This window comes from Capsicum annuum, chromosome 9, assembly GCF_002878395.1.
Source record: "Capsicum annuum cultivar UCD-10X-F1 chromosome 9, UCD10Xv1.1, whole genome shotgun sequence".
NCBI lineage: Eukaryota > Viridiplantae > Streptophyta > Magnoliopsida > Solanales > Solanaceae > Capsicum > Capsicum annuum.
In genome coordinates this window covers 52,731,669-52,803,757 of record NC_061119.1, presented here as the reverse complement: position 1 = coordinate 52,803,757, position 72,089 = coordinate 52,731,669, and the positions used below count along the sequence as shown (strand labels likewise).

The following is a 72,089-nucleotide window of genomic DNA, read 5'->3' as shown; positions in this document are numbered from 1 at the left end:
ATTAGGGTTATATGTAATAATAATAAGAGTTGAAATTGGAATTGAAAAATAGTGAAAACAACAAAATTCTGTTTTCACTTTTCAGAAAATAATTTTGAAATACTTTTTGAAATTTTCATGGCCAAACACCACAACTTTAATAAAGTGAAACTTTTTTTTGGAAAAAAGAAAATATTTTTTATGGCCAAATGGCCTCTTAGTCTTTGATCTGATTCTAATATAGGATTTGAAAAATGATTGCAGCGATGGTCATTTCCTCAAAGAAAATTTAATTTGTTTTCCTTTTTCAAAGATCAATCTTTTGAATATTTATTGTTAAAGTATTATAAAAAAATTATTTTTTATACAATAACTAAGGAAAGTTTATTACCTCTCAAAGCGCGGTTAAAATTACTAGTATAATATAAGGAGTTAGGGGGGCCAATACCTACCAAATCAAAGATCTATGAGTTCTCTGTTCAACGCAATAAACCGTTCCAGAATCCGAATTTGGAGTAAAAAGTTATGACTGTTTTACTGAGCACTATTCGGGTTGAAATGGGATTTCGCTATAGCAAAAATTCTGTTTGTATTTAAATCAGCTTCAGCTGTATTTTAGGTCTAAAAATCCAAAATTTTATTCTCCAACGCTAGAGAGGTGATTTTCCAAAGCTTAAGATAAAATTCCTTCGTTGAGGTAAGTTTTTCCATTATTTTCTTCATCTTTTAATCCTTTAACATCTTAGAATCCTTAAAACACCTTTAATGGTGAAAATATTTTGGGAAAAACTCATGGGTGTTTTTAATATGACCTAGAACTGATTCTAAATTATAAATTAAAAATTCCTAACATAAATTTCGTAAACTAAATTATGAATTTTGATGGTTAGGAACCTTGAATTCCGTAAAGATGAGATCTTAAGTATCAAAACTCCATTAATGGAGATGGGTTAAGCTTGAAAGAGCTAATTAATAATTAATGATTAATTAAACTTGGGGAATGATATAGACCTTGAATTAAGGGTAGAATTAGTGGGTTTGAATCCCCAAGATATTTGTTTGAAGAGTAATTATTTAATTACTCTTATAATTGCTTGATTTTTAGATGATTGATTATTCTAAGGCATGAAGGAAAGGAAAGAGCATACTTGTTGCAACTTGCTTCTTCCAAAAGCTTGGCGTCTAATTAGGCTAGGTTTAATGAGTAGAAGATTGTGTTATTTTATATTTTCATAATTTAGAATTGATGAAAGAAAGCATGTCTAAGCTTGCGGGTATGGATTTGAGGTGGATAAAGACACGAGAACTTAACTTTAATCCCGAAAACTATATTATTCATTAATTATGTGACATTTATAATATTATGTGCTAGGTGCCCGCAATGAGATTATTGTAAATGAAGGATGTGGACATGATAGTTCTTAGTTGTTCTGGTGATGGACCTAGTTGAGTTATAATGATATTAAGTTGTATGTGTTGGACAATAATATGGTGAGGAGAACCATGCTAGGATTAAGTTTTGATGAGCATAGTAATAACTAAAAGATAGATGACTTGAATTAGTATGATGATTGTATTATATGGAAAGAGGTAGTGACATTTTAATAATTAATGAGTAAGTAATGGTCCAATAGTGACTTGTATGCTTAAGTGTGAAATTGTGACTTATTTTGTGATATTCTTGTTTTGGTATTGATAAAAACACTTTATCTATTGAATGCCCATGGGAGGCTAAATTGGTGATTATGGTGATTTATCGAATTGTGCCTATGAGAGGCTTGTTTGATAATGATAACTCCTTGAATTAATTTCACGAATGACTTGTTGATGATCGTGATAAATTATTGAAATAATGTCTGTGAGAGGGTCAAAATATTGATAAATGAAAGCACTTGATCGAATTTATTTATGATTTTACGTGAACTTATAAATTTAGTACGTCGTATTGCATCACGAAAGATGGTGTGAATTTAATAAAATATATATAATATGGTTATGGAGTATTGGATACTACGCCGGTTACAGATATGAATATTGATATTACTTATTTATGGAAGATCGGGTACCGAATCGGTATGAACATGAATATTGATAATATTTATTTATGGAGGATTATTGATAATATTTATTTATGGAGGATAGGGTACCACGTCGGTATGGATATAAATATTATATTACTTATTTATGGAGGATCGGGTACCGCACCAGTATGAATATGAATATTAATAATATCTATTTATGAAGGATCGGGTACCACGCCGGTACGGTACATGGACTAAGATTGTCCCATCCAGGTCATGACTAGTTGGGCAAAAATATGTCACGGTCCAAAAATGAGGGTCATGATGGCACTTGTCGAGGCATACCTTGACAAGTAAGCCTATCAGCCAAACTGATATGAAAATAGAAGAAGACAGAAATATCCCAAGGTAAGGCTTCTAGAACGAAGCCGAACCATATAAGTAATCATAAAAATGCGGAAATAACTTATCCAAAATACTAATCATGCCCAAAACCAGGTATCAATAGTGTAAGAACTACTAATACAATCTAAGAGTCAAATACATTAAAAAAATAACCACAAAAGAATAATAACTGTCTCTGAATACTAATAAGAACATAACTACTATAGAAAGATAGAGGTGAACTACAGATGCATGAATGTCCAACCACTACCTTGGAAGCTCCAACAATCGCCCGAGTCAATCAAGCTGAGGCGCACTTGATCTAGGACCTGGACCGAAAGGGCACAGTAGGCATGAGTACGGTCCACTTGTACTCAGTAGGTATCATAGGCCAGCCAAGCAAAGTAGTAAATAAAGCATACAAAATACACACTACGGGAACGTCACCTGCAATCAGAAAATGTCCCACAACGGTAGCCCACACTACTTGCACTAACAATTCTAATATATCTCACATATATTGCAACATCACACCAAGATAAAATAAAAGTATGTATTATATCACATATAAGAAAAAAACGGGGAATATGCATATTCATGATCATCAAATACAAGTAAAAGAAGATACGACAAATACATAGATGACAAGTCAATATGCCAATACAACAGAACATAATACAATAAAGTAAGTGCAATGTATATGATGATGATGATGATAATAATGCACGAGGTCGTCGCACAACCTCCAGGATCATCGTACAATCATTGTATACACCGATGGAGCTAAAGTTTCCCGACATAGGAACCATGGTGGTTCATCAACCTGTATATAATCCACACATCTCATATCTTCTTTTCGGCACATTTCTTGGAAAAGGGTTTTATAAGGTGTTGCAAGATCTCCTAAAAAGGTATTGCTAATATTTCTCAGATGTTGCCATGATGGTACCAATATTTCATGAATGAGTATGATATAAAGATGTAATGCTCACAACTAATCATAATGAGTCTTTCCAAAAACAACCACATGATATATTTCCACAACCAACCATAAAGATATATTTCCACAACCACATGAGCCAATATCTACTCATTATTTCTATATCATCCATGAATTTTCACATGTCTCATTTGCCAATGAAGTATTAATATAATCATAATACACCAATACCAATCACTCCCACACTTCAAAAATATCATAATGTAACTATGGAGAGGGGTAAAACTATCAAATCACACAAAATAACAAATATCACATAGTTCATCAAATTTTTAGGTCTTTACATCATCCACCACAAAAAATATAGTTTGTTCTCAAACTAAGGCAAGGAAATACCTGAATCAATGAAGAGATGAGGATAAGAACTACTGTAATACCCTGAAAATCCAAACGAAAGATAGAGTCATGTTTCAAGATCACGCGTAGCACATTATGGTCCTTTGGTAGATTTATAAGTTAGTTTGATGTATATTAAGGTCCCAAACAACTCCTAGCTATTTGGTGAATCAAAATATCTTATACCGATTGAGTTTTCAATAAGAATGTTGCTTTAGTCAACTTTAAACGAGCATAACTTTTTCTCTACTTAGTATTTTCCAGTTAAAGATCCACTAAACTGTAGGAAATTGAATAAGCTTTCCAAAGATGTCAATTTCTCCCAAATACGATACTCGGTGATAAGTTATGGCACTTTTATTGAAAGTAGTAGCTCAATACGAGCAGCACCGCATCGCGGTGGTAAGCCAAATGGTACTCGTCAGTTTCCAGTGAATCACCACTATAGTATCGCATTACAGTGAAACCCCAGTTACCAATTGACATTTTCCAGTGAGGTATCGCAATGGTACAACATCGCGGTAAAGTTCCAGTTCGCAATTTTCATTTTCCAGTGGCGTAACGTGATGGCACCACATCACGCCATTAGACGAAATAGGGATTGTCAGTTTCTAGTGGCCCAACGTGATTTCACCGCGTCCCACCAAAGGGAAAAATTAGGATTTCAGCGATGAAAATTTTAATTATTTCCAGGGGTAATTTGGTATTTTTCAGCAGCCATAATCAGTCTAAAACACGTTAATTAATCTCTAAAAGATGATTTAGTCATTGTTCATTCCAATTTTTCCCAAATTAAGAACATTCTTTATTAAATAGAAAACCCTAGCCCTCAAGAATCAATAATAAATATCAAGAACACTACCTAGAAACTTCAAGAATTCAATTATCCAGGTATGTTTGGTGTTCATCCTTAGGTTTTCTTCCACTCTTGGAGTTCAAGAACCCATTTGCAAGATTTAAATTATGATTTATATTCTTAAATTGAATTGTGTTCATGCATGTGTTGATTTTATGGGTTTTAGACCAAGAAGATTATGAATTTCAAGAAAATAAACTAGTTTGTGTGTTTATTTATGTACTCCTCATGTCATAACCCACGAATTGTGAATTGAATGTTGTAATCATGATAATCCCATGTTATTTTCCTAATGTTCAAGAACCATGATCTCCAAGTGTTTGATAAAATGCCTATGTGAATTATTTGTGCATGACATCCTAATTGTAATGCTCTAAACTTGTGATATGGCTCCTTTAATTATGCTATCGTGTCATGGGGGTATTGTATACCCAAAATTTAGCTACTTACTTAGTTTCCAGTCGCACTAGAATGATCCCGTAGTATTTCAAATAATCACCTTCGATCAGTTAATAGAATCATCGTGAGTTCTATTAAGATTAATACAGTCTAGTGATCAGTGTCAGTTCAGTTGGGAGTAGGATTCAACACCGAGCGAACCCAGGGATGGGGGCATTCCTACCAGTAAAGAGTTTGACCCTTAGTAGCAATCCCTGAGTTACAAAACTACGTAGCCAGCATAGGGTAGTGGTTCTCCTGCCAAACTAGGGTTGACACAATCATATATAAATTTCATGAGTCTTCCTGCTAGATTAGGGTTGACACAATATTGTTAGTATCCCGTGGCAAGGTGCTAACACCCTTCCAACTGGGGTCATAGGTTGGACCCCAAATAGATCTATAATCTGGGTATATTGGTTAGATGAACACTCCCTATAGTTATAATTTCAGTCTCAGTAATCAGTAAAGAACTCAGTCAATTCTACAAGACTATGGCTATCAGTTATCAGTTACTCAGCCATCAAAATTTAGTACTCAGTGTCAGTATAATCTCAGATACATGATGTATACCTATATATACAGTATTGCATATTTAGTATGTTTAGTAGTTACAGTTTTGCATGTACTCTCATCCACTTACTTTATGATGCTCATTTAGTCAGTCATCATCTCATGCACATGAGCCCATACATATCAGCCTAACATCACCTAGTATACAAGTACATTCAATGTACTGGCGCATACTCTCTCTTTGTGCTATGATGTCTAATATCATAGGTTTGGATGCTCAGGTTCTTGACCGTACTTAGCCAGACCAGCCTATCAGTCGCAGCTATAGTAGTGATTCCTCATCCATCGAGGACACGATATTTATTTAGTCATTATGTTATTCAGTATTTCAGTTATTTTTTATAACAGTTGTGAGTTAGTTGGGGCCTATCCCATCAACTCTTTTATTTCAAATATATAGAGGCTTTTCAGACATTATTAGTTAGCAGTTATTCTACAGTTGTATTCATTTTTGATTCAATATTATGAACCTTATGGCATTATTAGTTTTTAATTCTGCATATGTTTCATGAATATTAGTCGGTGCTCACAGCAGGTATCAGTCATGGGATAGCTTGTGGTCCTTCGGGGTCATAAGCACCATGTGTGTAATGCTTTAATTTTCTGAACTAGAATGCTACACGGTGCTCATGACCCCGAGGGACCACAAGCTAACCCATGACTAATATCTTTACCTGTACACTGCATAATATATGAATATAAATGTGAAAACATGAACTGAAAGGCCATAAGGTTCAATACTGAACATAATCTGAATAATAACAATGTTTGAATAAAGTGGTATCATAATACCAAAACAAAACAAAAATACTAAAGTCTGAATCTAGTCTGTAATCTAGTCTGAAAGCCTCTAACTATCTGAAGTAAGAAGTGGAAGGAACATGTCTCCAACTAACTCCCGACTACTGAAAGCCAAACTAAAATACTGTAGTAATAAAGTAGTAATCATGTCCTCGAAGAATGAGGACTCACTGCTAACTCTGACTACTGAAATTTGTAATACTATTACTGCTCTGAAACTCATGCCTCTAAACCTATGGTGTAACATAAGAGAAATAACCATAGCACAAATGCATTAGTATGTCTAAATATACTGAGTATACGAGTGAGGTAGGCTAAATGCAAAGGGGTTTATATGCATGAACAATGTGGACTAATATGAATATGAGAATACATACATGCGTAAGTAATTAACACTGAGCTTGTAGTGATACTAACTACTGAGTCTGAATACTGACAACATGAGTTTACTGATACTGAGATACTAAATAGATAACGACTCTGCCTGACAGTTTGAATTATGAAGAACTGGTATGAATGACTGTGTCTTATAGTCCTGAACTGAATACTGATAACATAAGCTATGACGACTGATATAACTGATATGTCTGTGATGACCGGCCTAACCGATGTAACTGATATTGAGCGACTGTATCTGACAGTCTAAATCTTTTAATAATGATTAAGAGTGACTAAGCTTGAGATCAGGCCTAACTAACGGGTGATCTCTGGAACTGATATAGAGAATACTCAACTGAATCTGAGACTGAGATCAAGCCTATCTGATAGGTGACCTCTATAAGTACTGATACTGAATAACTTTATATTAGACCAAGCCTATCTAGCAGGTGGTCTATGAATCTGTGGAACTATCTAAGTTCCTTACTGAGATTGATGACTGTATTTGACAGTCCTAATTTTTGAGTTCTACTCTAAAGACTGATACTAAAACTGTAATGTGGGAGTGCTCACTTAACCGATATACCCCAAATCTAAACTAGTGGTGTCTAACCTGTAATCTCAGCTGGAAGGGTGTCAATACCATGCCTTGGTTAAAGACCTCTCTGATCAAGCCTATCAGACGGGTGAACCTCGTAGGAAGTCAAGCCTAAGGTAGTATAATAGTCAAGCCTCTTTGACGGGTGACAAACCATTTTCTGACTGGTGACTCCTACATCCTGCACTGGCTACGCAGTTCTGGAGTTCAGGGATTGCTCCTAATGACTACATCTCTGACGGGGAGCCGCCATCTCTGCACTCGCTTGGTGCTAGCTCCTACTCCCAACTGAAAGACTCTGAACTGATTCTTAAAACTTGTACTTGATTTGAACTGAAGCTGTTATTGAGTTTCTTACTTGACTGAGCTGGCTGAGTTTACTTGGTTTTGTTATTTAACGGAATACTACTGAATCTATTATCTGACTGAATGATACTAAGTTCTAAATTAATTTCTTGAATGCTACTGAGATCTGAGCTGAGTACAGAACTGAAGATGGAATGATAATGATACGTAGATTACTGAGATTTCTTAAGTTCTATAATTATTTGAGAGTTCTGAATTCTGTAACTGACTGAGTTCTACTGATCATAGCACGACTGAGATTATCTTGAGACTAACTCGGCTCTAGACACAGTTATTTTTTTGGGTACAAGTACCTCCAGGACTCTATGGAAGGAAACTGACACACATGATACTTCATGATCATAGGAATAACATCCACAATTCATAATATCATAAGTAGGGGATTTCATACTACACATGGTTCTCAATACCTTATACATGAAAGGGAATACGTATAACATGGGTATACTTGCATACCTCAATATCATGGACATTCCATATCACAACAACAACTCATAACAATAAGACATATCAATAACATGAAATTCATGTGGAAACATAAAGAATAGAACATGGGCTTGTCATTTAAGCACTATTAAGTCATAAAAACATGGTAATCCATCCAAAATTCATGGGTTTCAACTAACCTACTAACATGATTCATGAAAAACACATCAAGATACAACCTTGAATCCAAACAACAATCATCAACATGAACATAGTCATAACACAACAAGGAAATCACAAATTATAATTTAAAACATGATTCTTGAGCTCCATGGATGAAAGAGATCCATGGATGAACACTACACATACCTTAGAAAGGAAACTTTGATGAGTTGCTGGAGAGTTCTTGGATTGGTGAACTTAATTCTTGATTATCTTGGAAAAAGGCTTGAATCTTTCTTTTGGGAGATGATTTTAATAAAAACCCTAATATTGTGGTTGAAAGTGTAAAAGAGGGTTTTTGAGATGTTAAACTACAGAAAAATAGAAGAAAGTTACGTCCCTTGAGGGTTTTAAGTTGTGGGAGGTGAAGGATAAAGACCAAAATACCCTTACTAAACCGCTTCCCAATTGCTGAAAATCTAAGGCTGACAACATTTGTGATAGACAGTCAGACTTGTGATAAGTCATCACAAATGTCACCACTGGGGGGCTAGAATTGATAGATTTCTGCCTAGGGCTGACGACATTCGTGATAAGTCATCACACTTGTGATAACTTATCAGAAATGTCATCACACTTATGATAACTTATCAGAAATGTCATCACTGGGGGATGGATTTTGCCTAAGGCTGACGACGTTTGTGATAAGTCATCACACTTGTGATAAGTTATCACAAATATCGTCACTCAGTTTTCCAGGCTGACATGCTGGAGTAAAATGGGTATCACTTTTTGATTCGGTGTTGGATTTGGATGAAATTTGTATAGTTGGAAATATAATTCAAAGAAATTTCATATGACATATAGTAGGTCCTCTAATTATATATATACAAGGAGTTATGGTCGATTGAAGTTGACATAAGTTTTGACGCTCACTAAAACTTGAACGATAGGAAAGCTTTCAACTTGTCCTTGAGTTAGAAGACCTCTATGATCTAAATTCATGCTCAAATAGATTCCCACACTATATAATTGATTAACACACTAAATTTACATAGGATTCGAGGCTTTTGGAACATCTACGCATATGAATGACGGATTTTTAATCTAGTCCGAAATGTGGGGTGTTATAGTGTGACACCCAAGGTGTAGTCTTAGGGCATTACAAACTTAGTATCAGATCCTAAGGTGATAAAATGTCCTAGGAAGTCTGAAAGCCACGTCAAGTAGAGTTTTGTGCATAAGTGTGTAGCGTGCCATACTTATGGGCAAAAGGCTATGAGATGTTTTAGGAAAAGTTCCCTTTTTTAGTATTCATATCATACGAGTGATCATGGGATCAAGTTAAACTCTTTATCTAATTCAAATTTACTTTCTATAATAGAACATGCCTCCCAAAAAGACAAACGAAAGAAGAAACATAAACCAGTCAGTACTTCCGCCTGTTCAGGAAGATCCCCTAAATGAGCATATTTCTCATGCAGAGTTCAGAGCTATATTCACTACTCTAGATCACTCTATAGCGGTGTATAATACTCAACCAACCATTTTTTTGGCCAACCCAGTGTCCAATACCACAGCAGCTTAAATTCAGGACTTCACCCGAATGAACCCTCATTTATTTTAAGGGTCTAAGTCTGAAAAGGACCTATAGTAATTCCTTGACATGGTGCTGAAGGTAATAGATATTAAGGGGGTAACTGCTAGTGAGAGTGCTAAGTTAGCTGCCTATCAGCTGCAAGATGTGGCTCATACGTGGTTTAACCAGTAGAAAGTGGATAGGGGCACAGATGTAGGACCCATTGAATGAGAGAAGTTTTCTACTGCCTTTATAGATAAGTTCTTCCCGCTGGAGTTGAGTGAAGCTAGGGTTTTAGAGTTCATTAACTTAAAGCAGGGTAGCATGACAGTAAAGGAGTATTCTCTCAAGTTTACTTAGTTGGCCAGATATGCTGCTCATGTGGTAGCTGATAGTAGATCTAAGATGAGTAAGTCCAAGTCCAGTATATCTGACAGTATGGTCAAGGAGTACAGGACTGCAATGCTGATTAAGAAGATGGACTTTTCTAGGTTAATGGTCCATGCTCAACAGATTACAGAACATAAGACTAGAGAGAAAGAGAGGGAGTGCAAGAAGGCTAGAATAAGTAGTTTCAGATTCGCTCAGCCAAAGTCAGAAGGAGGTAACCGTCCTCAGTTTTGCCTAAAATCTTCAGTACCAACTTTGTCTTCAGCTAGTGCGCCGATGCCCAAGTTCAGGAATGATAATAATGATAGGGCTCCAGGCTCTAAAACTCAGGGTAGTTTAAATAGTGCTCTAACAAATCCTTTTTGCTAGAAAGTGGTAGAAACCATTAGGGTGTTTGTAGATTCGGTAGTGACGTATGTTTTGGGTACATTAAGCCAGGCCATATAATTAGGGAATGTCCTCAGGTGGATTCACAGGGTCAACATAATCGTCCCCCAATTTATTTTGGTCGCCCATCTTAGCAGGTTACCGCTTTTAGTGCCACCAGTAAGCAGGGCCCAAATAGGCTATATACACTTTAATCCCAGCAAGATCAGGAGAGTTCTCCTGATGTGGTTACTGGTATATTACAAATATATCATTTATGTATTAATGCTTTGTTAGATCCTAGAGCTTCTATGTCTTTCGTAACTCCTTATATAGCTATCAACTTTGGGTCAATCCCAAAATCTTAGTAGAGACTTTCGTAGTTTCTACCTCAGTGGGTAAGTTTATCATAGCCCGACGGGTATACAGGAACTGTCTGCTTATGGTGTCTCAGAAAGTTACTTTAGCAGATCTTGTGGAGCTAGAGATGAAGGATTTTACCATCATTCTCGGCATGGATTGGCTCCATTCATGCTATGCTTCAATTGATTATAGAAACAGAGTAGCTCATTTTCAGTTTTCAAATGAATCAGTCCTTGAATGGAGGGCTAGTACCACAGCACTTAAGGGTCAACTTGTTTCATATCTTAGAGTGAGAAGAATGATATCCAAGGGGTGTATTTACTATCTTATATGAGTCGAATAATTAAATTCTGAGACTCCTAATCTTGAGTCAGTTTTAGTAGTGAGGGAATTTCCAAATGTGTTCCCTGAATATCTTCCTGGAGTTCCTCCCGAAAGGGAAATTGACTTTGAAATAGACTTTCTTCTAGATACTTAGCTTATCTCTATTCCTTCATATAGAATAGCTCTAGCTGAATTCAAAGAATTAAAGGAACAATTGAAAGATCTCTTAGACAAAGGATTCATTAGGCATAGTGTTTTCCCATGGGGCACACCAGTTCTATTCATGCAAAAGAAAGACAGTTCTCTTAGAATGTGTATCGACGACCGTCAGTTGAACAAAGTTACAATCAAAAACAAGTATCCACTTCCCAGAATTAATGACTTATTTGACCAACTTCAGGGTGTTAGTTATTTCTCTAAGATAGACCTCAGATCTTACTATCATTAGCTCAGAGTCAGAGAATATGATATTCTAAAAATAGCTTTCAAAACTCAGTATGGTCACTTTGAATTTCTAGTCATGTCCTTTGATATCATGAATTCCCCAATAGACTTTATGGACTTGATGAACCGAGTGTTCAAGTAGTACTTGGATATGTTCATCATAGTCTTCATTGATGACATCTTTGTCTACTCTCGTAACAAAAATGATCATGCGAACCACCTTAGAATAGTATTGAAGACTCTTAGAGCCTATCAGTTGTTCGCTAAATTTAGTAAGTCCAAATTTTGGCTAAGATCAGTAGATTTCATTGAGCATATTATTTTTGGTGATGGAATTTGAGTGGATCCTTAAAAGACTAAGGCGGTGAGAAACTAGCCCAGACCCATCTCTCCATCAGATATCAGGAGTTTCTTGGGTTTTGATAGCTATTACCGATGGTTTGTTGAAGGATTATCATCTATTGCATCCCCCATGTCCAAATTGACTCAGAAGAAAGTTAAGTTTCAGTGGTCAGATTCTTATGAGAAGAGTTTTCAGGATTTGAAGACTCAACTCACTACAGCCTTAGTTTTGATATTGCTAGATGGTTCAGATGGGTTTGTTGTGTACTGTGATGCTTCCAGAGTTGGGTTGGGTTGTTCTATTTGGGTCATTGTAGATAGGATGACTAAATCATCCCATTTTTGGCCTGTCCATACATCCTATTCAACCGAGGACTATGCCAAGCTCTATCTCAGACAGTTGGTTAGGTTGTATGATATTTCGTTGTCTATCATTTTAGATAAAGGTATGCAATTCACCTCTCACATTTGGAAAGTATTCCAAAATGGCCTTCGTACCTAGGTTCACCTCAATACAACTGTTCACCCTCAGACAGATGGTTAAGTAGAAAGAACCATTCAGACTCTAGAGAATATGTTGAGAGCATATGTCATTGACTTTAAGGGAAGTTGGGATGACCACTTTCCTTTGATTGAGTTCACGTATAATAAAAACTATCATTACAGTATTCAGATAGATCCGTTTGAGGCTCTACATGAGAGAAGATGTAGATCTCCGGTTGGTTGGTTTGGAGTAGATGAGACAGCGGTAGTAGGTCCTGACTTGGTGTTTGATGCTTTAGAGAAAGTTCAGTTAATCAGAGAGAGGCTTAAGACAGCCCAGAGGCGACAAAAATATTATGCAGATATGAGAAGGAAAGATCTTGAATTTGAGGTTGGCTATTTTTTGTATTTTAAGATATCTCCCATGAAGGGAGTGAAGAGATTTGGTAAGAAGGGGAAGCTTAGACCCCGATATGTTGGTCCTTATAGGATTTTAATCCATTTCAGAAATGTGGCTTATGAGCTTGAGTTGCCTGTAGACTTAGACTTAGTGCACCCAATATTCCATATGTCCTTGTTGAAGAAGTGTATTGGTGACCCAGCTGTAGTTGTTCCCTTATAAAGCATAGATGTTCAGAACAGTCTTTCCTACGAGGATATTCCAATCAAAATTTTTGATCGACAAGTTCGTAGAATAAGGAACAAAAAAGTTCCCTTGGTCAAAGTTCTTTGGCGGAATTAGTCCGTTGAGGGAGCTACTTGGGAAGCATAAATAGATATGTGGACCAAGTAACCTTTCCTTTTCTCTGCAAACTCGGACTCAACTTAAGGTAATAATCTTCTTAGAACCTATCTTTTCCATGCTCAGTGTCAGCTACATATCATTCTCAGGTCAGTCATGCATTCCCATAACCAGTTCAGTCATGTGTCATGTTCATATTAAGTCATGTAATCACGTATATTCAGCATGTAATCTCAGTCCCTCAGTGCTACCAGCTTAACCATACTTATTCGAGGACGAATATTCCCAAGGGGGAGATATTATAATACCCCAAAAATTCAAACCAATGCTAGAGTCATGTTTCAAGCTCATGCATAGTACATTATGCTTATTTGGTAGTTTTATGAGTTAGTTTGATATCTATTAAGGTCCCAAACAACTCCTAGCTATTTGGTGAATCAAAATATCACTTACCGATTGAGTTTTCGATAAGAATGTTGATTTAGTCAACTTCAAATGATCATAAATTTTTATCTACTCAAAATTTTCCAGATAAAGATCCACCAAACTATAGGAAACTGAATAAGCTTTCCAACAATACCAATGTCTCCCAAATTCGATACTCGGGTGAGAAGTTATGGCACTTTTAGTGAAAGCAATAGCTTAATACGAGCAGCACCGCATCGCGATGACATGCCAAATAGCACTCGTTAGTTTCAAGTTAATCACCATGATAGTACCGCATTGTGGTGATGTCCCAGTTCCGATTTGGCATTTTCTAGTGAGGCATCGTGATGGTGCCGCATCGCAGTAAAGTTCCAGTTCGGGATTACATTTTCCAATGGCGCAACACGATGGCACCGCATCGCGCCATTGGACAAAATGGGGATTGTCAGTTTCTAGTGGCCCGACGTGATTTCACCGTGTTGCGTCGAAGGTAAAAATTGAGATTTCAGCGACAAATATTTTAATTCTTTCCATGGGTAATTTAGTATTTTTCAGCGGTCCTAATCAGTCTAAAACACGTCAATTAATCCCTAAAAGATGATTTAGTCATTGTTTATTCAAATTTTCCCCAAATCAAGAACATTCTCTCTTAAATAGAAAACCCCACCCCTAAAGAATCAAGAACAAATCTCAAGAACACTACCAAGAAACTTCAAGAATTCAATTACCCAAGTATGTTTGGTATTCATCCTTGGGTTTCCTTCAACCTTTGAAGTTTAAGAATCCCTTTGAAAGATTTAAATTATGATTTATATTCTTAAATTGAATTGTGTTCATACATGTGTTGATTTTATGGGATTTAGACCAAGAAGATTATGAATTTCAAGTAAATAAACTAGTATGCGTGTTGATTTATGTACTCCTCATGTCATAACCCATGAATTGTGAATTGAATGTTGTAATCATGATAATCCCATGTTATTTTGCTCATGTTCAAGAACTATGCTCCCCAAGTGTTTTACAAAATGCCTATGTGAAAGATTTGTGCATGAAGTCCTAATTGTAATGCTCTAAACTTGTGATATGGCTCCTTTAATTATGCTATCGAGTCCTGGGGTTATTGTATACCTGAAATTTAGCTGCTTACTTAGTTTCCAGTCGTACTAGAATGATCCCATAGTATTTCGAATAGTCACCTTCGATCAATTAACAAAATCAGCATGAGTTCAGTCATGCTTAGTACAGTCTAGTGATCAGTGTTGGTTCAGTTGGTAGTAAGATTCAACATCGAGCGAACCCTAGGATGGAGGCATTCTTGCCAGTAAGAGGTTTGACCCTTAGTAGAAATCCCTGAGTTACAAAACTACGTAGCCAACGTAGGATAAGTCATTCTCCTTCTATACTAGGGTTGACATAATCATATATATATTTCATAAGTTTTACTGCCAGATTAGGGTTGACACAACATTGTTAGTATCCCGTGGCAAGGTGCTAACACCCTTCTAACTGGGGTCTCAGGTTGGACCCCAAATCAGTCTATAATTGGGGTATGCCAGTTAGATAAACACTCCCACAGTTATAGTTTTAGTCTCAGTAATCAGTGAAGAACTCAGTCAGTTCTACCAAACCATGCCTATCAATTATCAGTTATTCAGCCATCAGAATTCAGTACTCAGTCTCAGTATATTCTCAGATACATGATGTATACCTATATGCGTAGTATTACATGTTCAGTATGTTCAGTAGTTACAATTTTGCATGTACTCTCATCCACTTACTTTATGATGGTCATTCAGTTAGTCATCATCTCATGCACAGAAAAAATCTGTTAAGTATAGAAATTCTGAGTAAGCGGTTCCTATTATTACTCTTGGAAGGTTGTTAAGGCACCAAGAGTATCCACTAACTTGCGGTTATCCGGACAATTTGAAAATAAATTTTTGACTAACTTTAAAAAGATAAATTATTTTTTGAAAGGAAAACGATTAAGGAAAAGTGTCTTCAAGATTTTTGCAAAACAAATTCTGACAACTTAGGAGGAATTTTAACTAGGTCTAAGAAAACTAAGAACAATTAGCATATAAAGGGGAAAGAGGGAGATTAAAGGACTTAGACCATTATTCCCAAATCATAAACCATGTCCTATGCTAATTTGGGCTTTTGACATATCTCCACCTGTCCTAATCTAAATACTTGGGCTTTTGGCCTATAACCTGTCCTAAGCTAGTTTTCAAACCTTTAAGACCCAAAATTCGCTTCACCTGTATTAAATTACAACTTTGACTTTGAGGTCCAAATGAATGAATAAATAAATGACTAAATGAATAAATAAAAATAAGGCAATAATAAAAATCAAAACTTTTCAAATCTCTTAGTAACCTCATCAATGGGTTTTCACCCATTTTCTTTCTTGTTCCATCTTCTTGCACCCGCACGCCATATAATCGACTTTGAGTTTAAAACTTCGAACTTGAATAAAACAGATGGGCCTCATTGACCCATATGAATGCAAGAGGAAAGGAGTCCATTTGGACTCCAAAATAGATTCATGCAAAAGAAAAGATAAAAGAAAATCAATTAATATGCATTCAAAAATTCTACATTTAATAGATAAATGATGAGATGACAAAAAAGCATTCTCAGGCATAAAGAAATAGTAAGCTATGATATCAAAGCAAACCAAATTATCCAATGAAAAAAACATTAACCCATCTCCTAAACAATTATACAAAAATTGAATCTAACACAATATAATTAACTAGCCCTTGAAAAGAAGACATGAATCCAGAAGCGTAGTTGCTTAAAATTTGGACTAACAGATTAACACATATTTGCTCCAAATATTATGATGAAGTCTAAGACATATTTTCATCAAACAAAGAAAAAAAAAAGAATGAGCAAGAGATGAGGAAATAGCACTTCAAATATGAAATACAAGACATACTAATGCAACAACACTTTTAATGCAAAGTGGATCAATCAATATATCTATAACTTAGAAAAGAAAAAAAAATTACTATAGCATGTGAATAACAGTGGGATGTCTAAATGAATAAAAAATACTTTAAAATGTAAACCAATAAGCGTAGTGAAGTAAATAACATATATTAAACATATATGAGAGATAATATTCAAAAACAAGATAGGACAAATAGTAAAAGATTAATTCTAAGAAAAAGTGTCCAATTCTGGAAACTCCTATTTTAGTTCTACACCATTTCAACCAATATTATAAACCTAACAACTTTTCAATCTAAACAAGAAAAAATCAAAGACAATTTTGACCATGAAAATGAGTAACTCACTACTTCAAATTGAGAAATAATTTCACAGACCCTTAACAATAGTAACCATTCTTTTTTGACATAACGGAAACATGTTTGCACACTACAAGAAAACATATCCATCAATAACCAATTTAAACAAAGCATGAGCATGCATTTTTAAAAAAGATCAAAACTCTACCCATAATAATTAAAAAATAAAGCCAAAAGGCAAAACAATCAATATTAACTATTCTTTTCAACATAAAGGAAACAACTTTACATGCTAAAAATAAACATATACGCCAACGATGAATTTAAATAAAGCATGAATACATATTTTAAGCAAAGGTCAAAACGTTACCCATAATAATCAAAGAATAAAGCCAAAAGGGGAAACAATTAACATTAACTATTTTTTTCAACATAAAGGAAACAAGTTTACATGCTATAAACAAACATATAAGCCAACAATGAATTTAAACAAAGCATGAGTACATATTTTAAACAAAGATTAAAACTTTACCCATAATAATCAAAGAATAAAATAAAAATATGTTCAACTATTGCTAGCTCATTTTTTGTACCATGAATATGAAAATAGCCATAATATCGATATCATAATATCCTATGGCCTTCAAGGCCGTCTACAATAAATAATCCCACCAAATAAAATTACAACTACTAACTTCGAAGAAGAAAACAATAATAAAATTAAAAAAAATTACAACTACGAACTATGAAGAAGAAAACGATAATAAAACTAAAAAATTACAACTACGAACTACGAAGAAGAAAAAAATGATAAAAAGGAGGAAAAGTGTTTATCTTTTTTGGGGTAGAAAAAAAAAGATGAAGAAGAAAATTATAACTAGGAACTACGAAGAAGAAAAAGATTAAAAAAACAATAAAAAGGGAGAAAAGTGTGTTTACCTTTTTTGGGGTAGCAAAATGGAACTACAAGTTTTCTTTGGAGTCTTTATCGCCACTGAAAAGCGTTCAACTCGAGAACTTCAATTAGCCCGTGAATTTCACGAAAAAGAATTTTTTTTAAAAAAAAACTTCTTTGCTCAAAGCTATTTTTTTCAAACCTTGAGACTTATCTTTATACTAAAATAGTGGTACTATTTATAGGAAAGGATGGGGATTTCATTCTTTTCATACACCAATGTGGGAGAAAAGTATTTATAGATGGAGATTCAATTATTTTCACCCACCAATGTGGGAGAAAGAATTTAGAGGTATTTTTGAAATTTTAAAATTGAAGATAAGGTGAGGTGGAAGATAAGATGGGGAAAAATTGTACAATGTAGTATAATTTTTGAATTTTAAAATTGAAAAAAAGGACTTTGGGGGAGGGGGGGGGGAATTGTACAATCTAGTACAAATTTTGAATTTTAAATTTGAATTTTGGGATTTGAAGTTATTTTTGGTGGGAATTGGGTAGAAGTTATGAGAGTTTTTGGGAATTTTGGGGTACCAACAACCGTAAAAAACTGACTTTGAAATTGTAATGGAAAACTCAAGTATTTGCAGGGTCAGTAGTGGGGAATGGAAGAGGAGGAAACCCACTGGCCCAAACTCGGTGCATTTCTGTCATTTTTTGTCTTAGTCTCTCATTTTTCTGACTCTTTGTTTGATATTTGATGTCACTCTCTATATCCTTGTTTGACACAACTAACTCTTCCTTGGATTTAGTGTGATGTGGAGGACTAGCCAGAATGCCACAAACCAACTACCTTAAACTAACTGAACAAGAGATAACAATTGTGTTAGAGTTCAACACTTTTTCAAAACCTCTTTTTTCTTTTTGAAAAGATCACCGAATCCCAGAAGGGCATCTACGAATCTCACCCCCGAGAGGGAAGAATCAGTTGTGCATAGTTCATGAAGTTTGGCCAGAAAATGACCAATCAAACTCTCTTTCTTTTTCTTTTTTTTTTTTTTGAAACTTTAAGAAGAAAAGAAAATAACAAATTTTCAAAAGAATTGAAAAATATCTTTTTAAATTTTTTTAAGCTTTACGATTTCTATACAAAATAAAACCTATGATTACCAAAGAAAAATTATTTTTGGGTTTTCGATTTGCATTTCATATGAAAATGAAACTTGAAACTTGAAACTATTAAAAAAAAATCTTTTTGTAGTTTTCTTTTAAAGGTGTATATGAAACACCTGCTCTAAATAAAGAGTGAAGAAAACCTTTTTTGAATTTTTTTAAATAAGATTACCGAACCATGAAGGGCTGCCTACGTATCTCACTCTCGAAAGAGGAGAATCCGGTATGCGTAGTTTATCCAGATTGGAAAATTAAGAATTAAATAACTAACCGAACCCTGACTTGAGAGACACGACCACAAACAGACGATGCAAAATGTCAATAAAATTATTTTTGAGTTTTTAATTTGACACTTAACATAAAAATGACACCAACAAATATGATAGGAAAATCTTTTTGCCATTTTCGTTATATGAAATGTACAAAATTTCTACCATTTTTTTTTTGAATTTTTCATTTATAAAAAGCTCACGTTGAAAAGAATCTTTTTAAAATATTCGAGTTATGAATGCATGCTAAAGGAACAAAAGGAAAATCTTTTTGAAATTTTAATTTTTGAGAAAATACGTGCAAAAGGAAAAAAAATCTTTTTGAATTTTTTATTGTAGAATAAAAAAAGTCATAAAGAACTCCTAAAAACTACAAGACTTTTTTCTTTTTTTCTCTCTTTTGTTTTTTGGAACTTTACCTTGCCTAAATATTTTTTCCTTAATTCTAGCACATGCTTACCCAAATCAGTCCGTCCAAATGACCCTGTTACCCTCAAAGGTGCAGCAATTAGGATGTAGGGATGCTTAAAGGTGAGTTTCCTACAAAGGACCAGGCGGGTCTCTCCAAGTCTCAGTATGATGCAGATAAACATGACCTAAAGGCTGACCTAGGTTGGCATCCACTAACAAGGCTGTTCAAGGGAGAGTGGTCAATGGTGGCTGCGAGAGCTTTCCACCACTTCATACCAGCTGATGCCTCCCCCTTCTAAGATAAGGGTGACTTAATGAATGATTGTGTATACAACATGTACTACGAGACTTATTGTGAAAAAATGACTTGGGATAATGCATATGATGCCAGATATAAAACGGTAACACATAAGAGAAAAACTGTGAATTCGTAGTACGTAGGCACGCAATAATGTTAAAACAATACCACAAACAAGGCGTCTATACACCCATAGTGTCAAACTGAACTGATATAACTCAAAAAATGAAGCTCAAATTCTAAAAATCTCCAGCAGAGTCGTCAGCACTGTCACACCCTTTTTTTGTCAAAATAAATTAATTTTAAGTTTGAAAAAAGTTTTAATTATTAAAGTGACTACAAATGAAAATTTGTTTTGAAAAGAATCTTTTACATTTAAACTCAAAGTCTCCACTTGAAATAAATTTAGTGTGCCAAGTCACCTTTGAAAATCCTTTTTCAAAATGATTTTTGACTCTTTAAAACTGATTCGCGAATACAAATTTCGATTAAGAAATTTTGTTGACCGAGTGAAAGGTGTTAGGCATCCCTCGGTCCAGTGATTCGACCACGATCGCTTCGTGAAGTACATCGGCTAGTATGACACTATGAAATGCATAAACCACATGAAATCCACAATAAAAAATAAACAAACAAACAAAAAATATAGTGTCCAGTCCAATTATAAGTCCAAAATAAAAAAGTAATGAAATGAATCTACACTAACCTATACTAATCCTAAACTATGCTCTACCCGATACCTCGATCCTTGATCACGAACATACTTCGCTTATATGATACTTCGGGGCATTTTCCGATGAATAAGTACAATATGACCTCGGGGCATTCCCCAGCTAATGAATACATTTTGATGAAATGCAGTAAAAGTACATAAATCACTCAACACAGACATTTACACATTCGATGATATACAATCCTACGAGTTGCCTACACCAAGACCTAAGATTTCCCTATCGATTCTCGGTCTAAAACATGATACTATCGAGTTTGACAAAATTAACATCCATTTCAAATCCAAGAACAATCAATGAATCAAAGCACAACAGTCAATAATATTAACTCTTTTTATGATTTTTTAATTTTCGCCCAAAATTCAACTCAAGGTTCTACCGTAACAATTCACAATAACTATTTTTAACAATCCACAACCATTATCAATGAAATCAAATGACAAATCAAAATCACTGAATATTCATATCATGCTTCACGCAAATTAGTCACATATAATGAAATTAAAATGAGAAGATATAGAATTAAAACTCCAATCAAGCTTTTATTGTGCAAGTTATGCGATTGAAAGACGGAGCCAAACCCGAAGACCTCGAATTGAACCTCAATACGAATCCTACATCACAACTATGAATCAACTTAACCATGAAACAAAATAGTTAAAATAAATAAGATTCAAACAAAATTTGTGGACTGTCAATGGTAATTTTGCTACTGGAAAAAGCAACAAACATCAGTTTTAGAAGTGTTTTCTGATTAGGCGGTTTTCGATCAAAGTTGTGGTTGTTTTTTGAAGGAACTTTGTGGAAATAAACACGTAAAGGTTGGGTTTGGGTTATTTGGTTGCTGATTCTAGTGTTATTTGGTGGGTTTTCAAGGACGGTTTGATCGTAACTAGGGCGGCGGTGATTGATCTATTTTTATTCTCAACGGTTTTAGGTGATAAACTCACCGTAAAATGGAATAACTATGAATTTCCCCCTTCTCCATTCAACCCTCGACTCTTCTCTCTCTCAAAACTCTCTGTTTTTTTCTCTATCTCCCTCAGTTATTCTTTATTTCTGCTCTCTGTACATGGAGTATGTCAGCTGTGTGTTCGTGAATTGATTTTCCAGTGAACTCCTCTGCAGAGGAAAAAAATGATTCAAAAGAGCCTTTCAAGTTTCCAATAAAGAAAAGGGGACAAGTGGGTCCCACAAATTTATTTAAAAAACTAAGTCTTTTTTAACAACTGGGATAGTTGTTGGACAACTACATTAGTTGTCTGAACAACTTCGCACAGTTGTTGAACAACTTGTGGCAGTTGTCGAACAACTACGCCTAGTTGTTCAACAACTTGCGTAGTTTTTGAACAACTTTGGTAGTTATTGAACAACTTCGCAAAGTTGTTGAACAACTACCAAAGTTGTTCTACAACTGGAACAAGTTGTTGGGACGAAAAAACTTTAAAAAGAAACTCAAAAAAAAGTTGTCCCTCCTACATAATTTAATAAACTTGAAGGACACCCACTTAATTGAATAACTTCTTTGTCCTTTTTAATCCAAAGTCCCTCTGTCGAGTGTATCTTAGTGAGTGTGCTGTGTGCTCACTGTGAGGTCAGTCCCTTGTAAATATTGGTGTATGGGTGTATGTATATCCGTTAAAGGGGAAGGCCCCCAAAAACGTGAAAAAGGGGCAGGGGTAGGGGTAGGGGTACATGGATATGGGCGTGGGGTGAGGTAGGTGAGATATTCATTTTTTACTGAATAAAGTGGTTAATTTTGTTGAGAGATTGTTATTTTGTTTTTTAGTGGAGGGATCATCACACGGAGTTAGGTACATGATATGGTGAGGATAAATGTGACAACATGAACATCTCAAGAACAAGCTAGGTATTGTTAACATATTCTCCACACCTAGATTGAAGGGGTGTTGATGTCACTTAATGTAAATAATGCTTAAAGGGTAGTTTAGTTATTTCACCTCTATTCGGTTGTTAAAGTAGTTGGTCAAGTTGTTAATTAGTCAAATCAATTAGTTAGCCAATTGAAATGAAGGTTAATTGTAATTACAGTATACAAGGTTACACTTCGGGGTGGTTTGATAGAGTGTATTGAAAAGTTAATGCATGCATTAGTTTAATGTGTATTAGTAGTACCTTGTTTGGTATATCTTTTTAACCTATGTATAACTAATGTTTGCATTAGTTATACTCTCTAATGTGTATTGAGATGTATATTACTAATACCTCAAAATCCATGGCATTAGTAATGCAATGGATCTAATGCATGCATTAACATGCTTAAAGACACTATTATCCCTCAAAAAAATTTTCGCATTTTTTTCAACATATATATTGAGGGTATTATGTAAAATAAAATTATTTTTTTAGAAATTATGTAATTCATGTTATTTTTAATACATCGAAGCAAACAGTGCATAAGAAAAATACAAGCATAACTAATGCAAGCATAACTAACACAAGTATTGTTAATACAAGCATTACTAATACACCAAGTTTTGCATTATTCTTATACACTCTACCAAATTGTTCATGTATTGAGAAGACAGATTGAATAACAATTTTCTGATCATTTCATCTCCTCTCCATCTCTTCATGTATTGAGAAAACAGATTGAATACCAATTTTCTGATCATTTCATCTCCTCTCCATCTCTCTTCTTCCCTCCTTCATCCTTCTTCAATCAAGAAATCTCTGCTTCTCATATGGATTCTGTATCAACTTCTGGGTGATAAAAATATTGGTTGTGAGAAGAGGATATTGATTGAGCAATCAATGGTGTAGAACTTTACTTGTAGAACTTTATTTGAATCACATTATAAATAAAGCAATCATGTCCAATATGAGATATGTAGTTTTAACTTTTACCTGTGATAGACCTCCTCAAAACCAGTTACTAGAGAAAACAAGATTCATGTCGAGCAATACTAATTTATCATAGTTATGTGAAAAATTAATGACAAACATTAAACGATAAATCATACCCGATCCCTCGCTTTGAGTATTCATTGTTCAATTTATATTGTGCCTTTGTACAAGTCAATAATATCATTTAGGATATTTGGGATGGTTAATGGCTTATGTTGGGATCGGATGAGCGCAGATGAGTTTTGGCATGTTTGGAACAATTTTGCAGCTGTAAATTTTCTGCTAACAGCTGGTGCGTCACGATAATGAAGAGAGCCGGGAGTTCAGATTAAGGAGGGTCAGTTGACCTCTGTGATAACAAGGTTCTGGCCGTGAAAGCGTAAGAGTTGACATGGTCAGCTCCTCTGGTGCAAAATCATGGACCAATATCGCATATGGGCCTTTCCTCTGTAGCAATAAGGTGGACCACTATCGTAAATGAGGACTTGTAGGTATAAATATCAAATTTCGCAAACCAGCATTGTTATTTCACCATTTTCCGATTGACTTACTATGCTATGGGAAAGAGAGAATTGGACTGATTGCCCAAACATATATGTCTTATTTTCTTGCACTGTTTGTGTAATGTATCGTTGCACTTCATATAGTTACTGAGTGATATGTAATGCAAGACCAAACAAGGTATCAGAATCATTAAAGTAAAATGTCATAAGTATCATCAACAGAATTTAATCATTAAAGTAAAATGTCATAAGTATCATCAACAGAATTTGAAAGTGACAACAAGAAACTAAGGTATTACAGGCTCATCAATAAAATTTGGAAATGACATAACAAGAAACTAAGGTATTACAAACCTAGTATCATCAACAAAATTTGGAAGTGACATCACAAGAAACTAAGGTTTTACAAGCCTAGTATCATCAACAAAATTTGGAAGTGACATAACAAGAAGCTAAGGTAATGCAAGCTAGTATTATCAACAAAAATTACAAAGAATAGAGGACACTCTACTAAAAATTAATGAAGGCAAAGAAAAGCAAAAGGAAGGTTCTGCATTAGCAGAAAAGAGTTAAGATGTTAAGAATGTATAATATGAAAAGTTAACATTTAGGAAGATCAGCTGGTGGAGGAGGTAACTTCTGCTTGGGACCTTTTCCATCATTTACCATCCAAACCATTTTCAAGCCCCAACTTGTGTGTACTTCAAGATGACAATGCATGAACCATACTCCTAAAAATTCATATACACGTCCGAAAATATCATGTCAAAATAGATATCTCATCAACATTAAATTCAAATATTAACAATGTAAGTTCATATCAAGCCTCATATGGTACTAATCACGTAAAAATTCTTGATTATCACTGTATATAACTTAAAATCTAATGTAATACCTGGATTATCTGCAAGGAAGCGAATGGCTGCCCAACCTCCAGAGGGAACACCAACAGTGTTCCTTTCAGCAGGATCAACAAGGTTGAAACTAGCAGGGTCTTTGCTAGAGTTATAATTTCCGAAGCCTCGACCAACCACGAAGAAATTGAAACCGTGAAGATGAAGTGGATGACTTTCGGCACCTATAATACTTGTGTCTTGCATAACTAATTCCACACTAGTATTAAAAGGTAGCATCACAACTTTTGTGCCTGTAGTAACAAAAATATTTCTTGGTGGAGTGCCTGTGTAATTGAATTTGAATGGTGGATTGGCTGGAAAATCAATGGTATAAACTCCTTTAGATTGGTTGAAATAGTGAGATTGAAGTAGTGCTATGTTTGGGTGAACAAAAGATACATTGTTAACAGAAGCTGCCAATTTAGTGTTATTGGTCCATGACATGTTTGGTTCTTAGGACATGGATTCAAACCTAATCCAACAGTGAAGAAAAAATGTTTATCAACTTATTTAGGAACATTGGCTGGAAATTTCGCGTTCGCTAAGCTTCGGATTTTCTTGACAAAACTTGTACCAAAGGAGGTGTCATTGAATATAGGGAGTTTTGGTTTCAACAAAGGAAATTTGTTGCTCTCATTGGTGTTGTTAGAGGGTTGATGATATTTTAAGATTCCAGTGGTGGTGGAATTATCAAAGGAAGAAGGGCCAGTGGCGTAAGGTGGAGCCGACATGAGGAAGGAGGCATTAGGATGAAAATGTTTGGTCTTCAAGAGGACATTTGTGGTTTGTCCTGGTGTTATGAGAATTGTGTCTGTTTTGAATGGCTTTACATAAACAGCATCAACTTCAACAACAGTAAGGTTATGATTTGCTATGCTGAAGAAAAGTTCATCATTTAGTGCAGCATTGACGCATTGACTAGTCTCAATAGATAAGTCTTCCTTGGTTTCACCTTCAATTTGAATGTATTCGCCATACATGTGAAAGTTAGTTTCTATTTTACATGAAAATATGTGACAATATCCTAATTATGCAATGGATGAGAGGATTAGACTCCCTTGTTTTGCTGAGTTTTACAAAAGTGTTTGTTCAATTCATGCATTGACGGAGTTAAAGATATTTATACAATCAGATCATTTATAAGGCAATTACAAGCAAGTTTCTATGATATACATTAATCGGTAACTTGATAAAATTGATAAGCAACCGACAGTAAGTCCAAATTATACTAAACGTATATAAGAACTTAACGAGCTGAGGGTCTACTGGAACCAGTTCCTCTACCTTCAGGATAGGTAAGGGCTGCATACACTTACTGCTCAGACTCCAGTTTGTTAAATTATACTGGGTATGTTGTTTTTGTATATAAAACTTGAAATCTTTTTTGAAATATTTACCTTTAGCAGAGCAATTGTACAAAAGTCCAGGAAGACCATTGATGGTATAAGCATCAGAAATATTTGGAGCTCCTCCTGTTAGAACGGCTTGACTAATTAGTTTTTCTGTATCTGCCTTCCACCATTCACCTAAAATCCAAATACATAAAATATATGACTGCTTAAAAGTTAATATTTGACAATAACTAATGCAAAGAGGACTTAGATTTCTCAGATGGTCATTCAACTAAGAGATATTATGTCAGAAAGTCACTTTCTTTGTTGAAAAAAATTGGAATCAAGGGAAAAATGACTTTATGAGAATAATTATTAATTGAATGATCATCTTAGGAATCAACCTACTACGAGTGACATAACTACTTTAAAATTAAGTTGAATATATATACCAAAAAGAACTGGGACTTCCTTGAAGGATTGTGGAAAAGGGTAAGCAACACCTTTCTCTGGAAGAATAACAATAGGTCCATAGAGTGTTACTCTTAGCCATGAAACGTGAGCATGCCAAAATAAAGTTCCTCTTTGACCATTAATAGTAAACTTGTATATATAACTTTGCCCTGTCTGAATTGGGCATTGTGTAATATAAGCAGGTCCATCTGCCCATCCACTTCTTAGTTGTCTCACTCCATGCCTAGAGACATGTAATACACAACTATTTAGAGTTTAGACTATACACATTGCACTCATAGGAAAATTACACTATTTAATAATGAATTTAACATGTATAAACTGATAGTACGAAAGAAATTTGAGAATAGGCACATCAGAGTCGTACGCAAGCTATACTATTTGGCGTTGAGTTTAACTTCTACGTGTCAATAATGTAAATGATTTTTTATCAGTGATCAAAAACATATAGTATGAACCATCGCTTGTTTGCAGTGATCCTAATACACTGCTAACTCCTCTATATTTTTAAGTTTGAAATTGATAGAACTTCTTACATGATAACTGATAGAAAATTAGTTTCTCCCTTCTCTTATTTGGAGAAATTTACAACCCATCATATTTCAATCGTGAAAAGATTTATTTTTCTTCTGACAGACTAATAGATGAATGCTTATATTGTTGACTGATTTTGCAGCAACATGTATAATTCAATTTTATAATTCAGAGGAGGGTGAACATATAGAAATTGAAGAAAATTTCTTATTTCTTATTCATAGAAAAAGAAACAAGATCATTATGAAAAAGAGAGATGTGGAAAACTAGAGTAAGAAATTAACAGGTAAGTACAATACCTACACAGGAAACAACCCTTTTCTTTTTTGCCACTTTTTAAAGTGTTTTAGCTTTTGTATAAACGGTGAAATAGACAACATCTTTCATTGTTAATGATTTTGGGAACAGTGGGAAAATAATTAGATGCAATGTTATTGCGTACATCCTTTTCTTTCTTCCGTTATCTAAAAATTTATAAGGTTTATATACCTCAAACGAATCAAGGTTTTCTAGAGCTTTGATTCTCAGGAGCAACCTTGAGCGCAATCCATATAAGTACTCTTGCAATTTATGGTTGCTCTTTCTTTATATCAAAGTTATAGTATAAAAAATATTTATTGGAATTACATTAAATACTAAATATTCACTGTTAAAAAGATTGCTCTTCAAGATAAATCATCTAGCACATATTATATGCACCGACAAAATTCTTAAAAATCAAGTACACTTTTGAAACGTACAGTACTAATTCAAGTGAAGTATGCACTTCTGATATCAATACTGTGGTAGCTTACTAAAGAAACAACAACTACTACTTGTATTTACTATTTAATTAGTTCTATTGTGGATATCCCTTTATTGAAAAAAGGAATTTACTTAGTATTGAAACTACTTTTTTCGATAATTTGAATAATTTTGTAGATGAACTTTTCATGGCTTATTTGCTAATCCTTACTTTGCATAAATGTATGCTGCAAGCAAATCACAGACAACAGATGCAATCAGATTAGAAGATTATTACATCGTATTGTAGCCTCACTGTCTATAATCCCTGGTGAACTTTGGTGTAAGCAATGGTTAAAACACTGCCAGCAGGTACTATTTGTAGATGTGTGATGATGATCTTTTTTATCCTACAGTATAATTACTTCTTGACATATCTTTTAACGTTTTAATTATTTTATTCATCAAGCTTGAATAATATCAATCCCTCACACATATGCATTTTTTTTTTGCACATAATCTGAATTATTTTAATCAATTATTTATAATAATATATCTTTTTTCAAGGGGGCTCTGCCAAGACCAAGAGGATAAGATTGGAAAATGAGGTATTGGTCGTTGATAATCTAACTGGACAATTTTCTAACGATGTCATACAAGTGATTAAAAGAAAAAACATGACTAGATGTGGGAGTGGGGGATTGGGGGTTGTATAAACAAAAAGACAACTATGAAAATTTACAGGCATGTGCTAATATACTTTTACAAGCTCCAATTTAATGATTTGAGTTTATCTGATGTCTCCTTCATCGTATGTACATGGAGAAATCTATTAGGAAACAAAAGAAATCTCCAACAGGCAAAGATAAGTGAAGTTGAATCACGTTAACATAGACAACACAACACTTTTGCAATTACTTATAGTCCTGAAAATTGTATTCGTCTATTTTCTTTTCTACATTCATGTGACTATAGCAGTTGTAGTAGTAGAAAAGCTTCTTCCTTCAAGCATGTATTTTATAAAAATTAAGAAACTAAGTTCTGCAAACTTCTTTTAACATCTTTATTTATACATGTTTCCATCTCAGTATTACTAATTCTGTTATCAATTTTATCTATTTATTTTATTTATAATTATATACTATTAGTTCTACATTTTAAATTCTGACTGTTTTTAAAATCAGGGATCCGCCATGTATTTGTGTTGATTTTATCTCTTTCATGATTTTCCTTTGAACAATTTGTTGTTGATTTCCTTTTCACCTATTGAGAAACAACTTGAAATTGAAAAATGAAAAATGATATCTGAATCTATGGAATAATGTTGCAATTTTTTTGGTGGTGCTGTTAGATGAATTAAGGGAAGAAGTGGCTATTTGAAAAGTACACACATCTCAAAATATATTTTAAATATTCAAACACGTTACTAATATATTGGCATACATCAAATGAGAATATGTTCAAACAAATAAGATAATACTTACATAACTAATTTTTTTTAACAACCACGCATCGCGCGGATACGAATACTAATATATGTTAAAAGTCCACAATTTTTTTTATTTACACAAATCTCCCACTCCTCTTCTCCTCCTCCCCCCACCCCCCCAAAAAAAAACCCATCTCCTCTCCTCCACGTATTCACCACCTTCAAACAACTAACATATGTTTGTATATCTTTCTAAATAACTCTTGATTGTTTAAACATTATCTATCAATTGCTTAAATAACTCTTGATTGTTTAAGTAACGTCTTTCGATTGCTTAAACAATTTCGGTTTTTTTTAACGTCTTTCGATTGCTTAAACAATTTCGGTTTTTTTCGACGAACAACAAAGTTTTTGCACTATTTTGAACTTTTTCCACCTAATATTTTTCACAAATTTTCACAACCAAATCTGAATGAAGAAAAAGTAAAAGAAGATAAAAACACCCCAAAAAAGACAAAAAAAAATTCTAGATGAAGAGAAGGACGCAGAAAAAAAACGTAGAAGAAAAATGGCAAGAAGATTGATTGTAAAGGGAAAACCCGCAGAAGAAAAAGATTTAAGAATGGCAAGAAGTTAAGGAAGAAAAAACTGAAGAAGGGGAGAAGGAAAAAGAAAAGAAAAAAAGAAGCAGATGAAGAAAAAGAGAACGAGGGAATAAAATGTTTGAAATTTTAAATATGGATGAGAAAATATTTTTTTTGAAATTCTAATACTTGTTTTGAATGATCAACAAATTATAATAAATCCCAAATTCACTAATTAGCTTTAACTAGGTCATGTATTCTTTGAATTCATTCTACTCTCAAGTGCTTCTTTTAACTCATTTTCACAAGTTACATTAAAACGCACTGTTAGTGCAAAAGCAAAACACAATGTTTGCTACCTACGACAAGTCAAAATACACTAATTGTGAAAAGCATGTTAAAATATACCGATAGTGCAAAAAATATTATTGAATTCGGAGCTGCAAGAGATAGTTTTTAACACTATGATACAAAAAGGATAGTCCTTAAACTTAGGTAACAAAAGGGACAGTTCGCTCATTTTTGGGCGAACTATTAGTTACTCGTCAAGAGTCAATGTAGTAAAAAAAAAATATTAAAGTGGCGAACCTCATTTCGAGTTTTCAATTTTTACATTGTTTACCAAAACTTTTACTCACACACACATATATATATATATATATATATATGAGGTTCACCAGTTTTTGGGCAAACCCCTCCTAAATTTTTTCTTTTTAAAAAATTTTGGTAAACAATGTAAAAATTGAAAACTCGAAATAGGGTCGCCAGTTTTTGGGTGAATCCCTTTAATATTTTTTTTCACTGTGTGGATGCTTGACGGAGTTAACGGTAGTAACTAATAGGTCGTCCAAAAATGCGCAAATTATCCCTTTTGTTACGTAAGTTTAAGGATTGTCCGTTTTGTATCGTAGTGTTGAAAAACTGCCTATTTCAACTCCGGACTCAAATATTGTTTGCTACCTACGACAAGTTAAAATACACTAATAGTGCAAAACTTCTTAGCATTATTAGTGTATTCAATCCTTCGGTAACTGCTTTTAAACTCATTTTATTGAAATATGATAGTAGTAAGAAAGGAAATAGCTTCCAGTAGTAAAAGTTGTTAGATTCCAATGAATGGTGACATTGTACTGAACATTGTTGACAACCTTAATAACAAGTCTATCTCCTTCTCTTGCAATAATTCTAGGCTCTGGAAACAGGCCATTCACCGTCACAATGCTCATTGTTTGACATAATCTTGTCACATTTTGCATTTGAATCTGCATATTAGTCATACATGAAAAAGTCTGAAAACAAATAAATTAAAGTGAACATAATGTTGTGCACTATGAAATATGAAACGTACATTAAACTTGTAGTGGCCTATTAATGCCTGCATGCTTTGCAAGTGCTAGCGTGTCAACTAAAACCAACAAAAATACTACCAGCAAAAAGAGATTATAAGTCTTAAAAGAAAAATCCATGTGTCAAATTGTTTTGCTTTTTTCTTTGTTGGGAGATATATATTGCTGGAAGAGTAATTAAAATCTGAGTTGCTTTGGAGGTAATTAATGAAAAATGGAAGATTTATATACATATTGTGAGTGTACGTTTGGTCAATTAGGTGGTTAAATAGGGGATAATGGACACCATATTGACCTGCTTAGGGTGTTGGACCAACCATACTTTTGAGTGATGTTTAAGTCTGATAATAGTTGTCTTACTATTTTCTGAACTCTTATTTTATTCATATTCCACTCAATGGTTTTTTAATGAATTCTATATTTTTGCTTCCATTTTTCCATCATCAACTTTTTATGAATATATTTTAATTTCCTTTTAACTGAATTCCTGACCCAACCACTCGCCTAGGACGGGAGGGTAGAAAGATATTTAGTAGCAATTAGTTAACTGAGAATTGCTTAATTATTATTAAATTATATTTTTAAAAATAATTATATAGAACAATTATATTTTAGCATTCTTTCTAAATGCCTCTAAAGCCTATAGCAAAATTAGATCTAACGACAACTAACTAATGCTAGTAAAAGCTTTATCATTCTTTAATTTGTTTAAATGCATATTTATTAGTGCTAAAAACATTTGGTGTTGTAATGTGATTAATACTATAGCTATGGATAAAGAAATTAATTGATCAATATCAACGTCATATATATTACAACTGCAATCTGTGACTAATTTAGTGTAACTGGAACTTGAAATTCTCATGTCAACGTAAAATGAAGAAAAATAAATTGGTTCATGAACCAGAAAATTGGCAAAATGTAAGTTGCTTAGTTGCACTCATTCTCCAACCATTAATCAACACATGGGACTTCAACATCATCTTCTGTTAGTTGCTGTCGGTTGTTAATTTTTTTTCCAAATGTTTTGTACCTACTAACAACTTTGATGTTAATTGACATGTTATTAATTACTCCCTCAGTCCTATTTTATGTGTCGCCATTTGATCGGGTACGAAATTTAAGAAATAAGGAAAGACTTGGTAAAGTTTACCAAATTATTTTTTATCAAAAAATATGCCAATATTTTTTTTTTAATTAAGTTCGACCAATAAGGGTAAAAGGGTAATTGTGTCTTTAAAAAGTTGCCAAATAAGGAAAGACAACACTTATTTTGGGACGGATTAAAAAGGAATTGATAACACATAATTTGAGATAGAGGGAGTATTAATTTGTTTTTCATTACGGGAAAAATTTGTAAAATTATCAATTAGAATTAACTCATTGATACAATATATAATTTTCCTATATGGATATTATTTAACTCTAAGTGTTATGCAATTAACTACTCAATAGGAAAATTATATCTCAAAATTTTCAACGGACAGTGTTACTACCAAAAATCAAGGTTCGACTAGAGTAAATTGTAATTTATATCGTTATTTCAGTCGATCGACAGTGAGGTATAATCGACTGTTAAGAAGGATAGTCATGAACACTTAAAATTTTGACGAATATCAATTGCAGGAATATAAAGTGGGACAAAATGTTTTATCCTAATTCAAATTTAATGTGAATCCTAGTCCATCCCCTTGGATTATAAAAGCATTGCTATGTAAGCTCTTTAAATGTGTACAACCTTGAGAGAGTAGAGAAGATTCTTCAGTCCATAATTCTGGAAAAGTTGATTGTGAGACATCTTCTATAACCTCAAGACGTCTAAACCAATCTAGAAGATCCAGTCCTCTCTGTGATTTCTTCTTTTGATTCTGTTGTCTACGAAAGAATGTTTATTTGAGGCTTTGCTTTTGAGCATCTCTTTTCTTGCTTTGAGTGGTTTCGTCTAGTCATTAATAACTTGATTATTTTTAAATAATAGTAGATAGAAACAACGCTTGTAAGGAGTCCTATTAAAACCAAGAAATATAGGCCTATCTTCCATCCACATAGTTGAAAGGCTACTTTGAAAATTTATTTTGAGAAATAGACACTTTTTTTTTATATTTAAATTTAGGGTTTTGAAAAAAGTGGTAGGGTATGGGTTAAAGTACTAAAAAAATATCTTTTGCCACCCCTTATGTATTTATTAAATACTTTTTTAACAACACTTTTTTATTAAATACTAAACTTTTTTTTTCTCTCTCCTCTTCTCTCTCTCGTCTCTCCTGCTTCTTCTCACCCTTCCACCATTTTCTATTTTCTAGGTTGTTTAAAGCTTGAAAAACTTCGATCTTCAACTTCAGGTAAGTTATATTCATCTCCCAAGTAATTTGTGCTTCATATGATGGTTTTTTTTTGTTTTTCAGTGTTTTGGTTTCTGCCGATTATGGTTGGGGTTAAAAAAAAATGATTTTTTTTTAAAAAACGATTCTTGATTTTACTGAAATTGGTTGTTTTTAGTTGGTATTTATTCAATTGTTGATGGATAATTGGTGTATATAGATTATCCTTGGCGATTGCAAGTTGAAGTTCTTTTTGCTAATTTCATCGAAATGTGCAAAGAAATGTAATTTTTGTTCAAACTTTTGTTCAATGTAATGGTGTTGTAGAAGCATGTTCATGTTGGAAATTCCTTGGTTTGAATCATACTCGTATTACATATTTGGACAAAAAAAACTGAATTATTTTTGGGAAAATAGGGCTTGATTTTACTTAAAATATGTGTTTTTAAGTTGGTATTGATTTGATTATGCATTATTTTTGTTGGATTTTTATTTCCCTCGATGATTGCATTGAGATTATTTTCCCAATTTTTCTCGGTTTTTGTATTAAAAATCTGGGTTCGTTCCTATTTTTGTTCAATATAATGATGATTTAAATGCATGTTCTTGTGGTGATGGAGTTGTTTTAGAAGAAACTTTGTTGTTCTGCAAATAGGCATTTTGTGCTGCAGCTGCTGTCATGTTAATAGACTGTTAGGTCGATTAGGTATTCTATTTGTTGTTCTAGTTAAGAAATATTATTTTTTGTCCGTAGATCATAAAAAATAGCTAGAGGTAACAAACACAATGTTGTAGAAGTTGATAGGTCCGAGAAAATAAAAAAATGAGTAATCGATGAATCGGAGAATAGAAATTGCAGCGAGGAAGCTGTTTGAGCTTTGGTTCGAGATGAGCCGGAGGAAATAAAAATTGAGCCTAGGATAGATGAGGAAGCATTAATCTTGCCCCACTATGCAAGGTTTATTTCAGCTGAGAGGTACGACCTCACCACACATGGATGATGTCGGATCATTTCCAGCTAAGATATCCATTAGGTCCAATTTGAAAATGTTTTATGAATTCAAACAAGTCGTGGTTGATCAACATCTGAAGTCTAGGTTTAAGAATTCCTGTTTTGGTGGTTTATGGGACTTGCCAGAACATATTAAGTTCTACAGACAGCTTGTCTATTATACACTTCTTCACCGAGTTAAACAGGACAACAAGCTGAATGAAATGTGGTTCTGCATCAAGGACAGGCCTGTATGTTTTGGCCTGAAGGAGTTTGCGCTAATCACAGGTTTAAATTGTGGGCGTTATCCCCATGATTCAAAATATGTCAAAGAAATGGAGGAGGGTGAAGCTTTTTTCAAAACAATTGTGAAAAAGAGGAGTGCAAATGCGAAGAGATTGTTGAAATTTCTTAGAGGTAGGAGGCTAGACAAGGAGGACAAGTTCAAATGTTTCTTGGTTTGGTTCGTGCACTGTATATTTCTTGCACGCGACTTGTTAAAAATCGCAGACATAGACACCATCAAAATGGTGGATAACTTGAGCTTTTTGAGAGATACCCTTGGGGTAAGGAGTCATTTACCTTGACTCTCGACTATCTAAAGAAGTGGACAGACTTCTGCAAGCCGAAAAATACATTTGTGACAAAGGGAGTTTCATCGTACATGCTCTACGGATTTTCCTAGGCATTTATGGTATTGATTATAAACCATTGAAGTAGTTTATTATATACTCTAATTCATCTATGGTGTCTATATTACACTGAATCTCAGTTATATACTTTTGTTTTTTTCATCACAGATTTGTATATACGAAGACTTTTCCACGCTCGGCAGGGGAAATGATAAATCTACTGAAAACCCGCTTTCCATTCCCCGATTGCTCAGATGGCACACCTTAAAAGGCAATAAACTAATAGAAGGTGATCCATATTTGAACGGATGGAGCATAAAGGTATGAAACTATTTTTTAGAAGAATACTTTTGCCAATATTGTTTTGCTAATCAATCACATTTGCCTATTTATCTATAGAGAGTTCACCCGTACCTTATCCCCACAGTCCGTAAAATGAAACAGCACTACATGAAAAAGTTCAAAGCATTCACAGACGAACAGAAGGACACATTCATCGATGGCTTAAAGGCTCATCTTGAGGGTGTGACTTTCATCACCTCATCGGAGGGTGGTAAGGATGGGGATGATGATTGGTATTAGGGTGAAAATGTTGTTTCAAGGTATGTTACTCGAAGTGTGGGTACAAGTAAGTTTAGAGCATCGGGAAAGACACCGATGATTGAAAATTTGGAAGAGTGCGTGTTTCGGTTGGAGGAGTTAATCAAGGACAATGTTGATTTTGTGAAAGAAGAGAGGATGGGGAGTATCTGCTCTGTATATTATAGAAGTTGCATATTTTATAAATTCATTTTACTTATAATAGAATCTATACCATTCTTTATCAACTGATAGCTTAGTTTATGATAAAAGGTAAATACTTAAAAATGCAGGTGCAAAGCCAACATTCATCAGTGAGGGCTATCTGCGATGACAGCGACATTAAAAAAGCGCTCCTTGAGACAACATCTTTGGAACAGGCCTTGATCAATTTGATAAGGTGATGACCCCTGAGGTTACAGCTGTTGTAGAGAAGGAAAATCCCGATGAAGGCGATGAAGAGAAAGAACAAGAAAAAAATGAAGAAGCTATTTGTGAAAAAGAAAACAAAGTTGATGAATCAGCTGGTGTGGAAAAGGAGGATCGTTACGAAAGAAGGCAGGATGAAGAAGATAAAAATAAAAAAGGTGTTTGTGAAGAAAAAAATAATGAAGGAGATGGAGAGAAAGCAGAAGAGAAGAATGCAGCAGGAGAAGTGGAGAAAGAAGAGGGAGAAGAACATAAAGAAGAAGGAAAAAATTATGCACCAAAAAATAAGGTATCGCGGAGAAAGAAAATGAAAATGAATTTTCAAACTTAGATGAATTTCTTAATGAAGTTACTCAGGAAATCAACAAGATGCAAGTGGAAGAAGAAAATGTTGAATGTTTAGACAATGTTTAATTTTTATTTGTGGCTGATGATTATTTTTATTAGACAAGACAATCTTAACTTTTTTTATTTTTCAGCTCGGGATGTGTAGAGCTGAACAATTATGTTTTCTAAACTGCTTTTATGGTTTATGATAAGCAGTTTACATTTTATATAATCAACATATCATTGCTTTTACATGAATGCCATCTTTGATTATAGACTCTGACTAAAAGGTAAAGCATATATAGTACAGCTTTGTGCAGTCGATGAATGAAAAAGGTAAATCATATATAATATAAGTGAAAATTAGTCCATTAATAAAAGAGACAAAATAAATTCAATGCCACTACACCCCAATTACACCTTTCCAAAAAGTCAAAACTAATAGTAAACCATACACCATAATTTTCATGCCCTTTTCTTTTTCTTCAGCCTTAGCCAACCTATGCTTAAGCTGATCCGTCTCAATTTTGATGTATTTTTACAATTCCTTTAAGTGATCAATCTTGTGTTCCAGTTCTCTATATAATGTCATAAAAATATCCTTATTTTCTTCAGAATCTGTAAGTTTTTCCAACATTTCAAACTTTGCAACGCCTTGAAATTTAGACACCTTAAAATCAGAGGAAATCCACTTGAAATAAGAGCATCCACCATTATCCTAAAATAATGAGGATAAATTGGTAAATTGAATTATGTGATGAACATAAATAAATTTTTATTTAAACAAAAATAAACCTTTCCAACCGCACAAATGTAGAATTTTCGACCCAAATTCTTGTCGGTTCGTGATGTTTTCAACACCGCAAGATTACCACAATAAAAAATATAAGAACTTTTGGACGTTTGAGATAACTGCGACATTGTTATTGTTGAAGCAAAACTAGAAAGTGATGAATAAATGAAAATGTAGGAGCTCAAAAGGGTCCCTTTAATTAATAAAGTAGGGCTATCAAAATCTGACCGTTGAAAAATTCTACCCGTTTGAATTGTACGGTTGGAGAAAATTTAAGTGGATTGTCATTTACTTAAAAGGGTCTCTAAAAAATCTTTATGTCTTCTATAATCGACTAGGTTACGTATGAATTATATACTGATATCAGTGTTGATGATCTAGTGTATTGACATATTATTGATTTAGACTACGATCGATTATCGACCTACCATATAGTCTATGCTCAACTTACTGAATGTATGGACAGCTTAAAATAATGGTAAAAAAGGAGAAATTAAATAAAATAAAATTAGACTATGTCAATTAACGTCATTAAGACATTGTAAAGCAATTTAGATACATCAATTATGATTCTCAATCACTTTTGAACGTGATCAAGTGTTATCTAAGACACGGTGTAGTTGTAGATCATTGAGATGACATAAAAAAGGGGTAGAAAGAAAATATAATAAAATAAATATTAATTATCCAAGCACTAAAGAACGACTACATATCATGACAAGAGATTAGACTTGTGTAATAACCATAAGGAAGAGTGGTGGTTGTCACTTGTGAGTGTTCAATGGACAAGTAGTGTCTAAAAATAAGAAGTCCCTCTCAATAGAGACGCTAGTTATGAGTAATTGGTTGTTACTACCATTGCCCTCCCCTATACTCATTTTATCGAATGTAATTAGTCACTTTACATTACGTGAATGATGTTTATTTATTTTATTTTATTTAGTTTCTCCCTTTTTAACCTCACCTCTTTTGAAAATAGATCTATGATAGTATCTTGAGTATATTATAGATAATTAGCTTTATTTATACCGGACTATATTATTAGTTGTGTATCGACCAATTGAGTCAATTTTCAAAGGAGGTGAGATTAAAAAAGGAGAAATAAAATAAAATAAAATAAATAAACATCATTCACGCAATGTAAAGTGACTAAATATCATAATATGAGATTACAAAATAATTAGACACTTGACCAAATGAGTATAGGGGAGGGCAATGGTAGTAACAAGCAATTACCTAAAACAAGTGTCTCTGTTGAGAAGGACTTCTTGTTCTCAGACGCTACTTGTCCATTGAACACTTACAAGTGAAAATCATTACTCTTCCTTATGGTCATTACACAAGTCTAATCTCTTATCATGATATGCAGTCGTTCTTTAGTGCTTGGATGATTAATATTTATTTTATTTCTTCCCTTTTTGGTTTCATCTCAATGATCTATGGCTACACCGTATCTTAGATAACACTTGATCACATTCAAAAGTGATTGGGAGTCACTATTGATGATATTATTTGCTTTATAATGTTTTAATGGTGTTAATTGACATACTCTAATTTTATTTTATTTGATTTCTCCTTTTTTGCCATTATTTTAAGTTGTCCATATATTCAGTAAGTTGATTATAGACTATATGATAAGTTTATAATTGACCGTAGTATAAATCGATAATATGTCAATACACTGGATCATCAACACTGATAGTAGTATATAATTCATACATAACGTAGTCGATTATAACCTTAATATTTCCTTTCTTACGTTTAATGAAAGAGTCTTTAGAAGAGTTTAAACGTATTGTACTGAGTGTTTAGTAGTCGATTATATATTCGCATTGAGCATATAGTCGATTATATATTCAATATATTTTCTTATGTTTAACGAAATAGTATTTGCAAATCTTTAAACATGCACTATTGAAGAATCATCAACAAAGACTGAAAGACATAAAATCATTATACATAAATAGAATATTATGAAAACAGAATCTTGTTTATATATAGATAAAATTTCATTGCATCTATATTTATAATTTTTGGGGAAAAAATCCCAAACAAAAAGACAAAAATGAAGCTTTCATTTACATAATCCAACCATGAAAGTTTCATTCAGCAATAAACTACAAAAAACTAAACTAAACTAGACTAGGGGGATGAAGGGGGTGATAAGTTCACGGGGGGTCCAGGTTGAGACTCTCAGCTATGGCCCGAAAAAAATAGGCCATCCACCGGAGCTCTCTGTCCAGCCGTTGTTGATCGGCGGCAAGACCTTGGAAAAGGAAATCCAGGTCGCTCTTAAGCCTAAGCAACTCTATGTTGTTGATGGTTGTCAGTCTGTGCATTGGCCGTAGTGTGTACCTCCTCTTAGCCATCTTCTTCTCTCCTTAGTAGTTTCTTTAGAAATTTGGTTTACAATCGACAAAGGCCTCTTTAAATAGACTAGAGCAAGATACAATGGACTAATAGAAGTTGTACACGTGTTGATGGAAGGCGAGAAAGCGTGTGAGAATAGTAAATAGAAAGTCGTGGTGGTTATGGCAGTCGAGTCATTTCAAATTATCGCATTTCTCGAAGTGTAATGATTATATTAAAATTTTCAGTGTATGAGGAAAAGGGTTTCTTAAATAGACTACCCGATTGGTCGATTATTTACTATGTAGTTTAACCTATACCCTGTAGACCATGCATCGATCTATTATATATTTTGAGTCCAGTCAATGTGTAATGTGTATAGTCGATTTCAGAACTTGGGATGGCTATTTTCAAAATGGCACCCTTTCCAATGCATCATAATTATTTTGAATTCAATTGTATGAAGAAAAGGGTTTTTTAAATAGACAACATGATAGGTTTATTATACACTACGTATTGAATATTTACTCTGTAGATCAAATACTGATTTATTATATATTATAAGGCTGGTTGATTATTTCAGTGTATATTCTATTTAGCACGTAGTATATAATATATGAGCTGGAATCGATAATGCACAGCAAAAAAAGGCAATTTTGACTGCAGTTCAGTGGCTTTGAAAACAGAATACACATTACATACTGTCTTGTGCAGTTTACAAAACCAAAAACATAAAATACAATGCCAATCATATTATCCTATGTTAAGACTGCATGTTGTTCTCTTATGTACCAGCCTTTTGCACTTGGAGCACTTGTTCCTTCTTTTGCATTGAAGGCTCCAGCATACCCTTAACGTATTTCACCTTCCTCCTCCTGAGTTTGGGATCGAAGTTGGATGGAAGAACTTATATTTCTAGATACTCCCACACCATACTCCACTCTGACTCCAGTGGTGTTGTACAAATAGGTTCCAAGTATGCAAGGAGGTATGATTCTTTCGAATATCTAAGCGAAGAGTAGTTGCAAATGCTAGTGTCGTATTCATCCCCATGCTTCAAGAGCAACGCTGCCATTGCATAAGCACATGGAAATTTCACCTAGTCATACTTTCTGTAAGAACATGACCATCTCAAAAGATTAACTTTGGCAAAACGACCATAACCAAGCACGGTGAATTCGTCGGTGCTTCCATTTATGTTGTTCACATATAATTTGTCACCCTCGGTCATGTTTTCCCTCAATATCATCTCGACTACAGGAACAAATATTATCTTTGAATTGTCCACCTCCGCATACCTTTTCCTAAATATTTCTCGAAACCTATGTGCAATTGAATTGAAGATGGTTGCCACTGGATACTCTCTTTTGTTGTGCAACATTAAGTTGAGCGACTCAGTGATGTTTTAGGTCATGATGTTGAATTGATTACTTGGAAAGTGAGCCTGGCACTAATTTTCAAATCCAACGTCATGCTCGAGGCAAGCTGCTGCGTTAGGGCTCTTTTTTAACGAAATTGAAGTAGTCATTAAATTCTTCCAATGTGTACTCCTTGGCTGCATGGCAGTACAAATAGAGAGAATCTAAAAAATGGTGATTTGTTTATAGTTTTTTACCGAGATACCTCATACAAACACCATGATATGTAAGCAGATAATTCCTTGCAAGGCTGTTGGCTATGCTGACGTGTCTGTCGGAGAAAACGCACAACTCTGGTTCATCAATGACAAAGGCCTTAAGATTCTCAAAGAAAAAGCCCCACGATGCATCATTCTCCTTACCCACCATACAATACACTAAGGGATTGATATGATTTTGCATATCTTGAGTGATAGCGGACAACAGCACACCCTCATACTTGTCAGATAAATGCGTGCCATTAATGATAATGACCTTTCTCATATGTGCATATCCATGGATGGAATCCCAAAATGACATAAAGTAGTAAATAAACCTGCCTGAATCCTCATTGCCCATGAGGGAATTGATAGACCCAGGATTGAGGCCATTGAAAACATATGAAAAGGCAGGAAGCACTGCATGTCCATGCTCGAGTGTACCTCAAACTATGTTCTTCGCAATGACACCTTCCATCTAACACTTCCAATATCCCGGCCTATAATGTAGCTCCCTAAATATGATCTTCTCGATCTCTTTCAGTATTGGACCTTTGTTATCGATGAAAAAGTTCAAAATAAGTAAGGTAATAACCTCCACGGTGACATTCTTGTGCTTTCCTGTGACATGATCAATGCCAAAACTATGCTCTCCTACATATTTGTGGATATTAAACCAACCTAATTCTCCGTTAGCATATGCATGCACCATCCACTGACAAGTAGGATCTACGCACCTCACCCTCAAGTATTTCTTACAAATCTTCACCATTGTGTAATTGAAATACATTTTCTCTGACGCCTACTTCAAGAAGAGATTTAGTTTTTTCTTATCCCTGAATGTTTGTCCTACAAAAAGATTGGTGTCGTCCGAGAAAGAGTGGCTTCCTTGTTGTTTGAACTGCCCGTCCTCACCTCCTCCACATTTCTCTTATTTATAATCTTCACTATTATCCCATATATCACCACTTATGCAATCGTATTCCATTAATGTATCATCCACTATCGGGGGTAGGGGTGGGGGTGAGGGTGGGAGTGTGTAATACCCTACACTTTTCCTAGCTTAATTTCGTTCCTAGAATGTCAAGGGTTAGCTTAAAAAATGAACAACCTTTGTTTCATGTAAAATTTTCTAGATTCAAACCCTCCATTATGTAGAGAATTAAATTAGCTTTCCATTAATACCCAATTTGCCTAAATTGGATACTCGGTTGAGAATTTATGGCATTTTTAGTTAATTCGTATCCCAACAAGAGAAGCACCGCACTGCATTAACTTGCAAAATGAAAATTGTCCGATTCCAGTGGACCTCCACGACAAGCCTGCATTGCGGTGAAGCCTTATTTACCAATTGTCAATTTCCAGTGGCTCACTGTGATAGTGGCGCATCGTGGTGATGGCCAAAATGGCATTTTAGTAGTGCACCGCAATAGTTCTGAATCACGTAGAATGTCCAGTTCCCACTTGTAGAATTCTAGTGAGCCACCAAGATAGTGGCGCATCGGGATGGCATGCAAATTCGAAAAATTTCTCTTGTTTCCAGTCCAATTAAATTTTAAAAGGGGCACTTTGGTCAATTCCCAAGCCCCCAATTATTCTAAAACAAGGAATTAAGCATATCCTAAGTACTTTATGCTTATTTTCATCCATTCTTTCTTAAATCAAAATCCTAGAGCTCAAAAGCTTACTCTCTAAGAAATCAATTTCCTCCATTGTTTCTCCAAGAAAACTCAAAATTGAGGATTTCCAAATCAAGATAACCAAGAGTGCATCTCCAAAGTATAAATATAGATTCAAGTTCAAACTTTCTTAGAGATTTCATCAATTAAGGTATGTGAGGTTTATGAACAAGGATCCTCTTTCATCTTTGTGCCCAAAACTAGCTTTTAACTACAATTTTACATGATTTTGTATGAATATACATGAGTTTTAAATTAGGGTTTATACCTAATTTTTCTAGTTGCAAGATTATGAGATTTCAAGTATTTTAGAAGCTGAATTGCATGACTACTTTAATATTTAGATGCCTGTTGCAGTAAATTTCAGATTTTGAGATAAATTGTCATTAATTACATTATCAAGCATGAATTTTATGATGTTTTGACATGAGATTGATGCATGAGTTATAATCCCAAGATTGAATATTATTATTTGATGAACGATTATGCTTTAAGCATCAAATGATCAGTTTATTTTCAGATTTCCAGTAAAGATTTAATCTTTTGGATCATCAGATAAGATTTGAAATTCACTTTACAGATTTATTACATATTACAGTAATTAGATTAGCTTTACTTATAGATTAAATAAGATAAATGCATAATTGGATTCATAATAAACTCTTATGCTAGTTTTTAAAGTGGACTTCCAACAGAATGAGCATACAGATTAAAGGGAGTAGTATTTAGCACCGAGTGAGATGTGTGGGATTAGCGTGCCTTATTTTTCACAAAACTACGTAGCCAACGTAGGTACAGTTTTAGATTATTTCCATTTCTCTATTGATGACAGATACATATGTGATCACTTAGATTAGGTTATACTCTTTGGCAAGAGTATGACACCTCTTCCCATTATAAGGTTTTCCCCATAAGGGAACAAGACGTTGGAGTCCATGTTAGCTCGCAGGGTTTATGTCGATTAGAATAACCTCTCTGCTAGTAGAAGTAAATAAATAGCTTTTGAGTAACTTTCTTAATAGAAACGACTAATAGAAAAGCTTTTAAGGAAATTAAGTGGAAAGGCTCACAGCTTTATCCCGATTATGTTTTTACATAAAGATAGTAGCTACAAACTACAACTTTCAGATTTCAGATATAGAAGTGAGCCCTTTTTACACTTTGTATGATTTACAGACATAATATTTGTACAACTTGCAGAACTAAATATCATGACTCACTAGATTTACATAGTATGATTTTCTATTCATGATTATAGATTTCAGTTTTCAGATATTCCAGCTTATGTGAGTTATTTACATTTAGCATGCATTATTTTATAAATTATGATGATAATTGATATTATGTTTTACTTATGCATTCACCACCATATACTTAGTACATCCTCAAAGTACTGATCTACATATACGTCTATGTGCTACATTTTCTCATAATGTAGGTTCAAGTGCTCAGTTTCACCAGCGAGAGTGATTTTGAGCATCTCCATCTACATCTCGATAGTTAGTGAGTCCTTATAGTTTTGGGACTTAGTTATTCATATTTTCAGCTTGTCAGTTTGGATGATTCAGTATTTTCTGACAGTTTGAGTCAGCTGGAGTTTTATCCCAGTGACTCTCTAGATATTAATAGTAGAGACTTGTCAGACTACTAGTTTTGATATATATTTTCAGTAGTGATTCATCAGACCTTTGAGATTAGTATTTTTCAGAAATTATATTCAGTTAGTTTTCTATATATAGTATGACTTTCATGTCTATGTTTCCTTTACTATGTGATTCAAACCTAGTAGGAGGCAGAAAGGGTTAGAATATGGATACTAGGTTTTGGGGTGTTACAAACTTAATATTAGAGCCTAATATTTATAAGAGTTCGAGGGAGTCAGACAAGTCGCATTACGTAGAGTCTTGATCATGGGTGTGAAACACGCCACATTTATGAGTAAGAGGCTATGAGATATTTTTAGGAAATCATCACTTTCTTTCATGATTTATTATGCTTACAGTATCTCAATCTACTAGTAACTCATGCTCTTACATAAAAGTTGAATATGACTCCTTGTCAGGCTAATGTCTGTAGAAATAATAACCATCCACCTAGCCTACCAATCCTCAGAATGAGAATGTATCCCATGCTGAGTTTCGGGCTACCTTTCAGGCATTGGCCCAGGCAGTGACTGCTAATGTTTAGGGAAACCATCAGGCTGTAGTTCCACTTCAGCAGAATGGTGATTTAGTAGCAGCCAGAATTTATGACTTCATGAGAATGAATCCACAAGAGTTCTTTAGGTCAAAATTAGGTGAGGACCCATAATTTTATTTAGATGAGGTGAAGAAGATCACCTAAATTATGCATATTTTTGAAGAGAAAAATGTAGAGTTAGCATCCTACAGATTAAAGGATGTAGTATATGATTGAGTAGTTATATGAAAGAATGGTAGAGGTGAGAATGCAGCTCCTATGTAGCATATGATTGACAGTGAAGGAGTACTGCCTTCAGTTCAACCAGTTGTCTAAGTATGCCTCTGATACGATGGTTGATCCTAGAGCAAGCATGAATAAGTTTGTCACTGGCGTATCTAGCTTAATAGTCAAGGAGTGTAGGACTCATATTTATTAATGACATAGATCTTTCTAGGTTGATGATTCATGCCTAACAGATTGAGGCAAAAAAGAATAAAAGGAGGAGGGGAAATAAAAAGGCTAGAACTGGGCAGTTTGAGTATGGTCAGACTAGGTATGGAGAAGGAAATTATTCAAAGTTTTGGAATTGTTCATCTATGCCATCCCTATATCCAGCTAGTTCTCCCACTCCCAGAGCTAGACATGAGCAGTGGGGTAAGCCTTCTATGTCCATATCTTAGAATAGTATGAGTGAAAGACCCCGTTATCCTCCATGTGCTAAGTGTGGTAAGAATCATCCTGGTGAGTGCTTATTGTGATAGAAAGTTTGTTATGGTTGTGGTAAGATAGGTTATGGAATTAAAGTGTGTCCAAATGCTAAGCAGGGAAACAGATACGTTTGTCCCCAGACTCAGGCTACTAGTGCACCAGCTCCTCTAGGTTTCCCAGTTCCTCCCCAAGGTGCATTATCCAGTAACAGTAACGGTCAATGCCAAAATTGGTTTTATGCTTTACCATCCCATCAGGAGCAGGAGGATTCAATAGATATTATTATTGGTATGCTTCGTGTATTTCATCATGATGTTTATGTGTTGTTAGACCCTGGGTCAAAATTTTCTTATATGACCCTATTAGTTGCAGTAAATTTTGAGATAGGTCCTAAAAAGATCCTTGATCCCTTCTTGGTTTCTACCCTAGTGGGTGAGTCAGTTATAGCAAAATAGATCTATAGGAAGTGTCCTATCACTGTCCTTTATAAAATCATGTTACCAGATCTAATAGAGCTAGATATGGTTGACATTAACCTTATTCTTGGTATGGATAGGCTCCATTCCTGTTATGCATCCATAGATTATCACACCAGAGTGGTAAAGTTTCAGTTTCCAGATGAGCCAGTCTTTGAGTGGGGAGGAAATTCAGTGTCTCCCAAAAGTCATTTCTTGTCCTATCTTAAGGCCAGAAAGTTAATTTCTAAAGGGTGTATCTATCACCTAGTTTGAATCAAAGACACTAATTCTGAGACTCCAACAATTCAATTAGTTAGTATAGTCAAAGAGTTTCCTGATGTTTTTCCCAAAGATTTTCCAGGGGTACATCTCAATAGGAAAATAGAATTTGGTATTGACCTTCTCCCAGATACTCAGCCTATTTTTATTCCTTCTTATTGTATGGATTCAGCTGAGCTTAAAGAGTTAAAAGAAAAATTCAAAGATATTTTAGATAACGGTTTCATGAGGCCTAGTGTTTCTCCATGGGGATCTCTCGTCCTATTCGTGTAAAAGAAAAATGGTTCTTTGCGTAAGTGCATTGACTATTGTCAGCTGAATAAAGTTACGTAAAAACAAATATCCTCTTCTTAGAATTAATGTCTTATTTGATCAACTCCAAGGTGCATGTTGCTTCTCAAAGATAGACCTTAGATTCGGCTATCATTAGCTTAGGGTAAGGGAGTGTGATATTCCAAAGATAGCTTTCAGAACTCGTTATGGTCATTTTGAGTTTCTAGTCATGTCTTTCGGTCTAACAAATTCCCCAACATCTTTCATGGACTTGATAAATAGAGTGTTTAAATAGTATTTGGAAATATTTGTCATAGTCTTTATAGATGATATTTTTGTCTACTCTCGTAGTGAGGATGATCATACAGACCACTTTAGAATTGTATTGCAAACTCTCAGAGATCACCAGTTATTCGCCAGATTCAGTAAATATGAGTTTTGGCAAGAGTGCAACTTGCCAATAGGTTAAGGTAGAGCACCAAAGACCTGGTGGTACGTTGCAAGAGTTTGGTATCCTCTCTTGGAAGTGGGAAGAGGTTAATATGGACTTTGTGACTGGATTACCCCATTCCCGTCATCAGGAAAATTTGATTTGGGTTATAGCAGATAGATTAACAAAGTCAGTGCATTTCTTGCCAGTTCATGCGTCTTACACGACTGAAGATTCTACCAAACTATATATCAGAAAATTAGTCAGATTGTATGGAGTTCCTTGTGTATTTGAAAGTTTCACCCATGAAAGGGGTGAAGAGATTTGGCAAAAAGAGGAAAATTAGTCCCCGATATATAGGCCTCTAGGTAGCATATGAGATTGAGCTACCCACAGATTTATCCTCAATTCATCCAGTATTCCATGTGTCCTTGTTGAAGAAGTGCATGGACGATTCACACATTATAGTTCTTCTAAAAAGTACAAATATTCAAATATCCTTTCATACAAAAACGTTCAAGTAGAGATTCTTGATCATTAGATCCATATAAGGAACAAAGAAGTTCCCATGGTGAAAGTTTTGTGGAGAAATTAGTCCGTTGAGGGTGCTACTTGGGAAACAGAAGCCGTCATGTGTACCAAGTATCCTCATCTCTTCTCTATGAACTCAGATTTAGCTGAAGGTAATAGTCTTCCTTCATTCAGTTCTTTTCCAGTCTCAAATTTAGCCATATAGCTATTTTCATGTAAATTCATGCACTCGCAAATCAGTTCAGTAGCTCAGCATGTTTTTCATTTAATCATACAGTTATTTCAGTTGTGCATGATAGCTTATTGCCTCAGATACTTCTGTATTTTAATCTTAATTAACCATATTCGAGGAAGAATGTTCCCAAGGGGGATATATTGTCATACACTGCACTTTTCCTAGCTTAATTTTGCTCCTAGAATGTCAAGGGCTAGCTTAAAAAATGAATAACCTTTGTTTCATGTAGAATTTTCAAGATTCAAACCCTATATTGTGTAGAAAATTGATTTAGCTTTCCATCGATACCCAATTCTCCTAAATTCGATACTCGATTGAGAAGTTATGGCATTTTTAGTAAAGCAGTATCCCAATTGGAGAAGCATTGTGCCGCGGTGGCTTGAAAAATGGAAATTTTCCAATTCCAGTGGACCTCCGCGATAAGCCCGCATCGCGGTGAAGCCTTATTTCCCAATTGTCAATTTCTAGTGGCCTACCGCGATAGTGGCGTGTCGCAGTGATGGACAAAATGACATTTCAGTTGTGCACCGCGATAGCTCCACGTCGCATAGAATGTATAGTTCCCAGTTGACGAACTCCAGTGAGCCACCGCGATAGTGGCACATCGCAATACCATGCAAATACAGAAAATTTCTCTTGTTTCTAGTTCCGATTAAATTTTAAAAGGGGCACTTTAGTTAATTTTCAAGACCCTAATTCGTTCAAAATACGGAATTAAGCATATCCTAAGCACTTTATGCTTATTTTAATCCATTCTCTCTCAAAGAAAAACCCTAGAACTCGAAAGCTTACTCTCCAAGAAATCAATTTCCTCCATTGTTTCTCCAAGAAAACTCAAAATAGAGGATTCCTAAATCAAGATAACCAAGAGTTCATCTCCAAAAGAACAAATAGAGATTCAAGTTCAAGCTTTCTTAGAGATTTTATCAATTAAGGTATGTGGGGTTTAGGAACAAGGATCCTCTTTCATCCTTGTGCCCAAAACTAGCTTTTACCTACAATCTTACATGATTTTGCATGAATATACATGAGTTTTAAATTAGGGTTCATACCCAATGTTGCTCTTTGCAAGAATATGAGACTTCAAGTGTTTTAAAAGTTGAATTGCATGACTACTTTAATATTAACATGCCTATTGCAGTAAATTTCAGATTTCTAGATAAATTATCATTAATTAAATTGTTAAGCATGAATTTTATGACGTTTTTACATAAGATTGATGCATAGGTTACCATCCCAAGATTGAATATTATTATTTCATGAACGATTATGCTTTAAGCATCAAATGATCAGTTAATTTTTAGATTTTTAGTAAAGATTTGACCTTTTGGATCATAAGATATGATTTGGAATCCACTTTATAGATTTATCACAGATTACAAAAATTAGATTAGCTTTACTTATAGATTGAATTAGATAAATGCATAATTAGTTACGTAATAAACCTTATGCTAGTTTATAAAGTATATTTTCATCAGAATGAGCATACAAATTAAAGGGAGTAGTATTTAGGACCGAGCGGGAAGTGTGGATTAGTGTGCCCTATCTTCCACAGAACTACATAGCCAACATAGGTACAGATTCAAATTATTCACATTTCTATACGAATGACAAATACAGATGTGATCACTTAGATTAGGTTATACTCCTTGACAAGATTATGATACCTCTCCCCATCGTGAGTTTTCCCCATATGGGAACAAGACGTTGGACTCAATATTAACTCACATGGTTTATGTCGGTTAGAAGAACCTCTCCGCTGGTAAAAGTAAAATTAACAGTTTTTGAGTTACTTTCTTAACAGAAAAGAATAACAGAAAAGATTTTAATAAAACTAAGTGTAAAGGCTCACAACTTTAATTGAATTATATTTTTACAGAAAGATATTAGCTACAGACTACAACTTTCAAATTCTAGATATAGAAGTAAGCCCCTTTTACACTTAGACAATATGATTTACATATAGAACATTAGTACAACTTTTAGAACTAAATGTTATGACTCACTACATTTACAAGGTATGATTTATTATTCACGATTACAGATTTGAGTTTTCAGATATTCCAGCTTATGTGAGCCATTTACATTTAGCATGCATTGTTTTACAAACTATGATGATTATTGATATTATGTTTTACTTATGAATTTACCCCCATATACTCAGTACATCCTCAAAGCACTGATCCGCATATACGTCTATGTGTGCATTGTCTTATAATGTAGGTTTAGGTGCTCAGTTTCAGCATGGAGAGTGATTTCGAGCATCTCCATATACATCTCGACAGTTGGTGAGTCCTTATAGTTTGGGAACTTAGTTATTTAGATTTTCAGCTTATCAGTTTAGATGATTCAGTATTTTTAGATAGTTCGAGTCAGCTGGGGGTTTGTCCTAGTGACTCTCTAGATATTAGTAGTAGAGGCTTGTCAGACTGCTAGTTTTGATACAGATTTTCATTATTGATTCATCAGACCTTTGAGATTAGTATTTTTCAGATATTAAATTCGGTCAGTTTTCCGCATATCGTATGACTTTTATGTTTATGTTTTCTTTACTATGAGATTCAGACCTAGTAGGAGGCAGACAGGGTTAGCTTAAGGAAACTCGTAGTCTTGAGCACCGTGTGACAAAAGTGTACAACACAAAAATAGTTTCAAAAGAGTACAAACTATATATAATGTGTAAATTCAAAGTACAACAATAGTTTCAAAAGTGTTACCAACAACAATAGTTTAAAAAATATACAAACTACAACATAATATCAAATTCAAAGTACAACACATTCAAAAGTCAAAAAACCAAAAGTCATCATCATCAAATTCGTCCTCTTCCTCGTCTTCCATATTCTTATCTATGCTGATATCATCCAGCGAGCCAACTCCTTTTGCAGCCCGAACAACATCACCAGGACATGGAGTCCCTGCAGTCAAAATGAAAGAGCTGAATTGCTCCTGCAGTATCCTGATTTGTGACAAAGTTTCCTCCTCCCTTTTCTGGGACGTCTCTCTCTGTTTAGCAACCTCTTCAGTGAGTTTAGAAATCGTACTTTCTAGTCTTTCAATGGCTTCTCTATCAACTGAAGAGCTAGAGTATGCAGGGTCGAACGAACACCTAATATTTTCGCCAAAATAATTGTTATGGTATTCGTAGTAATGGCTTTAACTGCAGGACCCACAAACTTTTCCATAACTCCTCCTCTACATGTCAACGTAGCGGGTCACCCTGAGTTTCAGGAGGCTGGGTACTATGATACTCACTAACAAGCTACCGATATTTATCCTATATTAATTCAAAGTAAAGTTAAAATTAAAAGTCAAAAATATTAAAGTACTTATAATTGAATAATATCAAATTTGAGAAAAAGATTCATAAATGCAATATTTGATTCTTACATGGGCAGCTTTTGCATGAGGTTCAACCCAGATATCTTCATTAGTAGGGTTTTTTTTCTTCTTCAGATGAGTCTCCTCGAATAGCTAATCGTGTGGTATCTTCCTACTCTTTTCTTTTTCCTGCATATTAAAAAATTATCAATGTTTAAAAAATTGAAACTTTTAATAGAAACAAACAGATAAAACTGTAAAAGTTACATACCATTTTTTCCTACACAGCAAGGGTACTTCTAGCATCAGCAGTATGTAGGGAGCCACCCTTCGAAGATACCCGGGCTTTCCTTTTTTTTTTTTCCTCAGAAATTGGTATCCTTCTCTATTCCAAAGGCGAAGATATAGTTGCCATAATGGTTCACTAATCCTGTCAAGTTTTACCAACTTGGTTCAGGCATAATCTAATAGACTGTTAAACCTGACTCTACATCTTCTGAAAAATTTTCTCCTTATAAAAAATGTATTCGCATCATCCCACAAGTAAAATTTCTACAAGAAAAATAAAAATATAATATTCAATCATTTGTTCTAAAAAAGTGTTAAGTAGTCCTAAGTAAAATTCTTACTTTAAATTCTTTAAACATTTTATCCCTTTCAAGTTTTAGAACCTGCCGCCAACTGGTCCAGTAGCCGTTGAAGTTCCAAAAAATGCATTTTCTCACAGCTTGTCCAACTTTAGCATCCAACCTAAACCTACAACAAAAGATCAAACAGTAATTTCATAGAGCATAATAATATAGTAATGAAAAAATAAATAATATTATTATATTTAGAAATATTACCCTGTCGCAAATGGAATGAGATAAAGCCTCCCATAATCATCTCTGCCTCTTGACTTCAGATTAAGTGATGATGGATGCATTGGTATGGGTGAATCTGATGCACCAGATGGAGTACCTTAAAGCTGAAGATCCAACAATCCAATAGATCCAGCAGAATCACTTTGTGTAGCTGAGTGACTGCTACAGGAGGGTATCAATGATAGCATCTATTCGGATGTCCCAACGGTCGTCTGATAGTACTATGGTGGCTCTGGCACGGTGATGGAAGCAGATTGGGTCGTTGTATACCTATGAATTGTCCCCATATGCGTAGGAATAGGAATCGAATGCTGGGACAACCTAGAATACGAGGGTCATGTTGTCGCGTCAGCAAACCGACCCTAAGATATATAAATACCTGTCAGTCGTCTATAAGGTGGAAGTTGTCTTTTATTTTTTGGTTTTGTAAGATGAAATTTTTCCTTACCTTTGTCACCTCTACCTGACATCTAAATTATATAAAGTTAACTAGTAGTTAGTTCCTACAAAATGAATATATAAGAAAACATTCCTAATAACTAATTTTAAGTTACTAATTCACATTTCAAATCGCTCCAACAAAATTAAATAGACAAGAATATTTTTATTACTATATACATTATGGAACAGTGAAAACAATAATCTTAAACAGTATATTACATATCAATCTTAAATGAGAAACATAAAGGAAAATATATAGTACAAAGCATAAAGACATCAATACATAATAAATACAACCTACACAACTAATCCTCCTCTTATGAAGACTCTCCATTAAACCATTCACCCTCTTTGGAAATTTCCTCATCTCTTACCCACTTAGCCTCTTCTTGCGCAATATTATCTTCTTCAAATATATTTTACAGGTGATTCAAATTATCCACTAGGTCAACGTCCACTAGTTGGTGATCAATCAATATTTCATTTTGATATGAAGTCTCCAACACATTCTCAACTTCCACCTCTCCATAAGCTTTGTTTTGATTACAACCCACCAATCAGACTTGTCACTGCACAATGGATAAGGAGCATAATACTCTTGTTTAGCATTTTACGCTAGAACAAATAGATGGTAAATAGCATACGACCTATTGTGTTTCACTTCAATGATGTTATGCTCCTTATGTACTCTTGTGCCTCTTGTGCTTGGATCAATCCGCTTACATCAAAAAAGGCCAATTTTTTATTGGGAAACTAGTATACTCCAATTTTAAGACCTCGTGTATGATGCCAAAGTAATCAACATCATCATCGCCCTTAATCCAAACACTACTATTGTTTGTTTTCCTTGTTCTGGAGTGTTGTTCGATTTAAAATTTGAACCCATTTACTGTGTAATGGGACATTGCATGAGCTTCAACTGGACCCAAAGAAATATCTCTCAAGAGTTGATCGTATGCAGCTGCATTTGGTGAGTGGTGTACCTAAAAATATTATACATATATATATATATTATATGTTAGTTGAGGAATTTATAAATGTTTAAAATTTGTAGAAATATTAATACACCTACGAAACTCATATGTAAACCATGTTTCAAAGGATGCGTACACTTAATTTTTGTGGAATTGACTCTTAAATGAACTGAAGATCCAATATGTGAAACAAATTAGTTTCTTTAAGGGAATGAGTAAATAAATAAGATATGTTAAAATTTTAGTCTCCTTACTTCAAAAAGGACTCAACTTCTGGGTAATTCAGCAAGACATACAAAGTTGCTGCTTTGCATTCCGTGGGAGTGAACTGGCGAAGTATGGTCTTTTTAGACTTACAACCAGGTTGATTGAAAATTGATATCAGTTTCGAATAAGGATCATTCACATCAACGTGATGACGATTCGGCCGGTTTCTTGAACAAGCAACTTCATCACAAAAGTTGTATGAACAAAATTGAGATGTTTCTCTTGCAAGATATGCCTCAAATATAGATCCTTCCACCCTATTATTATTTTTGGGACCCCTTTTTAATTTTACAATTTCCCTGCACAATCTTAAGATTAGATGTTTACTATATTAAAAAAAGATATGTATGAATTTAAATATGTTGCAATTGCTTACCGTTCGAATGGATACATCCACCTAGTTTGAACTGGAAAGCCTAGCCGAGCTTCGTGTACAAGGTGAATGGGAATATGTTCCATCACATCGAAGAACGCTGGAGAAAAAATCTTCTCCAGCTTGTTGGTGAGAACAACAATATTACTTTCTATTCACGCCAGATTTTCTTCTTTTAGTGTGGTGACACATAAGTCTTTAAGGAACAAACTAATCTCTGGTATTGGTTTCCATATGTTTTCAGGCAAACCAATAAAAGCAATTGGAAGTAATTGTTTCATGAAAACATGACAATCGTGGCTTTTTATTCCATGCAATATTCCCTGTGCCATTTCAACCCTCTTTCCCAAATTTGAGGCATATCCATCGGGCATCTTCAAACTTTGGACCCACTCACATATTTGATGTTTTTGGTCTAACTTGAATGTAAAACTAGCCTTGGGCTTAAGAAAATTGCCATTGGTCCCCTCTTGTAAGTATAATTTGCTGCGTTTGCAATATTCTGGTAAGTCAAGTCTAGCTTTAGGATTATCCTTTGTTTTGCCGGTGACATCCATAACTGTGTTGAACAGATTTTCAAAGTAGTTCTTCTCAGTATGCATGACATCAACATTATTTCTAAGTAAATTATCTATCCAATATTCTAAATCATAAAATATACTTTGGTTAGTCCAGTTATGCGAAACACCATATCTATTAAGTTTGTACAATGGTTCTTTGTTGGCCTTAGGCAAATCCAAAACTATCTCCCAGATGTCATGACCTGACAGCCTTGGAGGTGGACCCCCATATTCCCTTTTATTCCTTTTGAATACATTCTTGAGTCTCCTAAATTCATGATCAAGTGGCAAGAAACAACGATGACAATCAAACCAGGAATTTTCCTACCATGTCTCAATGTGAAAGACTTTGTTTTTTCCATGCAGTATAGAAGACCTAACTTTCCATCTGTCATCCACCCAGACAATATTCCATAAGTGGGAAAATCATTAACAGTCCATATTAGATATGCACGTGGATTGAAATTCTATTTAAGAGAGATGTCCTAAGTTTCAACCCCTTCATGCCATAAAATTTGAAGTTCATCGATCAAAGGTTACAAGTAGACATCTATTCCGCTTTTCAGATTACGCGGGATAGTAACAACACAATTCAGAAATATATAGGGACTAGACATCAATATTTCAGGAGGAAAATTATAAGGAGCGATAAATACATGCCAACATGAATATGGCACAACACCAACTAAAAAAGGAGAGAGCCCATCCACACATAATCCCAAATGAATGTTTTGTGGCTCATCTTCAAAATCTGGATAAGTTGCATCAAAATACCTCTAAGCCTCTCCATCAGATGGATGACACATAACACCAGTGGGCCTTCTATTTTCACTATGCCATCTCATATGAGGAGCTGAGTTATTTGAAGTATACAACCTCTTCAACCTTGGTATTAGAGGTAAATAATGCATTGCCTTAATAGAAATTTGATTTCCACTAAAACCTCACTTATATCGAGGGTGCTGACAAAACTTACAGGAATCCAGGTTAGCATCTTCCTTAAAGTATAATATGCAACCATTTTTACAATAATTAATTCTAACCAAGGAGAGACCTAACTTTGACACCAATCTTTTTGCCTTATAGAAAAAATCAGGAACCTCCAAGCCGGGGTCAACTAACTCTTTAATTAGGTCTATCATTGAGTCCATTCCTCCTTTAGCAATAGTCTAGTCAGATTTAATACTTAATAATCTAGCAAAAACAGACAAATGAGAGTGCGAACACCCATCAAACAAAGGATGACTAGCAACATGTAATTGTTCATAGAATTTTTCTGCTTCGCTATTAGGAACATCTTCAACATTTTCCCTAAAGTCACCCCCGTGTTTCATCCCAAAAGCATTGTGCACCATTTCTATCATCCTAGTATTTTGATATTCATTACGCCCTGTAGAACTACTACTTTCTCTAACAACAAAGTTATTTTGCACAACATCACTATGAATACCACGCAATCTTTAAAAGTACTCATGAAACCCCTTTATATAAAGATGTTCCTTTAAAAATTCTTCACTTACAAGATTTATACCATCACATAACACAAGAACAATGAATAGCCCCAAAATGTGTCCAACCATCAAGTGTCTTAGCATGTTTAACAAATCTTTTGACACCTTCAACAAATTCCTCCCTAATATCCATTCTATTATCATTATTTCATTGATATATCCGCTATAATCAGGTTCCATCTATGCAATCAATTAGATTCAACTAATTAGATAAAGTCACAAAAATTCAATCAAGTCACCAACCAAACCATATTCAAAACAAAAAAATTCCCTTTAAAGTTCCTACACTTAATCATTTTCAACCAACTAAGTCACCTACCAAAACACATTCAAAACAAAAATATCCACTTTAAAGTCCTCACACTTAACCATTTTCAACCAACTAAGTCACCTACCAAACCTCATTCTAAACAAATAAATCCCCTTTAAAGTCCCTACACTTAACAATTTTCAACCAACTAAGTATAAAAACAAAACCACATTCAAATAGACCTATGATGATATCTTGAGTATATTATTGATAATTAGCTTTATTTATACCAGACTATACTATTAGTCATGTATCGACCAATTGAGTCTATTTTCAAAGAAGGTGAGACTTAAAAAAAGAGAAATAAAATAAAATAAAATAAATAAACATCATTCACGCAATGTAAAGTGACTAAATATCATAATATGATATTCCAAAATAATTAGACACTCGATCAAATGAGTATACGGAGGGAAATGGTAGTAACAACCAATTACCTAAAACAAGTGTCTCTATTGAGAAGGACTTTTTGTTCTCATACTCTACTTGTCCATTGAACACTCACAAGTGATAATCATTACTCTTCCTTATGGTCATTACACAAGTCTAATCTCTTGTCATGATATGTTGTCATTCTTTAGTGTTTGGGTGATTAATATTTATTTTATTATATTAATTTATTTTATTTCTTCCTTTTTTTGTTTCATCTCAATGATCTATGACTACACCATATCTTAGATAACACTTGATGATGTTTAAAAGTGATTGAGAGTCACAATTGATGTATCTAAATTGCTATATAATGTTTTAGTGGTGTTAATTGACATACTCTAATTTTATTTTATTTGATTTCTCCTTTTTTTCCCATTATTTTAAGTTGTCCATATATTTAGTAAGCTGATTATAGACTATATGATAGGTTGATAATCGACCTTAGTCTAAATCGATAATATGTCAATACACTGGATCATCAACACTGATAACAGTATATAATATATACGTAACCTAGTCGATTATAACCTTAATATTTCCTTTCTTACATTTAATGAAAGAGTCTTTAAAAGAGCTTAAACGCACTATACTCAGTGTTTTGTAGTTGATTATATATTTGTATTGAGCATAGAATTCGTATTTACCGTAGTCGATTAGATATTCAATATATTTTCTTACGTTTAACGAAACAATATTTGCAAATCTTTAAACATGCACTACTAAAGAATCATCAACAAAGACTGAAAGACACAAAATCATTATACATAAATAGAATATTATGAAAACAGAAACTTTTTTATATATGGATAAAAGTTCATTGCATCTATATTTACAATTTTTGGGGAAAAAATCCCAAACAAAAAGACAAAAATGAAGCTCTCATTTACATAATCCAACCATGAAAGCTTCATTCAGTAATGAACTATAAAAAACTAAACTAAACTAGACTAGGGGGATGAAGGGGGTGTTGAGTTCACAAGGGGTCCAGGTTGAGCCTCTCGGCTATGGCCCGAAGAAAATTGGCCATCCACCAGAGCTCTCTGTCTAGCCACCATTGATCGGTGGCAAGACCCTGGAAAAGGAAATCCAGGTCGCTCTTAAGCCTAAGCAACTCTATAATGTTGATGGCTGTCTTTCTGTGCATTGGATATAGTATGTACCTACTCCTAGCTATCTTCTTCTCTCCTTAGTCTTTTCTTCAGAAATTTGGTGTACAATCGATAAGGGCCTCTTTAAATAACTAGATAAAGATACAATCGACTAATAAAAGTTGTACATGTGTTGATGGAAGAGGAGAAGGCGTGTGAGAATAGTAAACAAAAATTCACAATGGTTATGGTTGTTGGGTCATTTCAAATCATCGCATTTCTCGAAGTGTACTAATTGCATTAAAATGTTCAGTGTATGAGAAAAAGGGTTTCTTTAATAGACTACCCAATTGGTCAATTATTTACTATGTAGTTTAACCTATACCCCATACACCATGCATCGATCTATTATATATTTTGAATTCAGTAAATGTGTAATATGTAAAGTCGATTTTAGAACTTGGGATGACTATTTTCAAAATGGCACTCTTTCCAATGCATCATAATTATTCTGAATTCAATTGTATGAAGAAAAGGGTTTGTTAAATAGACAACCAGATAGGTTTATTATACATTACGTATTGAATATTTACTCTGTAGATCAAACACTGATTTATTATATATTATGAAGCTGGTCGATTATTTCAGTGTATAGTCTATTTAATATGTAGTATATAATATATGAGCTGGAATCGATAATGCACAACAAAAAATTCAATTTTGACTGCAGTTCAGTGGCTTTGAAAACAAAATACACATTACATACTTTACAGTGCATTTGACAAAACCAAAAACATAAAATACAATGCCAATCATATTATCCTACGTTAAGGTTGCATGTTGTTCTCTTATGTCCCGACCTTTTGTACTTGGAGAACTTGTTCCTTCTGGTTCCTTGAAGGATCCAACACACCCTTAACATATTTCACCTTCCTCCTCCAGAGTTTGGGATAGAAATTGGATGGAAGAACTTGTATTTCTAGATACTCCTGCGCCACACTCCACTTCGACTCTAGTAGTGCTGCACAAATATGTTCTAAGTATGCAAGGAGGTATGATTATTTTGAATATCTAGGCAAAGAGTAGTTGAAAATGCTAGTGTCATATTCATCGCCATGCTTCAAGCGCAACACTGCCATTGCATGAGCGCATGGAAATTTCACCAAGTCATACTTTCTGTAAGAACATGACGGTCTCAAAAGATTAACTTTGGCATAACGACCATAACTAAGCATGGTGAATTCATCGTTTCTTCCATTTATGTTCACATATAATTTGGTTCCCTCGGTCATGTTTTCCCTCAAGATCGTCTCGACTATGAAAACAAATATTGTCTTTGAATTGTCTACCTCTACATACATCGTCCTGAATATTTCTCCAAACCTATGTGCAATTGAATTGAAGATGGCCTCCACTAGATACTCTCTTTCATCGAGCAACATTGTGTTGAGTGACTCAATGATGTTTGAGGTTATGAAGTTGAATCGATTACCTGGAAAGTGAGCCCGACTTTATTTTTCAAATCCAACATCATACTCGAGGCCAGCTACTGCGTTGGGGCATCTTTCTTTAATGGCATTGAAGTAGTCATTAAATTATTCCAACGTGTACGCCTTGGCCGCATAGTAGTACAAATAGAGACAATCTAAACAATGGTGATGTTTTGTAGATTTTCACTGAGATACCTCATACAAACACCATGATTCGCAAGCAGATAATGCTTTGCAAGGCCGTTGTCTATGCTTATGTATCTGTCAAAGATAACACACAACTCTAGTTCATCGACGACAAAGACCTTAAGATTCCCGAAGAAGAAGCCCCAAGACATATCATTCTCCTTATCCACCACACAATACACTAAGGGATAAAAATGATTCTACGTATCTTGAGCGACAACGGACAATATCACGCCTCTGTATTTGTCAGAAAAATACGTGGCATCAACAATAATGACCTTTCTTATGTATGCATATCCACGGATAGAAGCCCCAAATGCCATAAAGTAGTAAATAAACCCGCCTGACTCCTCACCGACCATGAGAAAATTTATAGACCTGGGATTGAGGCCATTGAAAACATATGAAAAGGCAAGAAAAACTACATATCTGTGCTCAGGTGTACCTAAAACTATGTTCTTCGCAATGAGGCCTGCTATCCAATACTTCCAATAGCCCTGCCTATAATGTAGCTCCTTAAATACGATCCTCTCGATCTCCTTTGATCTTGGACCTTTATTGTCGATGAAAAAGTTCAAAATAAGTGATGTAATGAAATCCATGGTGACATTCTTATGCTTTTTGATGACATGCTCACACATACTTGTGGATATAAACCAACCCGATTCTCCAATCGTACACGCGCGCACCATCCACCAGCAAGTAGGATCTACGTACCTCACCCTCAAGTATTTTTTACAACTCTTCACCATTGTGTAATTGAAAGACATTTTCACTGACACCTGCTTCAATAAGAGATTCAACGTTTTCTTATCCCTGAATGTTTGTCCTACAAAAAAATTATGTCATCCGAGAAAGAGTGGCTTCCTTATTGTTCGAACAGCCCATCCTCACCTCCTCCACACTCCTCTTCTTCATAATATTCACTATTATCCTATAAATCACTACCCATATAATCGTATTCCATTAACGTATAATCCACTACCGGGGGTAGGAGTGTGTAATACACCGCACTTTTCCTAGCTTAATTTTTCTCATAGAATGTCAAGGGTTAGCTTAAAACTGAATAACCTTTGTTTCATGTATAATTTTCCAGATTCAAACCCTCCATTGTGTAGAAAATTGAATTAGCTTTTCATCGATACCCAATTTGCCTAAATTCGATACTCAGTTGAGAAGTTATTGTGCTTTTAGTAAAGCAGTATCCCAACTGGATAAGAATCGTGCCGCGATGACTTGCCAAATGGCAATTGTCCAATTCCAGTGGACCTCTGTGATAAGACCGCATCACGGTGAAGTCTTATTTCCCAATTGTCAATTTCCAGTGGCTCACTGCGATAGTGGCGCATCGCAGTGATGTCCAAAATGGCATTTCAGTAGTGCACCACGATAGTTCTGCATTGCATAGAATTTCTAGTTCCCAGTTGTCGAATTTTAGTGAGCCATCGTGATAGTGGCATGTTGCGATGGCTACAAATTTGGAAAATTTCTCTTATTTCCAGTTTCGATTAAATTTTAAAAGGGGCACTTTGGTTAATTCCCAAGCCCCCAATTCATCCAAAACAAGGAATTAAGCATATCCTAAGCACTTTATGCTTATTTTCATCCATTCTATCTCAAATAAAAACCCTAGAGCTCAAAATCTTACTCTCCAAGAAATCAATTTCCTCTAGTTTCTCCAAGAAAACTCAAAATTGAGGATTTCCAAATCAAGATAACTAAGAGTTCATCTCCAAAAGCACAAATAGATATTCAAGTTCAAGCTTTCTTAGGGATTTCATCAATTAAGGTATGTGAGGTTTATGAAAAAGAATCCTCTTTCATCCTAGTGCCCAAAACTAGCTTTTAACTATAATTTTACATGATTTTGTATGAATATACATGAGTTTTAAATTAGGGTTCATACCAATGGTGCTATTTGTAAGATTATGTGATTCAACTATTTTAGAAGTTGAATTGCATGACTACTTTCATATTTACATGCCCATTGCAGTAAATTTCAGATTTCTAGATAAATTGTCATTAATTACATTATCAAGCATGAATTTTATGACGTTTTGACATGAGATTGATGCATGGGTTATTATCCCAAGATTGAATATTATTATTTCATGAACGATTATGCTTTATGCATCAAATGATCAGTTTATTTTCAAATTTTCAGTAAAGATTTGATCTTTTAGATCATCAAATAAGATTTGGAATCCACTTTATAAATTTATTACAGATTATAGAAATTAGATTAGTTTTACTTACAGATTGAATTTGATAAATGCATAATTGGTTTCATAATAAACCCTTATGCTAGTTTTTGAAGTGGATTTCCAATAGAAGGAGCATATAAATTAAAAGGGAGTAGTATTTAGCACCAAGTGGGAAGTGTGGGATTAGTGTGCCCAATCTTCCACAGAATTACATAGCCAACATTGGTATAGATTTAGATTATTCCCATTTCTATATGGATGACAGATACAAATGTGATCACTTAGATTAGGTTATACTCCTTCGCAAGAGTATGACATCTCTCCCCATCATGAGGTTTTCCTCATAGGGGAATAAGACATTGGACTCCATGTTAGCTCGCATGGTTTATGTAGATTAGAAGAACCTTCATGCTAGTAAAAGTAAATAAATAGCTTTTGAGTAACTTCCTTAACAGAAAAGAATAACAAAAATGATTTTAAGAAAACTAAGTGTAAAGACTCAACTTTCTTCAGATTATGTTTTTATAGAAAGATATTAGCTACAGACTATAGTTTTCAGATTTCAGATATAGAAGTGAGCCCTTTTTACACTTAGACTGTATGATTTACTAATAGAATATTAGTACAGCTTTTAAAACTAAATGTTATGACTCACTAGATTTACATAGTATGATATTCTATTCATGATTATAGATTTTAGTTTTTAGATATTCCAGCTTATGTGAGTTATTTAAATTTAGTATGCATTATTTTACAAATTATGATGATGATTAATATTATGGCCTAGGTAATGACTGCCTATGTTCGGGGCAACCATCAGGCTGTAGTTCCACTTTAGCAGAATGGTGATTTAGTAGCAGGCAGAATTCATAACTTTATGAGAATGAATCCACCTGAGTTCTTTAGGTCAAAAGCAAGTGAGGATCCACAACTTATTTAGATGAGGTGAAGAAGATCACCCAAATTAGGCCTATTTTAGAAAAGAAAAGTGTAGAGTTAACTTTTTATAGATTTAAGGATATAGCATATCATTGGGTAGTTATGTGGAAGAATGGTAGAGGTACGAATGCAACTTCTATAAGTTGGCAGGCATTCTGAGATACTTTTCTAGATAGGTTCTTTCCATGTGAAATGAGAGAAGATAAGATAGAGGATTTTATGAACCTGAGATAGGGCTCATTGATAGTGAAGGAGTACTGCCTTAAGTTCAACCAGTTGTCTAAGTATGACCCTGATACGATGGTTGATCCTAGAGCAAGCATGGGTAAGTTTGTTACTAGTGTATCTATCTTGGTAGTCAATGAGTGTAGGACTGCAATGCTTATTGGGGACATGGATCTTGCTAGGTTGATGATTTATGCCCAGCAGATTGAGGTAGAAAAGTTAAAGGAAAGAGGGAGGGGAAATAAGAAGGCTAGAATTGGGCAGTTTGAGTATGGTCAGACTAGGTCTAGAGGGGGAAGTCATTCAAAGTTTCAGAATCATTCATCTTTGCCATCCCCATCTTTAGCTAGTTCTCCCACTCCCAAATCTAGAAGGAGCAGTGGAGTAAGCCTTCTATGTCCAGATCTTAGAATAGGTGAGTGGAAGACTCAGTTATCCTCTATGTGCTAAGTGTAGTAAGAATCATCCCGATGAGTGCTTGTTGGGATAGAAAGGTTGTCAAGGTTATGTTAAGATGGGTCATGGAATTAGAGTGTGTCCATATGCTAAGCAGGGAAACAGAGATGTTTATCCCCAGACTCAGGCTACTAGTGCACCAGCTCTTCTAGGTCGCCCAGTTCCTTCTCAAGTCACATCATCCAGTACTAGTGGTGGTCAATGCTAGAATCAGTTTTATACTTTACCATCCCATTAGGAGCAGGAGGATTCACCTGATGTTATTACTAGTATACTTTGTATCTTTCATTTTGATGTTTATGTATTGTTAGACCTTAGGTCAAATTTTTCTTATGTGACCCCATTAGTTGTAGTAAATTTAGAAATAGGTCATAAAAAGTTCCCTGAGCCCTTCTTGGTTTCTACCCCAGTGGGTGAGTCAGTTGTTGCAAAACATATTCATAGGAAGTGTCCTATCACTGTCCTTCATAAAATCATCTTAGTAGAACTAATAGAGCTAGATATGGTTGACATTAACCTTATTCTTGGTATGGATTGGCTCCATTCCTGTTATGCATCCTTAGATTGTCGTACCCGAGTGGTGAAGTTTTAGTTTTTAGAAGAGCTAGTCTTAGAGTAGGGAGGAAATTCAGTGTCTCCCAAAAGTCATTTTATATCCTATCTTAAGGATAGAAAGTGAATTTCTAAAGGGTGTATCTATCACCTAGTTTGAGTCAAGGACACTAAGTCTGAGACTCTAACAGTTCAATCAGTCAGTGTAGTCAATGAGTTTCCTGATTTTTTTTCTAAAGATTTGCCAGGGGTACCTCCTCATAGGGAAATAGAATTCAACAAAATTCCCCAAAAGATTTCATGGACTTGATGAATAGTTTTCAGAAATTCCAAAGATAGCTTTCAGAACCCGTTATGGTCATTTAGAGTTTCTATTCATGACTTTTGGTCTAACAAATTTCCCAAAAGCTTTTATGGACTTGATGAGTAGAGTGTTTAAACAGTATTTAGACATATTTATCATAGTCTTTATAGATGATATTCTTGTCTACTCTCGTAGTGAAGATGATCATACCGACCACTTTAGAATTATATTGCAAAATTTAAGAGATCACCAGTTATTTGCCAAATTCAGCTAATATGAGTTTTGGAAAATTCCAATAGCTTTTCTTGATCATATTATTTCTAGTAAGGGTATTCGAGTTGATCCCCAAAAGACATAAGCAGTAAGAAACTGGCCTAGACCCCTTTCTCCATCAAATATTAGAAGTTTCTTGGATTTAGCTGGCTATTACAGCCATTTTATTAAGGTTTTCTCATCTATTGTGTCTCCCATATCTAGATTGACCCAGAAGAAAGTTAAGTTTCAATGGTCAGATTCCTACGAGAAGAGTTTTCAGAAGTTGTAGACTCGACTCACTTCAGCCCCAGTTTTAGCATTACCTGATGGTACAGATGGTTTTGTGGTATATTGTGATGCCTCTAGAATCGGTCTGGGTAGTGTTCTGATTTGGAGAGGTAAGGTCATAGCCTATACCTCTAGACAGCTTAAGCTTCATAAAAAGAATTACCCAACCCATGATCTTGAATTAGCTGCTGTTATGTTTGTTTTAAAAATCTTGAGATATTATATTTATGGGGTGTATGTTGATGTGTTCAAGGACCACAAAATCTTGCAGTATGTGCTTACTTAGATGGAGTTAAATCTTCATTAGAGAAGGTGGCAAGAATTGTTGAAGGATTATGATATGAGTGTGTTGTATCATCCAGGCAAGGCCAATGTAGTGGCAGATGCCCTTAGTAGATTGACAGTGGGCAGTGTGGCTCATGTGAAGAATAATAGGAAGGAGTTAGTTCAGGAAGTTCATCGGTTAGCTAGATTAGGTGTGAGATTGGTTGATTCAGTGGAAGGGAATGTTTGGGTTCAGAGTAGTTTAGAATCTTCTGTCATTTCGGAAGTAAAAGAGAAGAAAGATAAGGATTTTAGTTTGGTCAAACTGAAGGAGTTAGTTAAATACTAAAAAATAGACGTTTTCTCCCAAGGGGGAGATGGTGTGCTGAGGTACCAGAGCATATTGCGTATGCCATATGTTGATGATTTGAGGCAGTGGATTATGGAAGAAGTGCATGGTGCGTGTTACTCCATTCATCCAGGAGCCACCAAACGTATCGTGACTTGCGGGAAATCTATTGGTGGAGTGGTATGAAGAAAGATATTTTAGAGTTTATAGCCAAGTATGCAACTTGCCAATAGGTTAAGGTAGAGCACCAAAGACCTGTTTGTAGGTTGCAAGAGTTTGGTATCCCCATTTGGAAGTAGGAAAAGGTGAATATGGACTTTGTGATTGGATTACCCCATTCCCGTCGTCAGTATAATTCGATTTGGGTTATAGTAGACAGATTGATTAAGTCAGTGCATTTTTTTCCAGTTCACATGTCTTACACAGTTGAAGATTATACCAAGCTGTATATCAGAGAGTTAGACAATTTCATGGAGTTCTTTTGTGCATCATCTTAGATAGGGGTACTCAGTTTACCTCTTAGTTTTGGAAAGCCTTTCAGAAGGGTCTTGGTACTCAAGTTCATCTTAGTTCAACTTTTCATCCACAGACAGATGGTTGGGCAAAAAGGACCATTCAAACTCTAGAGGACATGTTGACGGCATATGTTCTTGATTTCAAAAGTAGTTGGGATGAGCATTTGTCGTTCATTGAGTTCGCTTTTAGTAAAAGTAACCATGCTAGTATTCAAATTGCCCCATTTGAAGCTCTTTATGGGCTGAGATGTATAACCCTAATTGGTTGGTTCAAAGTAGGTGAGGCGGCTTTGATTGGGCCAGACATGGTGTTTGAAACTATGAAGAAAGTTCAGTTGATTCAAGAAAGATTGAAAGTAGCTCAAAGTTTTCAGAAATCTTATGCAGACATTAGAAGAAGAGATCTTGAGTTGGAGGTGGATGACCTTGTGTATTTGAAAGTTTCACCCATGAAAGGGGTGAAGAGATTTGGCAAAAGGGAGAAGCGTAGTCCCCAATATGCAGGCCCCTTACGGATTTTGAGTCGTCTAGGGAAGGTAGCATATGAGCTTGAGCTACCTGTAGATTTATCCTCAGTTCATCCTGTATTCCATGTATCCTTGTTGAAGAAGTGCATGGATGATTCAGTCATTATAGTTCCTCTAGAAAGTACAAATATTCAAAATATCCTTTCATAAAAAGAAGTTCCAGTAGAGATTCTTGATCATTAGATCCATAGACTAAGGAATAAAGAAGTTCCCATGGTCAAAGTTTTGTGGAGAAATCAGTCCGTTGAGGGCGCTACTTGGGAAGCAAAAGCAGACATGCGTACCAAGTATCCTCATCTCTTCTCCACGAACTCAGATTTAGCCGAAGGTAATATTCTTCCTTCATTCGATTCTTTTCCAATCTCAGATTCAGCCATATAGCTATTTTCAAGTAAATTCATGCACTCGCAAATCAGTTCAGTAGCTTAGCATTTTTTTTATTTAGTCATACAGTTATTTCAGTTGTGCATGATAGCTTATTGCCTCAAATACTTTTGTATTTTAATCTTAATTAACCACATTTGAGGAAGAATGTTCCCAAGGGAGAGATATTGTAATACCCCTCCCCCCACCCCCCACCCCCGGCACGTTTCTTAGCTTAATTTTGCTCCTAGGATGTCAATGGTTAGCTTAAAAAATGAATAACCTTTGTTTCATGTAGAGTTTTCAAGATTCAAACCCTCCATTGTGTAGAAAATTGATTTAGCTTTCTATCGATACCCAATTCTCCTAAATTCTATACTCGGTTGAGAAGTTATGGTGTTTTTAGTATAGCAGTATCCCCACTGGAGAAGCATCGCACCACGGTGACTTGAAAAATGGCAATTATCCAATTCTAGTGGACCTCCGTGATAAGCCTGCATTGTGATGAAGCCTTATTTCCCAATTGTCAATTTCCAGTGGCTCAACGCGAATGTGGCTCGTCGCAGTGATGTCCAAAATGGCATTTCAGTAGTGCACTGCGATAGCTCTGCGTTGCATAGAATGTCCAGTTCCCAGTTGTTGAATTCCAGTGAGCCACCACGATAGTAGTGTATCGCGGTGGCATGCAAATTCAGAAAATTTCTCTTGTTTCTAGTTCCGATTAAATTTTAAAAAGGGCACTTTGGTGAATTTCCAAGACCCCAATTCATCCAAAACAAGGAATTAAGCATATCCTAAGCACTTTATGCTTATTTTCATCCACTCTCTCAAAGCAAAACCCTAGAGCTCAAAAGCTTACTCTCCAAGAAATCAATTTCCTCCATTGTTTCTCCAAAAAAATCTCAAAATTGAGGATTCCCAAATCAATATAACCAAGAGTTCATCTCCAAAAGAACAAATAGAGATTCAAGTTCAAGCTTTCTTAGAGATTTCATCAATTAAGGTATGTGGAATTTATGAACAAGGATCCTCTTTCATCCTTGTGTCCAAAACTAGCTTTTAACTACAATTTTACATGATTTTGCATGAATATGCATGAGTTTTAAATTAGGGTTCATACCCAATGTTGCCCTTTGCAAGATTATGAGATTTCAAGTGTTTTAGAAGTTGAATTGCATGACTACTTTAATAGTTACATGCCTATTGCAGTAAATTTCAGATTTCTAGATCAATCGTCATTAATTACATTATTAAGCATGAATTTTATGACATTTTGACATGATATTGATGCACGAGTTATTATCCCAAGATTGACTATTATTGTTTCATGAACGATTATGCTTTAAGCATCAAATCATCAGTAATTTTTCAGTTTTTTAGTAAAGATTTGATCTTTTGGATCATCAGATAAGATTTGGAATCCACTTTACAAATTTATTACAGATTATAGAAATTAGATTAGCATTACTTATAGATTGAATCAGATAAATGCATAATTGGTTTCATAATAAACCCTTAAGCTACTTTTTAAAGTGGATTTCCAACAAAATGAGCATACAAATTAAAGGGAGTAGTATTTAGCACTGAGCGGGAAGTGTGGGATTAGCGTGCCCTATCTTCCACAGAACTACATAGCCAACGTAGGTACAAATTAAGATTATTCCCATTTCTATATGGATAACAGATACAGATGTGATCACTTAGATTAGGTTATACTCCTTGGCAAGATTATGACACCTCTCCCCATCGTGAGGTTTTTCCCATATATGAACAAGACGTTGGACTCCATGTTAGCTCATATTGTTTATGTCGGTTAGAAGAACCTCCCTGCTAGTAAAAGTAAATAAATAGTTTTGGAGTAACTTCCTTAATAGAAAAGAATAACAAAAAAGCTTTTAAGGAAACTAAGTGTAAAGGCTCACAACTTTATTTTGATTATGTTTTTATAGAAAGATATTAGCTACAGGCTATGGCTTTCAGATTTCAGATATAGAAGTGAGCCCTTTTTATACTTAGACAGTATGATTTAAAGACAGAACATTAGTACAACTTTCAGAACTAAATGTTATGACTCAATAGATTTACAAAGTATGGTTTGCAATTCATGATTACAGATTTTAGTTTTCAAATATTCCAGCTTATGTGAGCCATTTACATTAAGCATGAATTATTTTACAAACTATGATGTTGAGTGATATTATGTTTTACTTATGCATTCACCCACATATACTCAGTACATCCTCAAAGTACTGATCTGCATATACGTCTATGTGTTACATTGTCTCATAATGTAGGTTTAGGTGCTCAATTTTAGCAGCGAGAGTGATTTCGAGAATCTCCATCTACATCTCGATAGTTGGTGAGTCCTCATAGTTTGGGGACTTAGTAATTTAGATTTTCAACTTATCAGTTTAAATGATTCAGTATTTTTAGGAAGTTTGAGTCAGCTGGGGGTTTGTCCTAGTGACTCTCTAGATATTAGTAGCAGGGGCTTGTCAGACTTCTAGTTTTGATACAAATTTTCATTATTGATTCATCAAACCTTTGAGATTAGTATTTTTCAGATTTTATATTCGGTCAGTTTTCTGCATATAGTATGACTTTTATGTCTATGTTTTCTTTACTATAAGATTCAGACCTAGTAGGAGGCAGACAGGGTTAGCTTAAGAATGCTCATAATCTTGAGTTCCGTGTAACTCGGGACCAAGTTTCAGGGCATTATAGGATGGGGCTAATATGGAAGCTTCTTCCCGAGACCTTTCAACAACTGCAACCCGCAATACATGTCTGGAGTTATTAGAATCAACGAAAAACATGTATAATTCCACATGTCTATCATTCCTTACACTACTAAAAAAAAGGGAAAAATCGACCACAAAAATGATCACAAGTGGTCGGTTTTTCCTAAATTTCGACCACAAAACTGATCAAACTGTGTGGTCAGTAAACAATTGGTAGTTTTTTAAAAACCAACCACCAGAGGTCGGTTTTTCAAAAAAATATATTTATTTTTAAAATTTATTATTATGTTTCTAACATTCGTAAAAATAGTTTTTAAAAAATAAAAACCAACCACAAGTGGTCGGTTTTTTATTTAATTAATTTTAATAGAAAATCGACCACTTGTTGTCGGTTTTCTATTAAATTAATTTAATTTATTCTAATATATTAATTAATTAATATAATAAAAAACCCACTACAAGTGGTTGGATTTTTTTTTTTGAAAAAAGATTTCTGTTTTTTTGTGATTTTTTTTTAAATCAGCAATTGTAAATGCTTTCAAAAGCGTACAACATAACAATAGCTTCAAAAGAGTACAGACTATAATATAATGTGTAAATTCAAAGTACAAAAATAGTTTCAAAAGTGTTATCAACTACAACAATAGTTTCAAAAATGTACAAACTACAACATAATATCCAAATTCAAAGTATAACACATACAAATGTCAAAAAACTAAAAGTCATCATCATCAAATTCGTCCTCGTCCTCGTCTTCCATATCCTTATCTGTGCTGATATCATCCAGTGGGCCAAGTCATTTTGCAGGCCGAACAACAGCACCAGCACATGGAGGAATAATCTCTACAGTCTGAATAAAAGACCTGAACTGCTCCTGCAGTATCCTGATTTGTGACGAAGTTTCCTCCTCTATTTTCTGCGACCTCTCTCTATGTTTAGCAAGCTCTTTAGTGAGTTTAGAAACTATACTTTCTAGTCTTTCAATGGTTTCTCTATCAACTGAAGAGCTAGAGTATGCAGGGCCGAATGAACACCTAATATTGTCACCAAAAAAATTATTGTGGAATCCGTAGTAATTGCTTCTAACTGCAGGACCCACAACATTTTCCCATAACTTCTCCTTTACATGTGGGGGTAGTGAGCTGCCTATATTTGTCCTATATTAATTCAAAGTAAAGTTAAAATCAAAAGTCAAAAAATATTAAAGTACTTATAATTGAATAATATCAAATTTGAGAAAAAGATTCATAAATGCAATAATTGTTTCTTACATGGGCAGATTTTGCGCGAGGTTCAACCCAGACATCTTCATCAGTAGGGTACTTTTTCTTCTTCAAATGAGTCTCCTCGAATAGCTCATCATGTGTTATCTTCCTACTCCTTTCTTTTATTTTCATGTTAAAAAATAATCAATGTTCAAACAATCAAAAATTTAAATAGAAACAAATAGTTAAAACTGTAAAAGTTAAATACCATTTTTTCCTGTATAGTAAGGGGACTTCTGGCACCTATGATATGTAGGGAGCCACCCTTCAATGATGCCCGAGCTTTTCTTCCCTCTTCCTTCAACAATTGGTTTCCTTTGCTATTACAAAGGCAAAGATACAGTTTCCATAAAGGTTCACTAATTTAGTTAGGTTTTACCAACTTGGTTTGGGCATAATCCAATAGACCGTTAAACCCGATGCTACATCTTATGAAAAAGTTCCTCCTAATAAGAAATGTATTCACATCTTCCCTCCAATAAAATTTCTACAACAAAAATAAAAATATAATATTCAATTATTTGTTCTAAAAAAGTGTTAAGTAGTTGATAAGTTAAATTGTTACTTTAAATTCTTTAAACATTCTCTCCCTGTCAAGTTCTGGAACCTGACGCCAACTGGTCCAGTAGCCGTTGAAGTTCTAACAAATGCATTTTATCACATGTTGTCCAACTTTAGCATCCAGCCTAAACCTACAACACAAGATCAAACAGTAATTTC

The 72,089-nt window shown here is 34.5% G+C and overlaps 1 protein-coding gene and 1 pseudogene across 1 annotated transcript; both read right to left on the bottom strand.

The window, feature by feature from the left end:
* Positions 1-24,434: 24,434 nt before the first annotated feature.
* On the bottom strand, positions 24,435-26,719 carry LOC124885302 (annotated as a pseudogene).
* A 151-nt stretch (positions 26,720-26,870) lies between these two features.
* LOC107842114 (putative laccase-5) lies at positions 26,871-31,708 on the bottom strand. Its single transcript, XM_047396791.1, has 3 exons — positions 31,499-31,708; positions 31,299-31,412; positions 26,871-27,103 (listed from the first exon to the last, which is right to left on the bottom strand). Exons 1-3 carry the CDS (start codon positions 31,529-31,531, stop codon positions 26,999-27,001), a joined length of 252 nt encoding a protein of 83 aa, XP_047252747.1. The 5' UTR covers positions 31,532-31,708; the 3' UTR covers positions 26,871-26,998.
* Between the last annotated feature and the right edge of the window lie 40,381 nt (positions 31,709-72,089).

Bases quoted from the DNA above. Each gene is read 5' to 3' on its own strand.
- LOC107842114 (XM_047396791.1), bottom strand. From the start codon at position 31,531: ATGCAGGCATTAATAGGCCACTACAAGTTTAAT. The intron at 31,413-31,498 runs GTACGTTTCATA...ACTAATATGCAG, and splicing joins TAGGCCACTACAAGTTTAAT to ATTCAAATGCAAAATGTGAC. The intron at 27,104-31,298 runs GTTGTCAACAAT...ACATGTCTCTAG, and splicing joins GAGATAGACTTGTTATTAAG to GCATGGAGTGAGACAACTAA.